At 42.0% G+C, this 66889-nt stretch overlaps 1 protein-coding gene across 5 annotated transcripts; it reads right to left on the bottom strand.

Annotated features, from left to right (window-relative positions):
• Positions 1-1032: 1032 nt before the first annotated feature.
• On the bottom strand, positions 1033-38235 carry LOC121545766 (kelch-like protein 21). Of its 5 annotated transcripts, XM_041856573.2 has the most exons (6): positions 38112-38235; positions 37456-37719; positions 11343-12467; positions 5398-5809; positions 5054-5126; positions 1033-2405 (listed from the first exon to the last, which is right to left on the bottom strand). In XM_041856573.2, the coding sequence occupies exons 3-6, from the start codon at positions 12415-12417 to the stop codon at positions 2079-2081; spliced, it is 1887 nt and encodes a 628-aa protein (XP_041712507.1). In that variant the 5' UTR covers positions 12418-12467; positions 37456-37719; positions 38112-38235; the 3' UTR covers positions 1033-2078. The 5 variants fall into 5 exon arrangements, with proteins under 5 accessions (XP_041712507.1, XP_041712510.1, XP_041712508.1 ...); XM_041856576.2 differs by lacking the exon at positions 37456-37719; XM_041856574.2 differs by lacking the exon at positions 38112-38235 and having other exon boundaries at positions 37456-38044.
• Between the last annotated feature and the right edge of the window lie 28654 nt (positions 38236-66889).

Raw genomic sequence — 66889 nt, forward strand, 5'->3', positions numbered from 1 at the left:
GGATTGTCTTGCATCATCAAGTCAAGCGGTAAACAGAGTAAACTAACAGTCCTGCCTGCAGTTTTATTGTGATAACTCACTGTAAGGACATCACTACAGTATACCAACCCAAACAACGCAGACCTTTTTTTTTTTTTTAAACAACAAACTTGTATGAAAAATAAGAACACAAACTGAATAGCATTACAGTAAGTAAACAATACTAAAAATGACAGTCAAACAATGTTACAGAAATAAGCTGAGAATGTGTTACTACTTCCAGTTAACAGTGCTTGTTTTACCATGATCTATCTTCATGTGTACCTGTGCCTCCTGTTGCAATGGAAAAAACTAACATTATCAGAAATAACACTACAAAAACATGTACATTTTCATAAATAAAATGAAACCATTCTAATAAAAATACAGCATCTATAATAAAGACAATCTTCAAAGAAAATATATGACCAGTAATTCATGCAGGCTATATTGGTAGTCACGCCAACAAGGTCTGAAACAGTCAGTCTGGATGAGGGAGAGGAAAATGGTGATCAGCATCTGATAGAATAATATCATTAGCCCCATTTATACCTGGTTCTAACCTGTGTTGTTTGTCCTGATCTTGTCCACATTCTGATTGTCTACACCTGTCTAAAAATGTGGGCACAATCAAAAGACACATTGTGATCTGATTGTGATCAGATCATCCTGCCTACCTCCGGAGGTAGTCAGACACGCATTGTGTATAGATATCTTACAAGTCTTGACAGATCTGGACAGAGAAACCATTTAAATAAGAATTATTTCGCCCTCTAAAATCATTGACAGGTGGGACCATTAACTGATTACATCAATATGTCTTACAATAAATAAATATTATTTTGAAAGAATAGCTATGAAAGAATTTGTATAAAGGAAGGGACCAGGAAATATGGTCACAATGCCGACACATTGGGAAAGGGGACACCTATTCAGTTGCACAACTGAATGCATTCAACCGAAATGTGTCGTCTGCATTTAACCCAACCCCTCAATCAGAGAGGTGCGGGGGGCTGCCTTAATCAACGTTTAAGGCGCCTGGGGAGAAGTTGTTGTTGTTGGTGCCTTGCTCAAGGGCAGAACAGCAGATTTTCCACCTTGCCAACTCAGGGATTTTAAAAAGTGACCTTTCAGTTACTGGCCCAACGCTCTTAACCATTAGCCTACCTGCCGCCCGGACGGATAACAGACAGTTTAATACCACGTGTAGACACATTTTTTGAAATGTGGGCACAATCAGAATGTAGACAAGATCAGGACAAAAGACCCATGTTAGCACCAGGTATAAACGGGATATAGAAATAGAATGAGAACTCATCTATGGAATCGATCACTTTGATGTGGTTCTATCAGCCCAGTCCCAGTTGCATCATATGCAACCATGCTCTGATTCCATCCTAAGGTTCCATTGCAGGTTCCTAGCAGTATAGCTCTGAACAAATCTCCAGATACATCTCTCAACGGTTATCAAATCTGGTTTAGCGCTAGAAAACATTGTGGTGGTTGTGTTGGCTTTTGGAATGTCTGGGCTCATGTTATTGATTCTGAAGGATGATGTTGGCTCTCACTCTAAACAACCGGAAAGTGGAAAACAGCTCCATAGTTAGTTGATCATGTAAAAAAATTATATAACCATAATCAGGACGATACACTACTACTGCCTGCCGTAGATTCCCATGTATGGGTAGCTTGTGCTTTCCCCAACATGAGACCTTCATACCCAGCCAGTCTATTAGTCCAGTCAATAATAGGCAAACTGAGTGGCAGGCAAGTAAATAACATAGGGATCACACAACTGCACACATGCTCTGTCACAGAAGTGGCACAATGTAATGTAATTACAGTCCTATAGTGATCTCATCCATGCAGGACAATTTGATCTTTATAAGCAGTTAATCACTAAAATCACATCCACTATAAGCAGAGTGCACTGTAACGTCTTTCTACCTATCTGTAGTATCATAATGAGGTGTCTGTTTTCAAAGTAAACCTAAAATGGCACTAATGGCTGAAACAGTGATCAGGATGATATCCCCTGAACTATTAGTCCATGTAGTGTGTTACACTGGGTTGACGTCATGGTTCTGGTTGAGATTGAGGTTGTGGTTGTTCAGGGCCTGGTTGCGGTGGTGTCGGTGCAGGTGGATGGAGTTGGCCTCGGGCAGGTCGATGGGTTCGAAAGTGTTGGATACGGCGGGCATGAACTGGCGGAAGATGCTGACACTGCCATGCCAGAAGGTGGGCTGTGGCAGGTGGCCCGCGGGGGTCCATGTACGGGTGGAGGGGTCATAAGCTTCCACCACGTCAGACAGCTCAAACGTGTTGTCATAGCCACCAGACACGAAGAGACGACCATCCAGGGCTGCCACACTGCCTCCTACATGGACCTGAAGAAGGAAATAAATCATAATATCAGTTGAGAAACACCTACAGTGCATTTGGAATGTATTCAGACTCCTTGACTTTTTCCAAGTGTTACATTACAGCCTTATTCTAAAATTGATTGAATTGTTTTTTTCCCCCTCATCAATCTACACACAATACCCCATAATGACAAAGCAAAAAAACATTTTTTTGAAATTTTAGCAAATGTATAAAAAATAACACACTGAAATATTACATTTGCATAAGTACTCAGACCCTTTACTCAGTACTTTGTTGAAGCACCTTTGGCAGCGATTACGGCCTCAAGTCTTCTTGGGTATGACGCTATAAGCTCGGCACACCTGTATTTGGAGAGTTTCTCCCATTGTTCTCTGCAGATCCTCTCAAGCACTGACAGGTTGGATGGGAAGTGTCGCTGCACAGCTATTTTCAGGTCTCTCCAGAGATGTTTGATCGGGTTCAAATCCGGGCTCTGGCTGGGCCACTCAAGGACATTCAGAGACTTGTCCCGAAGCCACCCCTGCATTGTCTTGGCTGTGTGCTTAGGGTCGTTGTCCTGTTGGAAGGTGAACCGTCGCCCCAGTCTGAGGTCCTGAGTAAGTTTTCAAGGATCTCTCTGTACTTCGCTTCGTTCATCTTTCCCTTGATCCTGAGACGCAGAGTAGGTGAGCGGATGATCTCCGCATGTGTGGTTTCCACTGTGAAGCATGGAGGAGGAGGTGTGATGGTGTGGGGGTGCTTTGCTGGTGACTAGTCTCCCAGTCCCTGCCGCTGAAAAACATTCCAACAGCATGATGCTGCCACCACCATACTTCACCGTAGGGCCAAAGAGTTCAATCTTGGTTTCATCAGACCAGAGAATCTTGTTTCTCATGGTCTGAGAGTCATTTAGGTGCCTTTTGGCAAACTCCAAACGGGCTATCATGTGCCTTTCACTGAGGAGTGGCTTCCGTCTGGCCACTCTACCATAAAAGGCCTGATTGGAGGAGTGCTGCAGAGATGGTTGTCCTTCTGGAAGGTTCTCCCATCTCCACAGAGGAACTCTGGAGCTCTGTCAGAGGGACCACCGGGTTCTTGGTCACCTCCCTGACCAAGGTCCTTCTCCTCCGATTGCTCAGTTTGGCCAGGCGTGGTGGTTTCAAACTTCTTCCATTTAAGAAGGATGGAGGCCACTGTGTTCTTGGGGACCTTCAATGCTGCAGAAATGTTTTGGTACCCTTCCCCAGATCTGTGCCTCGACACAATCTTGTCTCGGAGCTCTACGTACAATCTCTTCGACCTCATGGCTTGGTTTTTGCTCTGACATGCACTGTCAACTGTGGGACCTTATATGGACAGGTGTGTGCCTTTCCAAATGATGTCCAATCAATTTAATTTACCACAGGTGGACTCCAATCAAGTGGTAGAAACATCTCAAGGATGATCAATGGAAACAGGATGCACCTGAGCTCAATGACAAGTCTCATAGCAAAGGGTCTGAATACTTAGGTAAATAAGGTATTTCTGTTTTTTATTTGTAATACATTTGCTAAAACTTTTTAAAAAACTGTTTTTGGTTAGTCATTATGGGGTATTGTGTGTAGATTGATGATATTATTTTTTAAATTAATTTTAGAATAAGCCTGTAACGTAACAAAATGTGGAAAAAGGGAAGGGGTCTGAATACATCTCTGCATGTCTGGCAGACATATCAGTATGGATGACGGATCACCACCTCAAGCTGAACCTTGGCAAGACGGAGCTGCTCTTCCTCCCGGGGAAGGACTGCCCGTTCCATGATCTCGCCATCACGGTTGACAACTCCGTTGTGTCCTCCTCCCAGAGTGCGAAGAGCCTTGGCGTGACCCTGGACAACACCCTGTCGTTCTCTGCTAACATCAAGGCGGTGACCCGATCCTGTAGGTTCATGCTCTACAACATTCGGAGAGTATGACCCTGCCTTACATAGGAAGCGGCACAGGTCCTAATCCAGGCACTTGTCATCTCCTGTCTGGATTACTGCAACTCGCTGTTGGCTGGGCTCCCTGCCTGTGCCATTAAACCCCTACAACTCATCCAGAATGCCGCAGCCCGTCTGGTGTTCAACCTTCCCAAGTTCTCTCACGTCACCCCGCTCCTCCGCACACTACACTGGCTTCCAGTTGAAGCTTGCATCTGCTACAAGACCATGGTGCTTGCCTACGGAGCTGTGAGGGGAACGGCACCTCCGTACCTTCAGGCTCTGATCAGTCCCTACACCCAAACGAGGGCATTGCGTTCATCCACCTCTGGCCTGCTGGCTCCCCTACCTCTGCTGAAGCACAGTTCCCGCTCAGCCCAGTCAAAACTGTTCGCTGCTCTGGCACCCCAATGGTGGAACAAGCTCCCTCACGACGCCAGGACAGCGGAGTCACTCACCACCTTGTAAAGTGGTTATCCCACTGGCTATAAGGTGAATGCACCAATTTGTAAGTCGCTCTGGATAAGAGCGTCTGCTAAATGACGTAAATGTAAATGAATACATTCCGAATGGACTGTACCTTAAAACAAAACTTGTGTAGTCTGCAATTACAGACACACATGCATTACATATTTTGATATAAATACTATTGTAAAGGCTGAGGGAAAATGTGGCAAGCCATAAGACTAACACTTAGAGTGTGTCACATACCTGTGTCATGGGACTGATCTTGTCCCAGTCATTCTTCTGAGGGTTATAGACGTCGACCTCTGCCGAGTCATCCCTAGAACGCAAGAATCTACAGTGAGAAATGTCAGGCCTAGCCAAAACCATTTACCATTCATCCTCCTTTTGTCTGTTTGACAGCTACAGCTGATGCTATTGATAGATAGGCAGTTTTTAAACATTATAATAGAATAATTGACCTCTATGTCCTTCCATATTATGTAGATAGTTTATTTTTTATCTCATCCAACTTTCATTAAGTTGATCCCATTGAGATTTTATTTTATTTTTTATATACAGTCCCACATTCCTGTCCATATTCTCCTCACCTGACAAAGTATATGAGCCCATTGAGAGTGACAGTTTTGGGAGCGAAGGACCATGGCGGCAGCTCACCACAGTTGACCAGGGTCCAGCGATTGGCTTCCACATCATAGCACTGGATGGCCATGTTATCCTCCCCCGTGGTGGTCATGGAGCCGATGGCGTAGAGGCGCCCCTTGCAGGTGGTGGTGGAGCAGTTGTCCATAGCGTGCAGCATTGGGGGCAGGGCCTCCCAGCAGTCCAGTGCATGGTCGTAGCGCTCCGTGCTGTCTGGCGCCACCACGTACAACTGGCCCTTGAGGACACAGGAACTGTGGTACTCCCTGGCTTTCAGCATGGGCGACACCTCGGTCCACTCGTTGACGCTGGAGTTGTAGCGCCACACGCCGTCGTAGAGACGTGAGCCGTCAGACCCTCCTAAGGACAGGAGAGAAGGGTGTCTGAGATGGAAGAGATCCACAAAAATACATTCTGTTCCTCACATGTGGTCAGGTACAGTTGAAGTCGGAAGTTTACATACACTTTACATTTTACATTTTAGTCATTTAGCAGACGCTCTTATCCAGAGCGACTTACAGTTAGTGAATACATTTTTTTTTATACTGGCCCCCCGTGGGAATCGAACCCACAACCCTGGCATTGCAAATGCCATGCTCTATCAACTGAGCTACATCCCTGCCGGCCATTCCCTCCCCTACCCTGGACGACGCTGGGCCAATTGTGCGCCGCCCATGAGTCTCCCGGTCACGGCCGGCTGCGACAGAGCCTGGATTCGAACCAGGATCTCTAGTGGCACAGTTAGCACTGCGATGCAGTGCCTTAGACCACTGCGCCACTCAGGAGACATAGGTTGGAGTCATTAAAACTCGTTTTTCAACCACTCCACATAATTCTTGTTAACAAACTATAGTTTTGGCAAGTCGTTTAGGACATCTACTTTGTGCATGACACAAGTAATTTTTCCAACAATTGTTTACAGACAGATTATTTCACTTATAATTCACTGTATCACAATTCCAGTGAGTCAGAAGTTTACATACACTAAGTTGACTGTGCCTTTAAACAGCTTGGAAAATTCCAGAAAATTATGTCATGGCTTTAGAAGCTTCTGATAGGCTAATTGACATAATTTGAGTCAATTGGAGGTGTACCTGTGGATGTATTTCAAGGCCTACCTTCAAACTCAGTGCCTCTTTGCTTGACATCATGGGAAAATCAAAAGAAATCAGCCAAGACCTCAGAAGAAAAATTGTAGACCTCCACAAGTCTGGTTCATCCTTGGGAGCAATTTCCAAATGCCTGAAGGTACCACGTTCATCTGTACAAACAATAGTACGCAAGTATAAACAAAATGGGACCACGCAGCCGTCATACAGCTCAGGAAGGAGACGCGTTCTTTCTCCTAGAGATGAACGTACTTTTGTGCGAAAAGTGCAAATCAATCCCAGAACAACAGCAAAGGACCTTGTGAAAATGCTGGAAGAAACAGGTACAAAAGTATATATATCCACAGTAAAACGAGTCCTATATCGACATAACCTGAAAGGCCGCTCAGCAAGGAAGAAGCCACTGCTCCAAAACCACCATAAAATAGCCAGACTACGGTTTGCAACTGCACATGGGGACAAAGATCGTACTTTTTGGAGAAATGTCCTCTGGTCTGATGAAACAAAAATTAAACTGTTTGGCCATAATGACCATCGTTATGTTTGGAGGAAAAAGGGGGGCCTTGCAAGCCGAAGAACACCATCCCAACCGTGAAGCACGGGGGTGGCAGCATCATGCTGTGGGGGTGCTTTGCTGCAGGAGGGACTGGTGCACTTCACAAAATAGATGTCATTGTGAGGAAGGAAAATTATGAGGATATATTGAAGCAACATCTCAAGACATCAGTCAGGAAGTTAAAGCTTGGTCGCAAATGGGTCTTCCAAATGGACAATGACCCCAAGCATACTTCCAAAGTTGTGGCAAAATGGCTTAAGGACAACAAAGTCAAGGTATTGGAGTGGCCATCACAAAGGCCTGACCTCAATCCTATAGAAAGTGTGTGGGCAGAACTGAAAAAGCGTGTGCGAGCAAGGAGGCCTACAAACCTGACTCAGTTACACCAGCTCTGTCAGGAGGAATGGCCCAAAATTCACCCAACATATTGTGGGAAGCTTGTGGAAGGCTACCCGAAACGTTTGACCCAAGTTAAACAATTTAAAGGCAACGCTACCAAATTCTAATTGAGTGTATGTAAACTTCTGACCCACTAAGAATGTGATGAAATAAATAAAAGCTGAAATAAATAATTCTCTCTACTATTATTCTGACATTTCACATTATTAAAATAAAAGTGGTGATCCTAACTGACCTAAGACAGGGAATTTTTACTAGGATTAAATGTCAGGAATCAAGTTTAAATGTATTTGGCTAAGGTGTATGTATCAACTGTAGCTAAGTGGTGCTTATTGAAAACCCCTGCATCACCCTTTGCTGTTCTAGCAGAGAGGAAGTCACCAAGAGGTCAAGCAGACATGAGATCTGGGTATCAGCTTTACGTGGAAGTGGACCTCCACAATACTTGCCACAATTTCTATGATGAATAACTTGGCAACTGAATAACACTACGACCCCACCAGACATGCCACCAGGGATATTTCCACAGTCCCCAAATCCAGAACAAATTCAAGAAAGCGTACAGTATTATATAGAGCCATAATTGCATGGAACTCTGTTCCATCTCATATTGCTCAAATGAACAGCAAACTTGGTTTCAAAAAACAAATCAAACAAAACCTCACGGCACAACGCCTCTCCCCTATTTGACCTACAAGGAAAAAAGTATTTGATCCCCTGCTGATTTTGTACGTTTGCCCACTGACAAAGAAATGATCAGTCTATAATTTTAATGGTAGGTTTATTTGAACAGTGACAGACAGAATAACAACAAAAAAATCAAGAAAAACGCATGTCAAAAATGTTATAAATTTATTTGCATTTTAATGAGGGAAATGAGTATTTGACCCCTCTGCAAAACATGACTTAGTACTTGGTGGCAAAACCCTTGTTGGCAATCACAGAGGTCAGACGTTTCTTGTAGTTGGCCACCAGGTTTGCACACACTCCTCTTTGCAGATCTTCTCCAAGTTATTAAGGTTTCGAGGCTGACGTTTGGCAACTCGAACCTTCAGCTCCCTCCACAGATTTTCTATGGGATTAAGGTCTGGAGACTGGCTAGGCCACTACAGGACCTTAATGTGCTTCTTCTTGAGCCACTCCTTTGTTGCCTTGGCCGTGTGTTTTGGGTCATTGTCATGCTGGAATACCCATCCACGACCCATTTTCAATGCCCTGGCTGAGGGAATGAGGTTCTCACCCAAGATTTGACGGTACATGGCCCCGTCCATCGTCCCTTTGATGCGGTGAAGTTGTCCTGTCCCCTTAGCAGAAAAACACCCCCAAAGCATAATGTTTCCACCTCCATGTTTGATGGTGTTCTTGGGGTCATAGGCAGCATTACTCCTCCTTCAAACACGGTGAGTTGAGTTGATGCCAAAGAGCTCGATTTTGGTCTCATCTGACCACAACACTTTCACCCAGTTCTCCTCTGAATCATTCAGATGTTCATTGGCAAACTTCAGACGGGCATGTATATGTGCTTTCTTGAGCAGGAGGACCTTGCAGGCGCTGCAGGATTTCAGTCCTTCACGGCGTAGTGTGTTACCAATTGTTTTCTTGGTGACTATGGTCCCAGCTGCCTTGAGATCATTGACAAGATCCTCCCGTGTAGTTCTGGGCTGATTCCTCATGATCATTGCAATTCCTCACCGTTCTCATGATCATTGCAACTCCACGAGGTGAGATCTTGCATGGAGCCCCAGGCCGAGGGAGATTGACAGTAATTTTGTGTATCTTCCATTTGCGAATAATTGCTGTTGTCACCTTCTCACCAAGCTGCTTGGCGATGGTCTTGTAGCCCATTCCAGCCTTGTGTAGGTCTACAATCTTGTCCCTGACATCCTTGGAGAGCTCTTTGGTCTTGGCCATGGTGGAGAGTTTGGAATCTGATTGATTGATTGCTTCTGTGTGCTCCTAATCTCAGCTCGTTACCTGTATAAAAGACACCTGGGAGACAGAAATCTCTCTCATTGAGAAGGGGTCAAATACTTATTTCCCTCATTAAAATGCAAATCAATTTATAACATTTTCTACATACGTTTTTCTGGATTTTTGTGTTGTTATTCTGTCTCTCACTGTTCAAATAAACCTACCATTAAAATTATAGACTGATCATTTCTTTGTCAGTGGGCAAACGTACAAAATCAGCAGGGTATCAAATACTTTTTTCCCTCACTGTAGGTTGTTTGTGTGTATGTATTGATATGTAGGCTACGTGAGCCTTTAAAAAATGTTGATGTAGTTCTGTCCATCAGCTGTTCTTGTTTATTAATGTTCTGTATTATGTCATGTTTCATGTTTTGTGTGGACCCCAGGAAGAGTATCTGCTGCTTTAGCAAAAGCTAAAATGGGGATCCTAATAAAATACCAAAAACATATACAATTTCAATAGTTTAATCAAATGCAATATCTTCTTTCAGTTTCCTGGCCATGTGCTGTACTCATATTCTGTGTCAGTATGTAGCTTCACCTTGTAGGTGTAATGACAATATTGCCACAAGGACGTTGAATCAGACGTACCCTACTAAATCAACCTGTCAGCATGAAGACACCTTTCATAAAACTAGCCCATTCCCCAACCATGTGCTCTGTGCTGCAGCCATATGCTCCTTCTGATCCTGCTGCCAGCAATGGTGCGGTATGAGAGCACTGCTAATGATTTATGACCCCAATCACTGGCCAGAATTACAGGCAGCGTGCGAGGGCCTGGGATGTTTTCTCAGTGGAAACACTGTATTTTCCTGAACCTGAAGGTCACTCGGTAATGATGATGGCCCCTCATTTAGACCTGGGTTCAAGTAGCCTCCTATTTAAAATCACTTCCAATGTGTTATCTGTGCTTGATTGAGCTTGCCTGCCTTAACAAAACAATAGAATATTCCCAAAATGGCAAACCCTGCCTATCTAGCACTGCACTCAGGTTCAAATACATTCTCAAAGTATAATATAAACTTCAAATTGTATTTGAACCAATGATGTATATAAACCATGGCTGCGCCCCTGCCCAGTCATGTGAAATCCATAGACTAGGGCCTAATGAATTTATTTCAATTGAATGATTTCCTTACATGAACTGTAATATTTTTGTTCAGTATCATTTAAAAGTATGAATTAAGGTTTCTGTAATAGTATAAACGTGTGAAAACAAATGTAGACATTAATAAATGCATTTCTATAGCTTCCAAAATATGTTTTACAATGGTGGGGGAGTGCCAAGATGGAGGCACGGTGGCTCTAAACAGCATCAGTCATCTAGTGTATATATAAATATTTGATGTGAACCCAGGTCTGTCTCTCAGTGATGAGCCCACGGACCACTGCTGCAGTCCCTCCCGCCTAGCTAACTCACCTCAATACTCCTCTCTCTCACATATTGCAAGAGTAGCTGGCTGCTGTGGTTTATTTATACTCACACTGCCTGCCTGCTATTTCATAAGATGCAAAATGGAGCATTCTGGTAACAGAGTGACTAAGACACCACACAGCAACTTAACCACTTATGTACACTGCAGTCCATTGTCAAGTTAAGCCTAAACACTAGATGTAGATTATAGCTGGATACAATAATGTGTTTAAACATATAGCCTATGTTACATCTTAAAAGAAAGATGATATGCTGCTATATCCAGCAAAACCGAACTCCAATACCTTTTATACTTTTTCACATGAATAAACTACTTATTAACCTTCATAAATCCATTATAAAGTATACCTTAATGGTAAGTGTTACAAAAACATAAATAGTGTGTGCAAGAGTGTACAGTATGTCAGGGCATTGTCAACTTACCTGTGACGTACATATCGTTGCCCAGGGCAGCTATACTGTAGCCCCCTCCCAGGTGATCAGGGAACTCAGCCAGATAGCGCCACTGTCCAGTCTGAGGGTTGTAACAGTCCACAGTGACCAGCTCATCGCAGTCCTGGTCACAGCCTCCCACCACAACTAGGATCTCAGCCAGGCCGGTTGAGGGCCGTGGCCGCATGCGTTGGCAGGGTCTGTCGTGACGGTCGTACTCACACGACTGGAAGCTCCGGGCCTCGCTCACCATTCTCAGGCAGGAGGGGGAGAGGTAGACCAGGGGGTCGCTCTCCACGTGGGCGAGTAGATAGAACCGGCGCACGAAGGGTAGTCTGACCTGCTGCAGCAGCTCGGGCCAGTAGTGGAGCCGCCTCTGTAGGTCCGCTTTGATCCAGCGCACCGCAATCTGATAGGCCGTCTCCTCCTTGTCCACACACAGTGCGTCGTCCGACACAAACTCCAGCAAACGTTTCCAGGGCAACTGCTCAAAGTCCTTGCCTTTGGCCAGATCCACAATGTTCTTGAGGACGAAGCGGCGTGCGCTGACGGCTAGATTGCGGCAAGCGTAGGCCTCGGCAAAGTCCTGGATCTCCAGGCAGTTGGAGACATCTAACCTCTGCTCAAGGAAGGCACAGCAGGCCTCTTTGACCGAAGGGAACTGGAACAGGTCGGCAGTCTTCAGCAGAAGATCTACATTATCCTGGGTGACTGTGACTCGGCCTGTATAACAGAAGTCCACCAGCAGGCCCAGCAGTTCAGCAGACACCTCATGAAGAACCACACGGTCCATGGCGCTCTCTCTTAGTGTCCCGGCGAACATGGCCCTGAAGTAGGTGCTGGCTGCGGCCAACACGGTGCGGTGGCAGTGGAACTCCTGGCCCTCGGCGCATAGGGTGACGTCGAAGAACTTGCGCTCGGCACGGAGCTCGTGGATCCCCCGGAGAAGGTTGAAGGCGTGGGCCGTATCGAAGAAGGGCAGCGTGGACAGCTGCGTCTGGATCACTGGCTTCTCAGACATCACTCCTTTCTCTATCCCACCTCTGTTCATCACTCCTCCCTCCATCTCTCTGTTTGGATATCTCAAAGGGGTTGTACTCAGAAGACTGGGTTAATCTGAAAAACAAAAACAGTATTATAATTTATTTTACAATCCCTTCTAAATGGGTTCAGATTCACAGACTCACTCACTGTACCACACTCTTAATACATATCTTACACTGTGTAACAATTCAGAGTTAGCATTAGCAAGGCAAGCTACTTACAGAAACCGGTGGTATTTTCAACACAAATAACAACCATGATGAGCCCTACTAGGCATATTAAACAGGAAAACAACACATTGAAATAACGGTTGCCTGCGTTCTAGAAGGTACCACTGCAATCTGGACAGTTCCAGTGACTATGAGCAGCTCCCTGTACGTGTTTAATAAAGAGAGCTCTGGGTCTATAAATACACTGGCAGGCAGTGTCCATTTCCACTGTGTGGGGAGAGGGGGGAGGGGGGAGTACCCCTAATACGCTGTGGATTACCTCAACTCCCAGTCCCATTTCTCTGCCTGCCTATCGTACATCCTCCTATCAGCCCCTCCGAAGTTAGTCATCAAACTAGAGCCAGCCTGCAAGCCAGCCTGCCACTGGCCTGCTGACAGTCACCCTCAGACCCAAACATTGCACTTCCTGTCATAATACCCACAAATCAGCTTGTTACAAACACCGGACAGACTAAAGCAACCATCTGTTCTAATCAGGCCAAACACAAGAAATATCTCCTTGACAAAAATAAAGTATCACGGTTCTCTGAAAACTGTTGTAAAACTATTAATCAACTAGCATGCCACAACATAAGGAGAGCTCCCTGGTTTCGCACTGAAAAGTTATAACAAGTCTGCTCTAATAAGGAGAACATCCATGACAAGGAGGGAGTCTCAAAGGAAAATGTTACAATATTTTAGGAGCTTATTTAAAACTGTGAGTCACTGTGTCATGTCACAAGATTCACACATTTAAATAGAAGTCCCTGGTTTCTTACTGGAAAGTTATTTATTGCTAATGTTGCCTTTAAATCTGTCATCTTCTAGACTTAGCCTATTTATAAGAGGATTATCAGGTCAAATTGTACAATTCATATTGAACATCGTCGACACTGAAGTTGACTCATCATCAATGTTATTCTACATGTTATGTCATTGGGGAGCTTCAACAACAACCAGTCATCTGAAGGCTCAGTAAAAACTTTGGGATGGCTTCATGGCTATAAGTATCCAACATGATTCCAGGTGGGATTACAGGAAAATCATGCCTGCTTAAAATACGCAGGTATGTCTTTACAGAGATGAGCTTCATAAAGGCCTTCCACGGCAGAAAAAACAACAAGATGCAGAGCGTAGGGCCTCAGCCGAGCACACAGCTCACATTCCACACCAGGATTCAACAATGCAGCCAGCCGTCGGTCGGTGAGCGATGAACCAACTCCCCCCAAGGACAAAGTGGGCCCCCTAAAGGTTAGCATACTCTACAGAGGTTTGAAACCTGCTCTAGTGTCTGCTCTTCAATACTTCTGGGTAAGTGAGTATTTCAGGTTGAAAGGGATAATTGCATTTCCCTGTACTGTACTTGGATCTGGTTCACCAATTCTACATCTGTCTACGAAGTCAATGTGTTAGGCTATAACTCCTATAGCGCATCATTATTATACAAGCCAGCTACTGCCTTTCTGGTTCTATATTAAATTGGATTTTACCATATCATATTATAGTACATTCAATTGGATAATATCATATAAATCCGCACTACTATTCCTTCTTGACCCCATCTTGTGTGCAAGTAAGTATGATACCCTACCCAGTTAGCACATTTGGTTCCTTGGAAGTTGTGGGAACATATGTTTTTCGTTTCCTATTGGTTCTGGGAATGAAGCCATACATTTCCTGACCGGTAAAATAAAACTTTTTTAAACATTCTGAGAACGGAGGTGAAAATTCTGCCTGTTCTGAGAACGTAAATTTTTAGGATGCAGGGAGGTTCTGATAACGTTTTACTATGGTTCCCTGAAAGTTTTCCTGGGAGATTTTATTAATGTTCTGAGAAAAGAAATTACAGGTTATTTGAAGGTAAATCAATAATGTTCTGAGAACATGTTTCAATAAGACTATTAATAACACTGCTAGTTAGTTTGGGTTAACTGGTTTGAACAAAAAAAAACAGATACTGTAGGACACATGGAAATTAATTTGTTTAGACATTAATCATGTGAACAGTTTTTTTAAATGTATTGTGACATGGTATCAGAGATTCAAACCTATGATTTTCTGTTCTCTATCCCTGTAATTAGTCTGGTAAAGTAATGAAATATCAAGAAAATATATACAGTACGAGTCAAAAGTTTGGACACACCTACTCATTCAAGGGTTTTCTTTATTTTTACTATTTTCTACATTGTAGAATAATAGTGAAGACATAAAAACTATAAAATAACACATATGGAATCATGTAGTAACCAAAAAAGTGTTAAACAAATCAAAATATGTTTTATATTTGAGATTCTCCAAAGTAGCCACCCTTTGCCTTGATGACAGCTTTGCACACTCTTGGCATTCTCTCAACCAGCTTCATGAGGTAGTCACCTGGAATGCATTTCAATTAACAGGTGTGCCTTGTTAAAATAATATTTTTTCCTTTACTCTCATCAGACTGAAGCTTTACCAGTTGAAAGTATACATAAATATAAGATATTATTGTATTACAAGTTTTTTAAATATGCTAATGAGGCTAAATGTGTGCTAATTTGCATATTACGATAATCCGTTTTTCAACACATTGCTTCAAGGCAGAACGTTTCTTTTTGTTTTATTGTGATAAGACACTCAATGGTCAGACTTTTACATATCAGTTTTATCAAAATATTGTCATTTCATGGAATCTTTTTTTTTTTTTTTTAAACACTGTTCACATGTATGACGGATGCATATTTTGCATTATTTAGAAATAAAATGACACGTTAAGTCAAAACGACACAAGATAGAAAAAAAAGCCTCTGTAAAAGTCTGACTATAAGACCTAAGAACCTGTGTGTGGAATAATGTGAATGTATGTACTTTGAAGACTGAGAAAAATGAATTTGCACACGGGGAACATTGAGAAAATGGCCGATAAAGATAGGCTAATGCAATTAAAATGTACTTTCCATAAATATGACCATTTATGTCACATTAATTGAACTCTTATTCATATGTCACTTCTAAACGGACAAATAAACATAAAATATACCTTTTACAAATACATTAGCACGTTTAATACATTTGTTTTAAGCAATAGAACATATGCTTTGAATACTGGTCTGTTGGGCAAATATGTAGTTTTGGGCAAATTTTCATATCACTTTGCTCAATTTGTCACAAACAAGGATTTTGTATGGCTGTTGAAATGTGCAGAACATTAAACCATCTATGCCTGCCCCATATGTAAGGCCCTCTTTGAGTTGTTACGGATACAGGTGTCCTTTGTTTTCCTGATTGGTGGTCGTTGGTGTGTCCGACATCCGTTCGTCAGCAGATTGCTGAGGTGGACCAATAAGTCCACCAGTCCGTCAGTAGAGGATGCCTGGTTGTTCTTTAAAAGTGCTTTCCTCTCAATCTTAAATAAGCATGCCCCATTCAAAAAATTCAGAACTAAGAACAGATTTAGCCCCTGGTTCTCCTCAGACTTGACTGCCCTTGACCAGCACAAAAACATGTGGCGTACTGCATTAGCATCGAATAGCCCCCGCGATATGTAACTTTTCAGGGAAGTTAGGAACCAATAAACACAAGCAGTTAGGAAAGCAAAGGCTAGCTTTTTCAAACAGAAATTTGCATCCTGTAGCACTAACTCCAAAAAGTTTTGGGACACTGTAAAGTCCATGAAGAATAAGAGCACCTCCTCCCAGCTGCCCACTGCACTGAGGCTAGGAAACACTATTACCACCGATAAATCTACAATAATCGAGAATTTCAACAAGCATTTTGCTACGTCTGGCCATGCTTTCCACCTGGCTACCTCTACCCCGGCCACCAGCTCTTCACCCTCCGCAACTCTGTCAACCACTGCATTCTTATTGGCAGACTAAATAGCCTTGGTTTCTCAAATGACTGCCTCGCCTGGTTCACCAACTACTTCTCAGATCGAGTTCAATGTGTCAAATCGGAGGGCCTGTTGACGACACCATTTTGAATACATCTGGCCCTTCACTGGACACTGTGTTAACAAACCTCCAAAACGAGCTTCAATGCCATACAACACTCCTTCCGTAGCCTCCAACTACTCTTAAAACACTAGTAAAACTAAATGCATGCTCTTCAATCGAACGCTGCTGGCACCCGCCCACCCGACTAGAATCACTACTCTCGGCAGGTCTTACCTAGAGTATGTGGACAACTACAAATACCTAGGTTTCTGGTTAGACTGTAAACTATCCTTCCAGACTCACATTAAGCATCTCCAATCCAAAGTTAAATCTAGAATCGGCTTCCTATTTCGCAACAAAGCCTCCTTCACTCATGCTGCAAACATGCCCTCGTAAAACTGACTATCCTACCGATCCTTGACTTCGGCGATGTCATTTACAAAATAGCCTCCAACACTCTACTCAGCAAATTGGATGTAGTCTATCACAGTGCCATCCGTTTTGTCACCAAAGCCCCATATACTACCCACCACTGTGACCTGTACGCTCTTGTTGGCTGGTCCTCACTACATATTCGTCGCCAAACCCACTGGCTCCAGGTCATTTATAAATCACTGCTAGGCAAATCCCCGCCTTATCTTAGCTCATTGGTCACCATAGCAACACCCACCCGTAGTATGCGCTCCATCAGGTATATCTCACTGGTCATCCCCAAAGCCAACACCTCCTTTGGCTGCCATTCCTTCCAGTTCTCTGCTGCCAATGACTGGAACAAACTGCAAAGATCTCTGAAGCTGTAGACTCATATCTCCCTCACTAACTTTAAGCATCAGTTGTCAGAGCACCTTACCGATCACTGCACCTGTACACAGCCCATCTGAAATTAGCCCACCCAACTACCTCATCCCCATATTGTTATTTATTTTGCTCATTTGCACCCCAGTATCTCTATTTACCCATCATCTCTTGCACATCTATCATTCCAGTGTTAATACTAAATTGTAATTATTTTGCACTATGGCCTATTTATTGCCTTACCTCCATAACTTGCTACATTTGCACACACTGTATATATATTTTCTGTTGTATTTTTGACTTTATGTTTTGTTTACCCCATATGTAACTCTGTGTTGTTGTTTTTAATCGCACTGCTTTGCTTTATCTTGGCCAGATCGCAGTTGTAAATGAGAACTTGTTCTCAACTGGCTTACCTGGTTAAATAAAGGTGGGGAAAAAAAAGTTGAGACTCCTCTGTATTGCACCACCTGTTTCTGGTTTTCATTACCCAATCACATCACACATTCCCTTGTTTAAAAAACCAGTCAGTTGTGTTTTCTGACAGAGAGACTCTTTTTGTTTGTGAGTATGGATACTGTGGTGTCTTGTTTTTTGTGTACTCACTCATTTGCTGTTTACTCCATATGGTAACTATGTTGTTTGTTTGTTCCTGGGAAAAGGGGATTTTTAGCAAGTCGCCCTTGGGCATATACTACCCGTAGGAAAACATTGTCTAAAAACACTAGTTAGACCTGAGCGGACCACCCACTGTATTTTTGTGTAGTTAGTAGTAAGCTTAGCGGTTCTTGAGGCAGGCAAGATCAGTTTAAGGGTTTTTGACATTGTTTCATTCCTTGGGTCCTGCTCAGCCCCTTTTTCCCAAACCTTTACCGTGTGTTTATAATAAACCTTTTTGTGTTTGACGGTAGCTTTTTGGTTGTTGGTGTATTTTTTTGTTCTCACTGTTCCTTGGCAATATTCTAATTAGCATGAGTTATGTTACGGGTCTCTTTTCCATCCACCCTAGACTTTTAAAGCCACAGGGTTCGTAACAGAGTTGTTGCTTGTGCCGCTTTACTTTCTTGAACGTGTCATGGGACCTGCGCCTACTCTTGGCACACTCCCTTGAAGCAGCATCAACTCTCACAACACGCCTCGCATTCTCCTCTCTGATTGCTTCCAGTGTCACCAAAGTGCTGTCAAGCCACAATTTGATGTAGCAGTGGCTCCCTCATTGAACGTGGCTACTGCCATACTGGCTGCTGCGTCAATGCAGCTTTTGCCCATGAAGACAGTTTTGGGGCATCGTGACCATATTACAGAGTTCAGACATTCATTTCCATTCTGTGTTCCTCCGTGCTACATTCTTTTGAGGTGGTACCATTTTCTGTGCAACCTCTCTATTCAACAATGCATGGCCTCCATGGTTTTTGTGACTGGGTGGATCTGGGTCTATATCTGTGTATGCTGTTCTAATTAGCTTTGCAGCACTCTCCATTGACTGTAGCTCTCTCTGAATCTCTGCAACTAAAGTGGTGGGAAAAAGTACTTATGTCTGTCGACATTAGTCATAACTGCAGGACTAAATATCAGCATGTAAATATGTTATGCTACTTTCTCAGTAATCACAATAGGCTACAGCCCTATGACACTGTAGGCCTATGTGACAGTCTCATTGTATAGTTATGTTTTCCTATCACTCTGTTTATTCACTTTGAATACATTTGCTGGAGCAAGGAAATAAATGTTATTTATACACAGTCGCCTGACAATAATGGGCTACACTCCCTTTTTATTTACCTGTCATGTCCCTGATATGAGCTGAGATGCTAGGAAGGAATCCCTAGGACTTATTTTCTTTAGAGCCGCATAACCAAGTCCAAGTTCGTGGGCTAGAAGAACCATCCTCACATTTATATCAAATGCCACATCTCTCCTGCAGCCTGGAAGAAGTGTAAACACTCCTCCTAAATGCATCACGATCACCTTCACATGGTGCACATTCTATCATGACAGAATTACAGAATCCCTGGTTGGTGGGGTCTATGGTGATTTTCAGTCCAGTGTACAAGTTGGTTTATTTGTGACGTGGAATAAAAGCCACTGTTGGATGGATGGCTGGCTGCTGTCCGGTTGCTCGCTGCTAGCGGTCATCTTCATCTCAATTCATTTGTGTCGGCGCGCTGCTGCCGGCTACCTCCTTTTCCTCCTCTACCTGCACTGCCAATGACTCGATCGGCTCATCAAGCTCATTTTATTATTTCATTTACCGTATTTTCCGCACTATAAGGCGCACTTAAAAGCCTTAAATTTTCTCAAAAAACGACAGTGCGCCTTATAATCCGGAGCGCCTTATATATGGATCAATTGGTTAATTGGTTGATCCATACTGGTTGTACACGGCGCTCAAGGCGCTCTGTCAAAATGTTTCAGTATGAAAAACCAATAAAAACTATTTAATAATAATGAAATGTTTCAGTACGGCTGGTAAACTACAAAGCCGCACCGCTTGCAGCATTACAGTTACCGTAGTCAGTAAACACCGAACTCTGAACTGCCAGGCAACAGCAGCGACACTGACTCGGATAATGACGAGAGGGAGCCGGGCAGGTTGGATGCCGTAGTCGCCCAACTGTTCAATTCGGACACTGAAGAAGAAGAATTCGAGGGATTCGTGGACGGGGAATGAACGGAAAAAGTGAGCTTTACGTGTTATACGTAACTGAACAATGTTGAGTTATGCACTAACGTTTGATTTAGTGGTATCAGACTGTTTCTTTTACTACGTGTTTACTGAATCAGGGAAAAGTTCCCTCCACGTTTGGGAGAAGAGTGAGCAAGGCTGGGAGATATTGTTAATATGCACATTAACGTTTGAACAACGTTACCATGGGAGTGAACGGAGTTGTCAGAACGCTTAATAAAGTTTGACTTTATCTGACTGTTTTGTTGACATTCCCTTTAGCACAGCTCCATCTAGTGGATGCATAACGCAACCCCAGTCAAACGTTTGACTGCAGTATCTTCTATTCTATGCGCCTTATAATCCGGTGCGCCCTATATATGAAAACAGTTCCAAAAATAGGCCATTCATTGAAGGTGCGCTTTATAATCCGGTGCGCCTTATAGTGCGGAAAATACGGTACTGCTTTTCTCACATTGGCTAACTGAGATCGCCTATTTTTATTCACATACTGTAGGTATATTCTTCAAGATTTTCTCATTTTGTCTCTCGTTACGTGGATTCTTCGCGGGAGATATTTTCAAACAAGGAAGTGCTGCGCGGCACTGAGTGCAGTGAGTCATTTTAACCAAATCAGGTTGCCGGAAAGGGCCTTTAAATGCCAGTAGCCAATCGGATGCCAGGAAATTACTCATCTTTCAGCACAAAGCACTACGTCTACAAAGGATATAGCCATGTATGGACTAGCTAACGATATGCTCCAGAAAAGAAGCTTTTGAATGATATATGATTCAACATGGAGAGTTATAGCGGTTGAAGTTCTACATGAAACCTGCTAACATGAATGACATTTATGGTAGGTTTAGTTGACGGAGTTGGGATAAAATGATACAAATCAAGTATTTATATAATACTTGATATAATACTCCCTTTTTCAGGACCCGGTCTTCCAAAGATTATTCATAAAAATCCAAATAACTTCACAGATCTTCATTGTAAAGGGTTTAAACACTGTTTCCCATGCTTTTTCAATGAACCATAAACAATTAATTAACATGCACCTGCGGAATGGTCGTTAAGACACTAACAGCTTACAGACGGTAGGCAATTAAGGTCAAAGTTATGAAAACTTAGGACACTAAAGAGGCCTTTCTACCGACTCTGAAAAACACCAAAAGAAAGACGCCCAGGGTCCCTGCTCATGTGCGTGAACGTGTCTTAGGCATGCTGCAAGGAGGCATGAGGACTGCAAATGTGGCCAGGGCAATAAATTGCAATGTCCGTACTGTGAGACGCCTCAGACAGCGCTACAGGGAGACAGGACGGACAGCTGATCGTCCACGCAGTGGCAGACCACGTGTAACAACACCTGCACAGGATCGGTACATCCGAACATCACACCTGCGGGACAGGTACAGAATGGTAACAACTGCCCGAGTTACACCAGGAACGCACAATCCCTCCATCAGTGCTCAGACTGTCCGCAATAGGCTGAGAGAGGCTGGACTGAGGGCTTGTAGGCCTGTTGTAAGGCAGGTCCTCACCAGACATCACCCGGCAACAATGTCTCCTATGGGCACAAACCCTCTGTCGCTGGACCAGACAGGACTGGCATAAAGTGCTCTTCACTGACGAGTCGCGGTTTTGTCTCACCGGGGGTGATGGTCGGATTCGCGTTTATCGTCGAAGGAATGAGTGTTACACCGAGGCCTGTACTCTGGAGCGGGATCAATTTGGAGGTGGAGGGTCCGTCATGGTCTGGGGCGGTGTGTCACAGAATCATTGGACTGAGCTTGTTGTCATTGCAGGCAGGGAAGACATCCTCCTCCCTCATGTGGTACCCTTCCTGCAGGCTCATCCTGACATGACCCTCCAGCATGACAATGCCACCAGCCATACTGTTCGTACTGTGCATGATTTCCTGCAAGACAGGAATGTCATTGTTCTGCCTTGGCCAGCAAAGAGCCCGGATCTCAACCCCATTGAGCACGTCTGGGACCTGTTGGATCAGAGGGTGAGGGCTAGGGTCATTCCCCACAGAAATGTCTGGGAACATGCAGGTGCCTTGGTGGAAGAGTGGGGTAACATCTCACAGCAAGGACTGGCAAATCTAGTTCAGTCCATGAGGAGGAGATGCACTGCAGTACTTAATGCAGCTGGTGGCCACACCAGATACGGACTGTTACTTTAGATTTTGACCCCCAATTTGTTCTCTATTCCTGTAATTAGTGTGGTAAAGTAATGAAATAACAAGAAAATATATACAGTACCAGTCAAAAGTTTGGACAACCAGTCAAAAGTTTGGACACACCTACTCATTCAATGTTTTTTCTTTATTTTTATATTGTAGAATAATAGTGAAGACATCAAAACTATGAAATAACACATATGGAATCATGTAGTAACCAAGGAAGTGTTAAACAAATCAAAATATATTTTATAATTGAGATTCTACCAAATAGCCACCCTTTGCCTTCATGACAGCTTTGCACACTCTTGGCATTCTCTCAACCAGCTTCACCTGAAATGCTTTTCCAACAGTCTTGAAGGAGTTCCCACATATGCTGAGCACTTGTTGGCTGCTTTTCCTTCACTCTGCGGTCCAACTCATTCCAAACCATCTCAATTGGGTTGAGGTCGGGGGATTGTGGAGGCCAGGTCATCTGATGCAGCACTCCATCACTCTCCTTGTTTGTAAAATAGCCCTTACACAGCCTGGAGGTGTCATTGTCCTGTTGAAAAACAAATGATAGTCCCATTAGGCCCAAACCAGATGCAATGGCATATCGCTGCAGAATGCTGTGGTAGCCATGCTGGTTAACTGTGCCTTGAATTCTAAATAAATCAAAAGACAGTCTCACCAGCAAAGCACCCCCACACCATAACACCTCCTCTGCCATGATTTACAGTGGGAAATACACATGCGGAGATCATCCGTTCACCCACACCGCGTCTCACAAAGACACGGCAGATGGAACCAAAATCTCCAACTTGGACTCCAGACCAAAGGACAAATTTCCACAGGTCTAATGTTCATTGTTTCTTGGCCCAAGCAAGTCTCTTCTTATAATTGGTGTCCTTTAGTAGCGGTTTCTTTGCAGCAATTCGACCATGAAGGCCTGATTCACACAGTCTCCTCTGAACAGTTGATGTTGAGATGTGTCTGTTACTTCAACTCTATGAAGCATTTATTTGGGCTGCAATTTCTGAGGCTGGTAACTAATGAACTTATCCTCTGCAGCAGAGGTAACTCTGGGTCTTCCATTCCTGTGACGGTCCTCATGAGAGCCAGTTTCATCATAGCACTTGATGGTTTTTGAGACTGCAATTGAAGAAACAAAGTTATTGAAATGTTCCTTATTGACTGCACTTCATGTCTTAAAGTAATGTTGTGACTGTCGTTGCTTATTTGAGCTGTTCTTGTCATAATATGGACTTGGTATTTTACCAAATAGGGCTATATTTGGTAAATTGAAATGCATTCCAAGTGACTACCTCATGAAGCTGGTTGAGAGAATGCCAAGAGTGTGCAAAAAATAGTAAAAATAAAGAAAAACACCATTGAATGAGTCGGTGTGTCCAAACTTCTGACTGGTAGTTCCAAGTGGGTCAGAATACTCAATTTGTATTTGGTAGCATTGCCTTTAAATTGATTAACTTGGGTCAAATGTTCGGGTAGCCTTCCACAAGCTTCCCACAATAAGTTGGGTGAATTTTGGCCCATTCCTCCTGACAGAGCTGGTGTAACTGAGTCAGGTTTGTAGGCCTCCTTGCTCGCGCATGCTTTTTCAGTTCTGCCCACAAATTTTCTACAGGATTGAGGTCAGGGCTTTGTGATGGCCACTCCAATACCTTGACGTTGTTGTCCTTAAGCCATTTTGCCACAACTTTGGAAGTATGCTTGGGGTCATTGTCCATTTGGAAGACCCATTTGCGACCAAGCTTTAACTTCCTGACTGATGTCTTGAGATGTTGCTTCAATATAGCCACATAATTTTCCTTCCTCATGATGCCATCTATTTTGTGAAGTGCACCAGTCCTTCCTGCAGCAAAGCACCCCCACAGCATGTTGCTGCCACCCCCGTGCTTCACGGTTGGGATGGTGTTTTTTGGCCAAACAGTTCTATTTTTGTTTCATCAGACCAGAGGACATTTCTCCAAAAAGTACAATCTTTGTCCCCATGTCCAGTTGCAAACCGTAGTCTGGATTTTCTATGCCGGTTTTGGAGCATTGGCTTCTTCCTTGCTGAGTGGCCTTTCAGGTTATGTCAATATACAGTGGGGGAAAAAAGTATTTAGTCAGCCACCAATTGTGCAAGTTCTCCCACTTAAAAAGAAGAGAGAGGCCTGTAATTTTCATCATAGGTACACGTCAACTATGACAGACAAAATGAGAAAAAAAATCCAGAAAATCACATTGTAGGATTTTTAATGAATTTATTTGCAAATTATGGTAGAAAATAAGTATTTGGTCAATAACAAAAGTTTCTCAATACTTTGTTATATACCCTTTGTTGGCAATGACACAGGTCAAATGTTTTCTGTAAGTCTTCACAAGGTTTTCACACACTGTTGCTGGTATTTTGGCCCATTCCTCCATGCAGATCTCCTCTAGAGCAGTGATGTTTTGGGGCTGTCGCTGGGCAACACGGACTTTCAACTCCCTCCAAAGATTTTCTATGGGGTTGAGATCTGGAGACTGGCTAGGCCACTCCAAGACCTTGAAATGATTCTTACGAAGCCACTCCTTCGTTGCCCGGGCGGTGTGTTTGGGATCATTGTCATGCTGAAAGACCCAGCCACGTTTCATCTTCAATGCCCTTGCTGATGGAAGGAGGTTTTCACTCAAAATCTCACAATACATGGCCCCATTCATTCTTTCCTTTCACGGATCAGTCGTCCTGGTCCCTTTGCAGAAAAAACAGCCCCAAAGCATGATGTTTCCACCCCCATGCTTCACAGTAGGTATGGTGTTCTTTGGATGCAACTCAGCATTCTTTGTCCTCTAAACACGACCGAGTTGAGTTTTACCAAAAAGTTATATTTTGGTTTCATCTGACCATATGACATTCTCCCAATCCTCTTCTGGATCATCCAAATGCACTCTAGCAAACTTCAGACGGGCCTGGACATGTACTGGCTTAAGCAGGGGGACACGTCTGGCACTGCAGGATTTGAGTCCCTGGCAGTGTAGTGTGTTACTGATGGTAGGCTTTGTTACTTTGGTCCCAGCTCTCTGCAGGTCATTCACTAGGTCCCCCCGTGTGGTTCTGGGATTTTTGCTCACCGTTTTTGTGATCATTTTGACCCCACGGCGTGAGATCTTGCGTGGAGCCCCAGATCGAGGGAGATTATCAGTGGTCTTGTATGTCTTCCATTTCCTAATAATTGCTCCCACAGTTGATTTCTTCAAACCAAGCTGCTTACCTATTGCAGATTCAGTCTTCCCAGCCTGGTGCAGGTCTACAATTTTGTTTCTGGTGTCCTTTGTCAGCTCTTTGGTCTTGGCCATAGTGGAGTTTGGAGTGTGACTGTTTGAGGTTGTGGACAGGTGTCTTTTATACTGATAACAAGTTCAAACAGGTGCCATTAATACAGGTAACGAGTGGAGGACAGAGGAGCCTCTTAAAGAAGAAGTTACAGGTCTGTGAGAGCCAGAAATCTTGCTTGTTTGTAGGTGACCAAATACTTATTTTCCACCATAATTTGCAAATAAATTCATTAAAAATCCTACAATGTGATTTTCTGGATTTTTTCCCCTCAATTTCTCTGTCATAGTTGACGTGTACCTATAATGAAAATTACAGGCCTCTCTCTTCTTTTTAAGTGGGAGAACTTGCACAATTGGTGGCTGACTAAATACTTTTTTTCCCCACTGTAGGACTTGTTTTACTGTGAATATAGATACGTTTGTACCTGTTTCCTCCAGCATCTTCACAAGGTCCTTTGCTGTTGTTCTGGGATTGATTTGCACTTTTCGCTCCAAAGTACGTTCATCTCTAGGAGACCGAACGCGTCTCCTTCCTGAGCGGTATTACCGCTGCATGGTCCCATGGTGTTTATACTTGCGTACCATTGTTTGTACAGATGAACATGGTACCTTCAGGCATTTAGAAATCGCTCCCAAGGATGAACCAGACTTGTGCAGCTCTACAATTTTGTTTCTGAGGTCTTGGCTGATTACTTTTGATTTTCCCATGATGTCAAGCAAAGAGGCACTGAGTTGGAAGGTAGACCTTGAAATACATCCACAGGTCCACCTCCAATTGACTCAAATGATGTCAATTAGCCTATCAGAAGCTTCTAAAGCCATGACATCATTTCCTGGAATTTTCCAAGCTGTTTAAAGGCACAGTCAACTTAATTTATGTAAACTTCTGACCCACTGGAATTGTGACACAGTGAATTATAAGTGAAATAATCAGTCTGTAAACAATTGATGGGAAAACTACTTGTGTCATGCACAAAGTAGACGTCCTAACCGACTTGCCAAAACTATAGTTAGTTAACAAGAAATTTGTGGAGTGGTTGAAAAACTAGTTTTAATGACTCCAACCTAAGTGTATGTAAACTTCCGACTTCAACTGTACCTGACCACATGTGAGGAACAGGATGTATTTTTGTGGATCTCTTCCAACTCTGACACACATACAGTGGGGAAAAAAAGTATTTAGTCAGCCACCAATTGTGCAAGTTCTCCCACTTAAAAAGATGAGAGAGGCCTGTAATTTTCATCATAGGTACACGTCAACTATTAGAGACAAATTGAGAAAACAAATTCCAGAAAATCACATTGTAGGATTTTTAATGAATTTATTTGCAAATTATGGTGGAAAATAAGTATTTGGTCACCTACAAACAAGCAAGATTTCTGGCTCTCACAGACCTGTAACTTCTTCTTTAAGAGGCTCTTCTGTCCTCCACTCGTTACCTGTATTAATGGCACCTGTTTGAACTTGTTATCAGTATAAAAGACACCTGTCCACAACCTCAAACAGTCACACTCCAAACTCCACTATGGCCAAGACCAAAGAGCTGTCAAAGGACACCAGAAACAAAATTGTAGACCTGCACCAGGCTGGGAAGACTGAATCTGCAATAGGTAAGCAGCTTGGTTTGAAGAAATCAACTGTGGGAGCAAATATTAGGAAATGGAAGACATACAAGACCACTGATAATCTCCCTCGATCTGGGGCTCCACGCAAGATCTCACCCCGTGGGGTCAAAATGATCACAAGAACGGTGAGCAAAAATCCCAGAACCACACGGGGGGACCTAGTGAATGACCTGCAGAGAGCTGGGACCAAAGTAACAAAGCCTACCATCAGTAACACACTACGCCGCCAGGGACTCAAATCATGCAGTGCCAGACCACTGATAATCAAAGAATGCTGAGTTGCATCCAAAGAACACCATACCTACTGTCCCCCTGCTTAAGCCAGTACATGTCCAGGCCCGTCTGAAGTTTGCTAGAGTGCATTTGGATGATCCAGAAGAGGATTGGGAGAATGTCATATGAAACCAAAATAGAACTTTTGGTAAAAACTCAACTCCGTCGTGTTTGGAGGACAAAGAATGCTGAGTTGCATCAAAGAACACCATACCTACTGTGAAGCATGGGGGTGGAAACATCATGCTTTGGGGCTGTTTTTTCTGCAAAGGGACCAGGACGACTGATTCGTGTAAAGGAAAGAATGAATGGGGCCATGTATCGTGAGATTTTGAGTGAAAACCTCCTTCCATCAGCAAGGGCATTGAAGATGAAACGTGGCTGGGTCTTTCAGCATGACAATGATCCCAAACACACCACCGGGCAACGAAGGAGTGGCTTCGTAGAAGCATTTCAAGGTCCTGGAGTGGCCTAGCCAGTCTCCAGATCTCAACCCCATAGAAAATCTTTGGAGGGAGTTGAAAGTCCGTGTTGCCCAGCGACAGCCCCAAAACATCACTGCTCTAGAGGAGATCTGCATGGAGGAATGGGCCAAAATACCAGCAACAGTGTATGAAAACCTTGTGAAGACTTACAGAAAACATTTGACCTGTGTCATTGCCAACAAAGGGTATATAACAAAGTATTGAGAAACTTTTGTTATTGACCAAATACTTATTTTCCACCATAATTTGCAAATAAATTCATAAAAAATCCTACAATGTGATTTTCTGGATTTTTTTTCCTCATTTTGTCTGTCATAGTTGACGTGTACCTATGATGAAATGTACAGGCCTCTCTCATCTTTTTAAGTGGGAGAACTTGCACAATTGGTGGCTGACTAAATACTTTTTTCCCCCACTGTATACATATATATATATATACACACACACACACACACACACACACACATATATATAAATAAAAACACACACACAGTGCATTCGGAAAGTATTAAGATCCCTTGACTTTTTCCACATTTTGTTACATTACAGCCTTATTCTAAAATGGATTAAATTGTTTTTCCCCTCTCATCAATCTAACCACAATACCCCATAATGACAAAGCAAAAACAGGTTTTTAGAAATGTTTGCTAAAATAAAAAAAACGGAAATATCACATTTACATAAGTATTCAGACCCTTTACTCAGTACTTTGTTGACGCAACTTTGGCATCGATTACAGCCTCAAGTCTTCTTTGGTATGACGCTACAAGCTTCGCACACCTGTATTTGGGGAGTTTCTCCCATTCTTCTCTGCAGATCCTCTCAAGCTCTGTCAGGTTGGATGGGGAGCGTCGCTGCACAGTTATTTTCAGGTCTCTCCAGAGATGTTCGATTGGGTTCAAGTCCGGGCTCTGGCTGGGCCACTCAAGGACATTCAGAGACTTGTCCCGAAGCCACTCCTGTGTTGTCTTGGCTGTGTGCTTAGGGTCGTTGTCCTGTTGGAAGGTGAACCGTCGCCCCAGTCTGAGGTCCTGAGCGCTCTGGAGCAAGTCTTCATCAAGTATCTCTCTGTACTTTGCTTCGTTCATCTTTCCCTTGATCCTGAGACGCAGAGTAGGTGAGTAGGTGAACGGATGATCTCCGCATGTGTGGATTCCACTGTGAAGCATGGAGGAGGTGTGATGGTGTTGGGGTGCTTTGCTAGGGACACTGTCAGTGATTTATTTAGAATTCAAGGCACACTTAACCAGCATGGCTACCACAGCATTCTGCAGCGAAACGCCATCGCATCTGGTGTGCGCTTAGTGGGACTATCATTTGTTTTTCAACAGGACAATGACCCAACACACCTCCAGGCTGTGTAAGGGCTATTTGACCAAGAAGGAGAGTGCTGCATCAGATGACCTGGCTTCCACAATCACCCGACCTCATCCCAATTGAGATGGTTTGGGATGAGTTGGACCGCAGAGTGAAGGAAAAGCAGCCAACAAGTGCTCAGCATATGTGGGAACTCCTTCAAGACTGTTGGAAAAGCATTCCAGGTGACTACCTCATGAAGCTGGTTGAGAGAATGCCAAGAGTGTGCAAAGCTGTAATTAAGGCAAAGGGTGGCTACTTTGAAGAACCTCAAATATTAAATATATTTTGATTTGTTTAACAGTTTTTTGGTTGGTTAATACATGATTCCATATGTGTTATTAAATTTTTTGATGTCGTCACTATTATTCTACAATGTAGAAAATAGTAAAAAATAAAGAAAAACCCTTGAATGAGTAGGTGTGTCCAAACTTGTGACTGGTACTGTATATATTTTTCAGTTCCTTAAATGTGCTGAGAATGTTCCAAAGCCAAGCAACTATTCTGCACCATTCCCAGAAAGTTGTGGGAAGGTTGTATGCAAAATAACCATAGGACAACCACGCTCTCACCAAGCTTGAACGTTATGTGCTAGCTGGGTACTCTGTAACTGTACATGAACAACATTGTCAAAAAACAAACATACATGTTAGAACTATAGCGAGTAGGTAAGTGATTTCCAAAGACCCCCGAGGGGTATTAAGCAATTTACGGGTAGTGTTTACCAACCTAGAATAGCAGAGTGAAAGCGATAGCCTTCACTCAGAGGGAGGGAGAGAGCAGAGGTGGGTGGAAGGAAAGAGCAGAGGTCGGTGGACTAACTGACTGGTATGTCAGGACCGGGAGAGGAATACAGAGAGAGTAGTGTGACCATCAGGCACCATGTGACTAGAACCTACCCACCAACCCACACAGGAAGCATATTATGTTTATTGGCAAACGTGGACAATGCATGCCACCACCCTCACCACGTTTCATAACAGTAGTATCCTGTGTGGCTGGCCCAGGAACTAGGAACTTGAATCATGCTCTATAGTTAGGGAGTATGACCTCCTTGGAGAAACCCCCTAAGATAGGGCCAACACGGTCAGTCATAGTTCTCAATAAAAAAGCCAGTCATCTAATAGGTTGCTGGACTATTTACAGTAGTCTTGGGTGGAAATGGGGAATGGCTGATGAGCTAAGCTTGGTAATATAGTGGTAATAGACTAATTGCTAGGTGTCATTTCCTTCTAAAATACCAAGAGGTAAATGTCAGACCACATGGTCACAAACAATTTGTCAAGAAGATAATATAATATGCCATTTAGCAGACGCTTTTATCCAAAGCGACTTACAGTCATGTGTGCATACATTTTTACGTATGAGTGGTCCCGGGGATCGAACCCACTACCCTGGCGTTACAAGTGCCATGCTCTACCAATTGAGCTACAGAGGACAAGGCCTCACTTTCAGCCTGAAAGTCTTCTTTACGCTCTTTTTCTATAAACATAATATGTCACACGTGCTGAAGCTGCAGGGTGAAAACGTAAACAAAAGGTTAAAAAAAAATTCTCCCCAGTGATCCTAGAAAGAAGTACATTGATCTCCATGAATGTGTGCCTACAGCCAAAAGAGTCATTATGATATGAAGTGTGGTTTCAGAAAGTCCTCGAATCCAGCTATGAAATGTTTATATGGAAGCTAGGCCTATTCTGTGTACATGGTTGGGGTAAATCAAAACCAGACTGAACTGTTTTCCTTACAGTGGGTCCTACTTCACTATTCAGCCAAAACAACATATTCTGTTGGCCCCTGCTGGTAGGCCCTGGTAAACACCAAATAAGCAACATCATATACCTAATTACTCTCAGTTCAAAACCAACACCAAAACCATGGTTCCATAAAGTGCCTAGTCATCACTTAAACTGAGCTAACACAGACACCCATTATAAATAATATAGAAAATAAAGAACAGTGATTAGAAACCCAGGATACATTCTAAAAAGTACTAGCCACCAGAAGGCCAATATAAGCCTGGTCTCAGATCTGTTAGTGCTCTCTAATTGCCACATCATCATATGGTTTGGCAAGACAGCACTAACCGAGCTGGGACCAGGCTAATATTGTACCTGGTAGGCAAATGTCCATGACAACACAGCTGCTGCAGGGCCTGCATAACAGGGGACTGGAGAACCAACAGAGTGGAGCGAGCTAAAGCTCCGGGTTCTCCACAGCTGATCCCCATGCAGCCTGGCTTAAAAAAGGCAACAAACCCAGTCAACCACTCATCACATTCAATATGGAGAGAAGAGGGCCAGTTGGAGCCCTGAATGTGGCGGGGTTACTTAGATAAGAGTAACACTGGGTGGAGAGGTGGAGGGCAAAGCCTGGTATGCTGACTGATGGCACGTTGTCTTTGCTCACCAACCTTAAAGTACTTTTCCATAAAGGTGAGTTCAAGTTCATGTTTTATTTGTCACATGCACAAGTACAGTGAAATGCTTAACTTGCAAGCCCTACCAAACAGTTCAGTATTCAATATCAAAAAAGTATAACTAATAAGAAAAGAAAATTAATTTTAAAAACACAATATATAAGAAAGGAAGATATATACAGGGTCTGTGCCAATCCCACATTTGCAATGTGCAGGGATACTGGAGTATTGAGGTAGCTATAGGCAGGGATTAGGAGACTGGTAGCAAGATAAATAATAATAATAATAATAATAATAAACAGTATGGCAGCAGCATAAGTGGTGGGTGTGTGCGTGATGGTGAGTGAATGGGTGATGGATTTGAATAATGTTCATAGTCAGGGTCATATACAGTACCAGTCAAAAGTTTGGACACACCTACTCATTCAAGGGTTTTGCAAAGCTGTCATCAAGGCAAAGGGTGGCTACTTTGAAGAATCTCAAATATAAAATATATTTCGATTTTGTTTAACACTTTTTTGGTTACTACATGATTCCATATGTGTTATTTCATGGTTTTGATGTCTTCACTATTATTCTACAATGTAGAAAATAGTAAAAATAAAGAAAAACCCTTGAATGAGTAGGTGTGTCCAAACTTTTGACTGGTACTGTATATCTACAGCTAACTGTTCCTCCTAAATGCACATGTACAGTACCTGCAACAAAAATACTTTAGCACTTGGATCAATTCCCCGCTTTCAGTTCAGACTTCAGTGAACCTCTCTCTGTTTACAATGTAGTTCACCAACCCAAATCCATGTAAGTGTTTCAATTTATGATACAAAAAAGTCCACATTACTGCAATATCATAAACCCCATGGCATGAATAAATTCAAAACTCTGGCAGTACAGACGGTAGGCCCATAGGGGGCAGAGGCAACTGCCCCTCAGATTTGTCCTGTTAAAAAATATAATATTTTTTTATTACTTATTTTTTTCTCTCTGTAATACTAACTCCTAGCCACTTAGCAATTTTATGAAGTTGGCTTTAGCTAGCCCAGACAGATTCCCAATCTCCCAAACTCATAACTAGCTCCAATAGGCTATTTCAGGCAAGTTAGAGTAGCCAGCTTGTTAGCCTCTTTTAGAATCTGAGAGTGAAATACGTAAACACTTGTCTCTAACATGTAGGCTCAGGAATGTTGAACAAACTTCATTTAAAATTACTTTACCTGTTGTCCTCCAATTTTGACTATGTCAGAGGTAATCTGATACCAAATATCCACACGGAGGTGTTATCAACCCGACCTTCAGTTCGCTGGTCTGTATATCGGTTTGTATTTCCGGTTTTCATTTTCAATACTGATGCAATTCGCACATGACAAACACTTGCACAATATGGCCGTGCCGAACCAAACCGCAAACACTTCCTGCTGATTGCGAGGAAACGTGCTTCGGTCGACTACGTTCGGTTACATTCGGCTATTGTTTACATATACTCTTTACAGACAGACATTACGGTATGTTGCCTGTAAAAATATCAGGGAATGTTTTTTAGGGCCCAATTCTTTACAGTCCCATTTTTACCACATTCTTGCCGGGATAAGCCTTTTCTATCTCCCGTGCACATGCCAGCAAGTTTAGGAGTGGGAGTAGACGTGGGCCGATGTGGGAGAACATCGATTTGAATACATTATTAATTAGCTTTAGGCAGGTCCTAAGAAACATTATAAGACTAATAACATTTATTTTCAAAAGACTAGAATGGCATATTTTGAGTTTAATTATGTTACTGGTCTGTGCAGCCTATATGCTCCATGGCTGCGCCATGCACATGAAATCAATAGTTATTTTGTTCATTAAATATACAAGACACACTTAGGCCACCCTGATCACAGTCACACATACAGCATTTTATAGTAGGCTATATTATACAATGAAATATAACAGAATAAAATACAAATATTTTTCCCAAACAACTTGCATCACGGCAACGTGTGGAACCGCTGTCATATAAAAAAGTGATATTTGGAAACAGAGCCCAAGGCAAGCCCACGTTTTTTGATCCACGTTTCACATCTTTCCTACTCTCACTCCACTTTGTTATGGAGCAAGCGTAGGGTCTTACATTGAGAGTATCTTCATCATGATACTGAAAGAAAATAATAGCAATCTATATTTTCAAAAGCATGTGAGTCTCGTATTCATATTTCACAACCTCTGCAGGCTTTTGGAGTTGCCTTTACGCGATCAAGCAAAATAATAGGCCTACACTTGATTTAGACTACATTATTGCATGGTAAATGTTTCTGATTAGAGATAGATGCGCAAACGAATAAATGAGCAATACCACCTCCACTTATTTGCCCACTCAGAGAATTAACCAAATATACAGACAGAGATTCAGTTAAACAAAATCACATTGATTGATTAAGACAAGTCACAGGCTTTTGGTCAGGTAGGCCCAGGCTCCTAAGCGACTGCAAGTGAAGAGCAAAATAATCCACCTGTTAAGCTACATAACATGCTGGCAAAATGTTCTGATCAGTGCTAATAAATGAGCCAACTAGACAAGATGATCATGAGCATAACTCACCTCAACTTAGCTAACATTTCTACAGCCTAATTGTAGTCTAACCAATTTCCAAACGGAGATTCATTGAAAATAAAAATCTGACATTGAGTCCCCATGCTTGTCTCAAAGCAGCGTGAAACGGCGCTGAAATAGTTGACCACACGCGGGTAGGCTATTGCTTCACATGTATTATAACAATTGGATGACTTTGGGAGTTTCAGTAATACTAATAATACTAATAATCCAATCTTTTTGTCATTCAGTGATATTTATTCCCACAGTAATTATTTATGGATCCATCCAGTTGTGGTTAAGAAAACAGTGCATGTGGTGGGCTATACGAAGAGATGGGTGAAGTAACATGGCTAGCAACCATTAAGAGCTTAAGAGCGTAGTGCGTGCCAATTAAGCAGTAAGGCTACATTTCATACTAAGCTGTAGGCAAACAAATATTGTGCAATGCGTCAAGAGATTGAAAATACAAGCAACAGAACCTACCGTCAATACAGGACTAAGATTGAATCGTACTACACCGGCTCCGACGCTCGTTGGTTGTGGTAGGGCTTGCAAACTATTACAGACTACAAAGGGAAGCACAGCCCCGAGCTGCCCAGTGACACGAGCCTACCAGACGAGCTAAATTACTTCTATGCAAGCAACAATGAAGCATGCATGAGAGCATCAGCTGTTCTGGACGACTGTGTGATCACTCTCTCCGTAGCCGATGTGAGTAAGACCTTTAAACAGGTCAACATTCACAAGGCCGCAGGGCCAGACGGATTACCAGGACGTGTACTCCGAGCATGCGCTGACCAACTGGCAAGTGTCTTCACTGACATTTTCAACATGTCCCTGACCGAGTCTGTAATACCAACATGTTGAAAAGCAGACCACCATAGTCCCTGTGCCCAAGAACACTAAGGTAACCTTCCTAAATGACTACCGACCCATAGCACTCACGTCAGTAGCCATGAAGTGCTTCGAAAAGCTGGTCATGGCTCACATCAACACCATTATCCCAGAAACCCTAGACCCACTCCAATTTGCATACCGCCCCAACAGATCCACAGATGAAGCAATCTCTATTGCACTCCACACTGCCCTTTCCCACCTGGACAACAGGAACACCTACGTGAGAATGATATTCATTGACTACAGCTCAGAGTTCAACACCATAGTGCCCTCAAAGCTCATCACTAAGCTAAGTACCCTGGGACAAAACACATCCCTCTGCAACTGGATCCTGGACTTCCTGACGGGCCGCCCCCAGGTGATAAGGGTAGGTAACAACACATCAGTCACACTGATCCTCAACACGGGGGCCCCTCAGGGGTGTGTGCTCAGTCCCCTCCTGTACTCCCTGTTCACTCATGACCGCATGGCCAGGCATGACTCCAAAACCATCATTAAGTTTGCCGACGACACAACAGTGGTAGGCCTGATCACTGACAACAATGAGACAGCCTTTAGGGAGGAGGTCAAAGGTCTGGCCGTGTGGTGCAAGGATAACAACCTCTCCCTCAACGTGATCAAGACAAAGGAGATGATTGTGGACTACAGGAAAAAGAGGACCGAGCACACCCCCATTCTCATCGACGGGGCTGTAGTGGAGCAGGTTGAGAGCTTCAAGTTCCTTGGTGTCCACATCACCAACAAACTATCATGGTCCAAACACACCAAGACAGTCGTGAAGAGGGCACGACAAAGCCTATTCCCCCTCAGGAGACTGAAAAGATTTGGCATGGGTCCTCAGATCCTCAAAAAGTTCTACAGCTGCACCATCAAGAGCATCCTGACTGGTTGCATCACTGCCTGGTATGGCAACTGCTCGGCCGCAAGGCACTACAGAGGGTAGTGCGTACGGCCCAGTACATCACTGGGGCCAAGCTTCCTGCCATCCAGGACCTCTATACCAGAGGAAGGCCCTAAAAATTGTCTAAGACTCCAGCCACCCTAGTCAGACTGTTCTCTCTGCTACTGCACGGCAAGCAGTACCAGAGCGCCAAGTCTAAGTCCAAAAGGCTTCTTAACAGCTTCTACCCCCAAGCCATAAAACTCCTGAACAGCTAATCAAATGTTTTTAACCATTTCACCTGTGTTTTATATTGAAAGTCAAAAATCATTTATTAATTGTTTTGCTTCAACCGAGTGATCAGGGGCGTGCAACTATAATTTTCCTTCAAACATAATACATTAGTGCAACACATTCGGCTGAAAATAGTTTAATTTTCATTAGTTTCATTAGTGCAACACTTTTTGGCTAGCAGCCACACATGAGCTTACAATGAAAAAGCAAGGTATTTTTTGCAAAAACCATGCACGGCCATCATATTTCTAATGTTTATCATAGAAAGAATGTAGCCAGCTACATTTCTTAATGTTTTGGCTGAAATTAATCTTGCATTTTACCGGAGACAAGTAGGCTACACTGAGAGAAAAGTACCAGAGAAAAGTAGGTACACATCAGTCAGAGCGCTGTCAGCTAATAGAATGCCAGTTGGTGAATTCTCATCAGAGTGGAGAAGTGTAACTGAAGCACAAAATTAGTCTGATGCCGAGCAGAAATTACAATAAGAAGCGTTTTAGATCTGTGTTTACAAAACCGAGCAAGATATTTCTTATGCGTTTTATATTTTTTTCTGTGTGAAAAACGCAGAATTGTTTTAACGCGAACCCTGCTAAATGTAACATTACTGATTCATACTAAAATTCCTTTCAAACTTTTACCCAGATTTTAGCAGAGATGCTGATAAGCATATTTAGTTTCTTATTTAAAAAAATTACCACCAGTCAGGAGGATACAGAAAGCTCAAGAGGTATGCTTAGATATGCAGAAAAATATACTTTTTTTTAATTTATTTTTTTACATAGAATGAAGCATAATGATTACAGCTCTACATTGCAAGAAAAAGCTGTTTCAGGTGTTTGAATGGAACATTTTACAATTTATGGACGGGGGCTACAACCCAGCCATTCTCACGTACTTCACTTTGTGCCCCCTCCGATTCTTGGGGTGCATGTCGCCCATGAGTAGCCTAATCCGCATTAGATTATGTTCATCATCAACAAGGAAAACTATTAAAAAATTGACAGGTAGCCTACGAGTTACCCTTGTCTTTATCTATGGGATATAACAGCAATACATAGGAGAAACAAAGAGTCTAGCTATAACGTATCAGTATACTGTCCAATCACGACGGTCTCCTTTCCATCGAGGAAAAACACAACCTTCTTCCCAGACATAAAATATATAAATCATTAAGTAAATACACTTACCAAATGTAACGTCTTCTAGTCAACGAATGGGTTATAGTTTAAAAAGCTTTAAAGTTGTTTACATTTCCTATCTGAAAATAAACTTTGATGTTGCTTCTCTTCTCCAGTCATCTGCGCCATGATTCCAAGTCGTGTGAAGAATTGGGACAGCCACAGATTACCCATTATATTTCCCAGATACTCTAGTGCCCGCTCTAACGATGAAAATGGATGTCTTCAAAAATGGAAGGCAGTTGGGAGGCGGCAAGATCAGGTGGGACCATTCTAGCCAATGAGAGGGCAGAAGCGTGTGAACAACAGGCACAACGGTTTACACAGACACAAATTCAGAGTTGGCTATATCGTAAAGATTAATGAAAACAAAAATGTGCTTTTTCGTCTTCATTTAATGTTAGGATTAGGCATAAGGTTAGCATCGTGATTAAGGTTAGGGTTAGGAAGATTACTTTGTGACTATGGTAACTAGTGACGACAACTCCCATCTAAAGCTGTTTTTTTTTTCAAAGTGGCCGGGATGTCACCTCTCCTACTTATATCAGTACACTCGTAACAACCTAATCATTACGAAACGTATATTTGATCAAATAAGCCACACGTAGCAAATAAGCCATTACATTTTTTGTTCACCAAATTCGACACTCTCACATTGACCTTACAAAAACTCCTCGCTTGGTGAGGGACCGATTTTGGGCGCAGTTATCCCTCTCGCTTCGACTCTTCCTCTCTGGTACAGCCTCCAAATGCTCTTCTTCGTCTTCTTCTTCTTCTTCTTCTTCTTCTTCTTCTTCTTCTTCTTCTTCTTTGGTTCAGTGACGGTCCACAAACAAACGTATAAGGTGCATGCCGCCACCTACTGTGCCAAAGGCCCGTGCTATCCCGTGATCCTTGGAACGTCCCTACCCCATTGAAGTTAACATTTAAAGGGTTAAGGTAAGGGTTATGGTTAAGTAAGTGTTATTGTTAGGGTCAGGGTAGGGGTTAGGGTTAGGTTTTAGGGTATGGACGTCTCAAGTAGATGTTATTGCACTGACCCTTTTCCAAATGCTCCTCATTGGATACAGTAGTTGGCACAGCGTGACATTCACAACTTGTTGCAATGTAGTTACATACAATGTAGCAAGAACTTGCTACCTAAAACTACTGGATACATATTTGTTTTTTTATCACTGTATGTCTCCTTAACAATCTATTTTGTTTGGTGTCTTCTTCATGCTGTTGCTTGATTCTGCATCATGCAATTGTGGGCTATTTTTTCTTATTTAAATTGAGAAAATCTGTTGCAAATTAAACCCTATTGCACTAATGAATTGTCAACATTTAGTTATGGTTTAGGTATAAACCATTTTTTAGAAGCGCCCCCCTCCCTCTGGAAAAATAATGGTATTGTGACAATAAAACACAACAGAACAGAAAAGGTTACAGGTCACATGTATATAGGTACACAGGTGACGAGGAAGTGTAACATAATTTTGTTTGCGGACCACCATAATACCAAAGAAGAAGAAGAAGAAGAAGAAGAAGAAGAAGAAGAAGAAGAAGAAGAAGAAGAAGAAGAAGAAGAAGTGTAACATTAGCACAGGTGAGAGGGTAGAGCATACTTGTCTTACTGTCTCACTAGAATGCTGGAATCCACCTAATCATGTTTGTACAGTCACCTTTTAGATTGAAACTCTGAGTTTCATATTCTGCAATAAATTAGAACATCACCGAACCAAAGGTCCACATCTGGAAAGCCAACTATGTGGACACGTCAAACCCTCTCTACATGACTCCTCAGCTCCTGAAATGGTAGGTCCCTTTCCCTGCATTTTTCCTCATGTAAAAAGCAACAGTTCTCAAATGAATGTGCATTGCCTATCTAAATGAGCTCTTATCATATGCTCAGAGCAGAGGCAGGCCTATAATATAATTTAGGCCTATGATATGGGCTACTCCGAAAACAAACACATAGCTTTTGACTCCAGAGCTCTCTTCCAAATGTACCCCTTCAAAGGTTAAAGGTCCAATACAGCCGTTTTTATCTCAATATCAAATTTTACGTCAAATCATTTCAAATCATTTCTGGGTAACAATTAAGTACCTTTCTGTGATGGTTTTCAATGAAAATCATCAAAAAGAAACAAAAATAGCTTCTTAGCAAAGGGCAATTTCTCAATAATGAATTTTGCTAGAACTATCTGGGAGTTGTCTGAGTGGGGGAGGGGAAAACTGAAAATTAGCTCTTTTTGGTAGATTGTTTTGGAACTCTCTTTCTTATTGGTCTATTAATTATTTTACCGCATGGTAATGTCACCATGGAAGGCCAAAACTTAATCACACCAAAACAGGCTTAAATTTCAGGCAGTCTTTTTAAACAGCTCTTACACTGAAAGGGCATTATCATAATTTTCACAGTTTCACAGTATTATTCCAACCTAATAGTGAATATATATATATATATATATATATATATATATATATATATATATATATATTAATATACAATATATACACTACCGTTCAAAAGTTTGGGGTCACTTAGAAATGTCCTTGTTTTCGAAAGAAAAGCAATTTTTTTGTCCATTAAAATAACATCAAATTGATCAGAAATACAGTGTAGACATTGTTAATGTTGTAAATGGCTATTGTAGCTGGAAACTGCTGATTTGTAATGGAATATCTACATAGGCGTACAGAGGCCCATTATCAGCAACCATCAGTCATGTGTTCCAATGGCACGTTGTGTTTGCTAATCCAAGTTTATCATTTCAAAAGGCTAATTGATCATTAGAAAACCCTTTTGCAATTATGTTAGCACAGCTGAAAACTGTTGTGCTGATTAAAGAAGCAATAAAACTGGCCTTCTTGAGACTAGTTGTGTATCTGGAGCATCAGCAATTGTGGGTTCGATTACAGGCTCAAAATGACTAGAAACAAATAACTTTCTTCCTGAAACTTGTCAGTCTATTCTTGTTCTGAGAAATGAAGGCTATTCCATGCGAGAAATTGCCAAGAAACTGAAGATCTCGTACAACGCTGTGTACTACTCCCTTCACAGAACAGCGCAAACTGGCTCTAACCAGAATAGAAAGAGGAGTGGGAGGCCCCGGTGCACAACTGAGCAAGAGGACAAATACATTAGAGTGTCTAGTGTGAGAAACAGACGCCTCACAGGTCCTCAACTGGCAGCTTCATTAAATAGTACCCGTAAAACACCAGTCTCAACGTCAACAGTGAAGAGGCGACTCCGGGATGTTGACCTTCTAAGCAGAGTTGCAAAGAAAAAGCCATATCTCAGACTGCCCATCTTAATCTTTTCTTTTTATTGGCCAGTCTGAGATATGGCTTTTTCTTTGCAACTCTGCCTAGAAGGTCAGCATCCCGGAGTCACCGCTTCACTGTTGACGTTGAGACTGGTGTTTTGCTATCATGGGCTTTCTATCATGGGCTTTCTCCTAGCCAGGGCCCAGCTTGGAAATACATATTTATTCAGATAAAGTCTCTGCCTCAAGGCTTGTCCAACCCTATCTTGATTTCAGTAGAACATGTGCATATATGCGTGCCCACTTCCCACTTTTAATCCACTTAAAAGCTTCTGTTGCATGAGCCATCTATTTTTAGATAGTGGTATGGCATTTAATGATGTACCATGCTGTTTGATTTGAAATTTTATTTGTCTTTGAATATGCTGGCTGTCTTGATGCAAAGACCTACTGGTTTTGAGTGGACAGAACAATATCCACTACAAATTTTATAGTATGATTTGTTTTCTTCACATTACAATTAATTTAATGTCTTGAGACTGATAGATGCTGGTGATAGTCAATCAAAGATAATCATCTTTGTAAAGGTCTCAGTAAGCAGGACATGCAGTTTCTAAAGGCGTCACTAGTCACTCAATATACATTTTGAAGCATATGAAGGAAAACAATGATATCCATGACCTTTATGCTTCATTTAAGGAACTGCTTATAATTCAGACCATTCTTTGTCCCACTCACTCATAATTGAACAAAATGAATATAATGAGCAAAGAAAAGGGAGTCTTGAATGTAAAATAAGGGTTAAATTACCCCTTGCAGTGCAATTAAAACTGGCCTCTCCACGAACTTTCTCTGGCCTCACTTGAGATTCCCTCAGGCTGTTTAGGCCAGGAAAATGCTGACAGCACAGTACAGGCTCTATTTATAGAAGGAACATTGATTGCACTATCACTGCAGTTCTCAATCAATTACTTAAGAATCTGAGGATACTGGCAAGAGATTGGAGTTGAGAACTTTGTCTTTGTTTATTGCTATTCTTCAATTTGTAGGATTCTTCATAAAATTCCTGTGTTTAGATTTGCCATTGGAAAAATGTTATCCAAATCCTATTTGTTCAAAGCTTTTGTGTAATTCTTATTTCTGTAAGACTTACCTCATTATATGCCTATTATCATGTATCATCCAAAATACTGAATTGTATAATGACTGATAAACACTGTCCAGAGAAAATAGTAAACAAAATAGAATAATAGTAAATGTACGGTTGGTGGCGTATTGCTGCCACTCAGAAATAAATATGTTTTATATCATTATTACGAGATAAGATCACGTTACTACGAAATAATTTAATAACTCATTATAACGAGAAAGAAAACGTTATAACGAGAAATATCTCGTTATTACGAGAAAGATCTTGTTATATCGAGAAAGATGTCATTATAATAAAATAATCCGGTTGCACGTTATTACTCTGCAAGCTTGGCATCCTCTCATACATAGGTTGACATTATGTCTGGTTTGCTTGAGTTGATCAACTTTTATTTTCTCCAGGGTTTGGCATTGGGAGATATTTTGTCATTGAGCAAAACAGATGGTGTTGTCATTAGTTTATGTATTTTGTGGAGAATACTGAGTTCTCTAAGGCTCTACAGACAGAAAAAACATTTGGACCTCCTTGACATAGTGTTATTCCTTCTTGATCAACAGATGTGGCTGTAGGAGTGGTAGTGGCCACTGGAGGGCAACTTTAATGCTGGAGCATATGTAGGAGCTCATCGTAATGAAGTTCATTTATCAGACTGTTAAACAGTCACCACTAGCCAGCCTCTGCCCAGTACCCTGCCCTGGACCGTAGTCACTTTTCTAGCCGGCTACCACCCTGAACCCTACCCTGCACCCTAGAGACTGCTGCCCTATGTACGTAGAGTCATTGAACATTGGTAACTTTAATAATGTTTACACACTGCTTCACCCACTTTATATGTACATAATGTATTATAGTCATGGCTCATCCTATATACAATATACTGTCCATACTGTCGATACAAACCATTATCTATATATATATATAAACAGTGCATTCGGAAAGTATTCAGACCCCTTGACTTTTTCCACAATTTGTTACATTACAGCCATATTCTAAAATTGATTAAATTGGAAAAAAGGATATTCATATGATAGGTAAGATATACGAAACCTTGCAGAGAGCCCATCCAACTGACAATCTCTTATAAAAAAAATATAAACAATTGAAATCAGAACTTAAAAATAACTGATATTGGCTCAAGATGGAGGTACTTGTTACATTGTTTATGCTTAGCAGGACAGGAAAATGGTCCAATTCACGCACTTATCAAGAGAACATCCCTAGTTATCCCTACTGACTCTGATCTGGCATACTCACTAAACACAAATGTTTCATTTGTAAATGATGTCTGAGTGTTGGTGTGGTCCCTTGTTGGTGTGCCATCTTGTTTGCTTAATATAAGGAATTTGAAATGATTTATTCTTTTACTTTTGATACTTAAGTATATTTAACCAATTACATGTACTTTTTATACTTAAGTATATTTAAAACCAAATACTTGTAGACTTTTACTCAAGTAGTTTTTTACTGGGTGACTTTCACTTTTACTTGAGTCATTTTCTAGTAAGGCATCTTTACTTTTACTCAAGTATGACAATTGGGTACTTTTTCCACCACTGCACCTAGGGTAGAGACACAGGGAGATTAATGGGAGGGAAAGGGTGAGGGGGTATCTGTGCTGTCAATATAAGGTCAAGTCAAATGTGAGTGTGTCTCTGCCTGACAGTCAGTCAGTCAGCTGCTACTTAAAGCATGGTCTACCTCGGTCAGTAGAGCATTGCATGGTGATGAACTTGGCTCCTACTTCAAATGGCGAACTTCTTCCTGGCCTCAACGATGGTCAGCAGACTGCACTGAGGGGCGAAGGACAGCAGGGGGATCTGATAGGTGCTCATCTCCTGCAATAGAAGTGTTGATTGCAGAATAAAGCATATCTTATGGTGATTGGCTGTCAAATAAATCCTTGCCAATAGTTGAGAAGAGCTGCTGTTGCTAGGCTAGTCCCAGATCTGCATGTCCACTCACCCACATCTACTAATCATAGACCAGGGGGTCAATCTAAAGTTATAGAAAGGGTGAGGGAGAGAGAGAATTTGCCATCAGAGTAGGAGTGCTGATTTTGGACCAGGTCCACTCCATCCATATAATACTAGTATTCATTATTATTATTTTTTTATTTCACCTTTATTTAACCAGGTAAGCCAGTTGAGAACAGGTTCTCATTTACAACTGCGACCTGGCCAAGATAAAGCAAAGTAGTGCAATAAAAACAACACAGAGTTACATATGGGGTAAAAAAACATAAAGTCAGAAATACAACAGAAAATATATATACAGTGTGTGCAAATGTAGCAAGTTATGGAGGTAAGGCAATAAATAGGCTATAGTGCAGAATAATTACAATAGTATTAACACTGGAATGCTAGATGTGCAAGAGATTATGTGCAAATAGAGATACTGGGGTGCAAAAGAGCAAAATAAATAACAATATAGGGATGAGGTAGTTGGGTGGGCTAATTTCAGATGGGCTGTGTACAGGTGCAGTGATCGGTAAGGTGCTCTGACAACTGATGCTTAAAGTTATTGAGGGAGATAAGAGTCTCCAGCTTCAGAGATTTTTGCAATTCGTTCCAGTCATTGGCAGCAGAGAACTGGAAGGAATGGCGGCCAAAGGAGGTGTTGACCTTACCTTTTGCAAATTCTTAGTCTGGATTTTTCTCTTGGGTCAAAGTGGACCCTGTACATTAATGAAATATGATTAGTACTGTAAATCCATATGTACTAGCTAGCTAGCACTGTAGTAGTACCTAATAGTGGACCACAGGGAAAAAAAGAGGACTGAGCACGCTGCCATTCTCATCGATGGGGCTGTAGTGGAACAGATTGAGAGCTTCAAGTTCCTTGGTGTCCACATCACCAACAAACTATCATGGTCCAAACACACCAAGACAGTTGTGAAGTGGGCACGACAAAGCCTATTCCCCCTCAGGAGACTGAAAAGATTTGGCATGGGTCCTCAGATCCTCAAAAAGTTATACAGCTGCACCATCGAGAGCATGCTGACTGGTTGCATCACCGCCTGGTATGGCAACTGCTTGGCCTCCGACCGCAAGGCACTACAGAGGGTAGTGCGTACGGCCCAGTACATCACTGGGGCCAAGCTTCCTGCCATCCAGGACCTCTATACCAGGCAGTGTCAGAGGAAGGCCCTACAAATTGTCAAAGACTCCAGCCACCCAAGTCATAGACTGTTCTCTCTGCTACCGCACGGCAAGCGGTACCGGAGCGCCAAGTCAAAGGTCCAAAAGGCTTCTTAACAGCTTCTACCCCCAAGCCATAAGACTCCTGAACAGCTAATCATGGCTACCTGGACTATTTGCATTGTCCACCCCACCCCCTCTTATACGCTGCTGCTACTCTGTTTATTACAGTGAAGGAAAAAAGTATTTGATCCCTTGCTGATTTTGTACGTTTGCCCACTGACAAAGACATGATCAGTCTATAATTTTAATGGTAGGTTTATCTGAACAGTGAGAGACAGAATAACAACAAAAAATCCAGAAAAACGCATGTCAAAATTTGTATAAATTGAGCAGGGGATCAAATACTTTTTTCCCTCACTGTATCTATGCATAGTCACTTTAACTATACCCACATGTACATATTACCTCAATTACCTTGACTAACCGGTGCCCCCGCACATTGACTCTGTACCGGTACCCCATGTATATGGCCTCCCTACTGAAATTTTATTTTACTGCTGCTCTTTAATTATTTTTAATTGTTGTTTTTCACTTAACACTTTTTTTCTTAAAACTGCATTGTTGGTTAAGGGCTTGTAAGTAAGCATTTCACTGTAAGGTATTGTATTCGTCGCATGTGGCAAATAACATTTTATTTGATATAGAATACTTGTATCAGCTGTTATAGATGAAGTTCATGATGATGAGCTCCTACATGTGCTCCAGTATTAAAGTTGCCCTCCAGTGGCCACCACCACTCCTCCAGCCACATCTGAAACTCCAAGACAGACAGACAGACAGACAGACAGACAGACAGACAGACAGAAAGAAAGAAAGAAAGAAAGAAAGAAAGAAAGAAAGAAAGAAAGAAAGAAAGAAAGAAAGAAAGAAAGAAAGAAAGAAAGAAAGAAAGAAAGAAAGAAAGAAAGAAAGAAAGAAAGAAAGAAAGACAAAAAGGACACTTACCTAAACTGCTCCTGCTATGTCCTCTTGGTTGTGAAGGTAAGGTAGCTAGCTTAATCTCGTTCACAGAGACTTCCGCTCAAATGCGCACTCCATGGGGGTCTAGAATTAAGCAATAAGGCCCGAGGGTGTGTGGTATATGGCCAATATACCACGGCTAATGTTCTTACGCACGACGCAACGCGGAGTGCCTGGATACCGCACTTAGCCGTGGTATATTGGCCATATACCACAAACCCCAGAGGTGCCCTATTGCTATTGTAAACTGCTTACCAACGTAATTAGAGCAGTAAAAATAAATGTTTTGTCATACCCGTGGTATACGGTCTAATACACCACAGCTGTCAGCCAATCAGCATTGAGGACTCGAACCACCCAGTTTATAATATGAAGTAAATGCCTGACTGTGTTTTGGGTAATCACACCACATATCCCGCTTGGATGCATTTAAGATGCATTAGTTTGTATCCATGAAGCTTCCCATGTCGGCCCAGTTGATCAAGAAGGACTATCGCTATGTCAAGGAGATCCGATTTTTTCTGTCTGTAGAGCCTTAGTTGGTTCTCTGAGTAGAGTAACGGGTCGCCAAACGACCCAACGCATTGTGATTAAAAAAATAATTTAACCTTTATCTTAACAGGGAAGACATATTGGAGACCTAGGTCTCTTTTCCAAATGCGCCCTGTATATTACAATATACAATATATATATTAAAATACAAAAAAACACTGTCATGGTAAGCACAAATAAAACATCACAAATCATCCAGAAAAACAGTCACATTCCTCCACAAAGAAGTCCCTAATCAATACTTGAAATTGCCTGAACGGCACCAGAACATCAAGATGAAATGTATTTTGAATTTTGTTCCACCTATACAGTGCATTAAAACTAAAAGCAGATTTACCTAGCTTGGTGGAGACCCTGGGAACCTCAAGGGTTAACCAATCCTGTGAACGGGTTAGGCAACAGGTGTCTATACTTCAACAGCAAAGTTAGATAAGACAGAAGTTTATGAAGTAGGGCCAAAAAGGGAGTAGAGATCTATGGGTCTTTAGCGAAGTCCAGACAACTTTTTGATACAGGATGCAGTGATGAGTATCAAAATGGTCACCTGTAACAAAACGAAGGGCACTATGGTAGATGGCATCCAAAGGTTTAAGAGTAGTAGCAGGTGCACTTTGATAAATAATATAATCATAATCAAGAACAGATAAAAAGGTTGACTGAATAATCTGCTTCAAACTGCTTAGAGAAAGGCACTATCTGTTTCTATAGAAAAAGTCAACTTTAAATCTTAGCTTCTTAACCAGCTCATCTATATGTTTTTTAAAACGTTAAATCCATACCGATCCAAATGCTTAAGTATTTACAGTATATACGGGAACACGTTTGATTGGAGAACCATCTAATGAGTGAAGATGTAGTTCATTTGAAACATTCTTACAAAAGTTTAAAAACAACATGTATTTCATTTTTCCCGTATTAAGCACAAGTTTAAAATTAGTAAGGGATTCCTGCATAGCTATAAAATCTGACAGTAGTTTTGACACAGCCAGATCAACAGTTAGGGCAATAGCATACATAATAGTATAATCCGCATATAGATTTAAATGTTTGTACAGATTGACCAATGGTGTTTATATAAATAGAATAGTGAAGACAACAGGTCCCAAAATTAACCCCTGTGGTACACCTTTATGTACTTCAAGAAATTCAGACTTAAACCCATCCATCACGATGGCCTGAGTTCTGTCACTAAGATAATCATGAAACCATGAACAGGCGTCAGAGCTCTGGCCTATCGAGGACAACTTATTCAATAAAAAAGCTTTCGACAGGTCCACAAATAAAGCAGCACATTTCATTTTAGTGTCTAAAGCATTGACAAGATATTAACAACTAAATTGGTTACTGTAATAGTGCTATGCCCAGGCCTAAACCCTGATTGGTTTACATTCAAAATACATTCCTCAAATAAAAAAGACCAAGATTCAAGAATCTTTTATTTTATTTTTAATATACATTTTATTTGTAATTTTATTTTTAGGGGGTAGATCAGCTTTAATATTGCAGAGAGATTGTAACTTCCATCAATGTAATTGTCTGCATTACTTCCAATCCCCTGTATGTTTTTTCTCTCGCAAATATATATATATATATATACAGTGGGGGAAAAAAGTATTTAGTCAGCCACCAATTGTGCAAGTTCTCCCACTTAAAAAGATGAGAGAGGCCTGTAATTTTCATCATAGGTACACGTCAACTATGACAGACAAAATGAGAGGAAAAAAATCCAGAAAATCACATTGTAGGATTTTTAATGAATTTATTTGCAAATTATGGTGGAAAATAAGTATTTGGTCAATAACAAAAGTTTCTCAATACTTTGTTATATACCCTTTGTTGGCAATGACACAGGTCAAACGTTTTCTGTAAGTCTTCACAAGGTTTTCACACACTGTTGCTGGTATTTTGGCCCATTCCTCCATGCAGATCTCCTCTAGAGCAGTGATGTTATGGGGCTGTCACTGGGCAACATGGACTTTCAACTCCCTCCAAATATTTTCTATGGGGTTGAGATCTGGAGACTGGCTAGGCCACTCCAGGACCTTGAAATGCTTCTTACGAAGCCACTCCTTCGTTGCCCGGGCGGTGTGTTTGGGATCATTGTCATGCTGAAAGACCCAGCCACGTTTCATCTTCAATGCCCTTGCTGATGGAAGGAGGTTTTCACTCAAAACCTCACGATACATGGCCCCATTCATTCTTTCCTTTACACGGATCAGTCGTCCTGGTCCCTTTGCAGAAAAACAGCCCCAAAGCATGATGTTTCCACCCCCATGCTTCACAGTAGGTATGGTGTTCTTTGGATGCAACTCAGCATTCTTTGTCCTCCAAACACGACGAGTTGAGTTTTTACCAAAAAGTTATATTTTGGTTTCATCTGACCATATGACATTCTCCCAATCCTCTTCTGGATCATCCAAATGCACTCTAGCAAACTTCAGACGGGCCTGGACATGTACTGGCTTAAGCAGGGGGACACGTCTGGCACTGCAGGATTTGAGTCCCTGGCGGCGTAGTGTGTTACTGATGGTAGGCTTTGTTACTTTGGTCCCAGCTCTCTGCAGGTCATTCACTAGGTCCCCCCGTGTGGTTCTGGGATTTCTGCTCACCGTTCTTGTGATCATTTTGACCCCACGGGGTGAGATCTTGCGTGGAGCCCCATATCGAGGGAGATTATCAGTGGTCTTGTATGTCTTCCATTTCCTAATAATTGCTCCCACAATTGATTTCTTCAAACCAAGCTGCTTACCTATTGCAGATTCAGTCTTCCCAGCCTGGTGCAGGTCTACAATTTTGTTTCTGGTGTCCTTTGACAGCTTTTTGGTCTTGGCCATAGTGGAGTTTGGAGTGTGAATGTTTGAGGTTGTGGACAGGTGTCTTTTATACTGATAACAAGTTCAAACAGGTGCCATTAATACAGGTAACGAGTGGAGGACAGAGGAGCCTCTTAAAGAAGAAGTTACAGGTCTGTGAGAGCCAGAAATCTTGCTTGTTTGTAGGTGACCAAAGACTTATTTTCCACCATAATTTGCAAATAAATTCATTAAATATCCTACAATGTGATTTTCTGGAGAGAAAAAAATCTCAATTTGTCTGTCATAGTTGACGTGTACCTATGATGAAAATTACAGGCCTCTCTCATCTTTTTAAGTGGGAGAACTTGCACAATTGGTGGCTGACTAAATACATTTTTCCCCACTGTATATACAGTGAGGGAAAAAAGTATTTGATCCCCTGCTGATTTTGTATGTTTGCCCACTGACAAAGAAATGATCAGTCTATTATTTTAATGGTAGGTTTATTTGAACAGTGAGAGACAGAATAACAACAAAAACATCCAGAATGTCAATGTTATAAATTGATTTGCATTTCAATGAGGGAAATAAGTATTTGAACCCCTCTGAATGAGAAAGATTTCTGTCTCACACTTAAAGGGAGTGCTCCTAATCTCAGCCTGTTACCTGTATAAAAGACACCTGTCCACAGAAGCAATCAATCAATCAGATTCCAAACTCTCCACCATGACCAAGACCAAAGAGCTCTCCAAGGATGTCAGGGACAAGATTGTAGACCTACACAAGGCTGGAATGGGCTACAAGACCATCGCCAAGCAGCTTATTCGCAAATGGAAGAAACACAAAATAACTGTCAATCTCCCTCGGCCTAGGGCTCCATGCAAGATCTCACCTCGTGTAGTTGCAATGATCATGAGAACGGTGAGGAATCATTCCAGAACTACACGGGAGGATCTTGTCAATGAGCTCAAGGCAGCTGGGACCATAGTCACCAAGAAAACAATTGGTAACACACTACGCCGTGAAGGACTGAAATCCTGCAATGCCCGCAAGGTCCCCCTGTCTGAAGTTTGCCAATGAACATCTGAATGATTCAGAGGAGAACTGGGTGAAAGTGTTGTGGTCAGATGAGACCAAAATCGAGCTCTTTGGCATCAACTCAACTCGCCGTGTTTGGAGGAGGAATGCTGCCTATGACCCCAAGAACACCATCCCCACCGTCAAACATGGAGGTGGAAACATTATACTTTGGCGGTGTTTTTCTGCTAAGGGGACAGGACAACTTCACTGCATCAAAGGGACGATGGACGGGGCCATGTACCGTCAAATCTTGGGTGAGAACCTCCTTCCCTCAGCCAGGGCATTGAAAATGGGTCGTGGATGGGTATTCCAGCATGACAATGACCCAAAACACATGGCCAAGGCAACAAAGGAGTGGCTCAAGAAGATGCACATTTAGGTCCTGGAGTGGGCCTCCCGAGTGGCACAGTGGTCTAAGGCACTGCATTGCAGTGATAGCTCTGCCACTAGAGATCCTGGTTCGAATCCAGGCTCTGTCGTAGCCGGCCGCGACCGGGAGACCCATGGGGCGGCGCACAATTGGCCCAGGGTAGGGGAGGGAATGGCCGGCAGGGATGTAGCTCAGTTGGTAGAGCATGGCGTTTGCAACGCCAGGGTTGTGGGTTTAATTCCCACGGGGGGTATGGAAAAATAATGTATGCACTCACTAACTGGATAAGAGCGTCTGCTAAATGACTTAAATGTAAAATGAGTGGCCTCGCCAGTCTCCAGACCTTAATCCCATAGAAAATCTGTGGAGGGAGCTGAAGGATCGAGTTGCCAAACGTCAGCCTCAAAACCTTAATGACTTGGAGAAGATCTGCAAAGAGGAGTGGGACAAAATCCCTCCTGAGATGTGTGCAAACCTGGTGGCCAACTTCAAGAAACGTCTGACCTCTGTGATTGCCAACAAGGGTTTTGCCACCAAGTACTAAGTCATGTTTTGCAGAGGGGTCAAATACTTATTTCCCTCATTAAAATGCAAATCAATTTATAACATTTTTGACATGAGTTTTTCTGGATTATTTTGTTGTTATTCTGTCTCTCACTGTTCAAATAAACCTACCATTAAAATTATAGACTGATCATTTCTTTGTCATACACATACATATACACATACATACATATAAATACATTTCCTTAAAAAAAATATATTTCCCTTTATTACTTTCCAACCCCACCACCCCTCCCCTAATTGGAGTAAACTGGTGAATTTTTTATGAATTTATTTGCAAATTATGGTTGAAAATAAGTATTTGGTCACCTACAAACAAGCAAGATTTCTGGCTCTCACAGACCTGTAACTTCTTCTTTAAGAGGCTCCTCTGTCCTCCACTCGTTACCTGTATTAATGGCACCTGTTTGAACTTGTTATCAGTATAAAATACACCTGTCCACAACCTCAAACAGTCACACTCCAAACTCCACTATGGCCAAGACCAAAGAGCTGTCAAAGGACACCAGAAAAAACATTGTAGACCTGCACCAGGCTGGGAAGACTGAATATGCAATAGGTAAGCAGCTTGGTTTGAAGAAATCAACTGTGGGAGCAATTATTAGGAAATGGAAGACATACAAGTCCACTGATAATCTCCCTCGATCTGGGGCTCCACGCAAGATCTCACCCCGTGGGGTCAAAATGATCACAAGAACGGTGAGCAAAAATCCCAGAACCACACGGGGGGACCTAGTGAATGACCTGCAGAGAGCTGGGACCAAAGTAACAAAGCCTACCATCAGTAACACACTACGCCGCCAGGGACTCAAATCCTGCAGTGCCAGACGTGTCCCCCTGCTTAAGCCAGTACATGTCCAGGCCCGTCTGAAGTTTGCTAGAGTGCATTTGGATGATCCAGAAGAGGATTGGGAGAATGTCATATGGTCAGATGACAACTTTTTGGTAAAAACTCAACCCGTCGTGTTTGGAGGACAAAGAATGCTGCGTTGCATCCAAAGAACACCATACCTACTGTGAAGCATGGGGGTGGAAACATCATGCTTTGGGGCTGTTTTTCTGCAAAGGGACCAGGACGACTGATCCGTGTAAAGGAAAGAATGAATGGGGCCATGTATCGTGAGATTTTTTGTGAAAACCTCCTTCCATCAGCAAGGGCATTGAAGATGAAACGTGGCTGGGTCTTTCAGCATGACAATGATCCCAAACACACCGCCCGGGCAACGAAGGAGTGGCTTCGTAAGAAGCATTTCAAGGTCCTGGAGTGGCCTAGCCAGTCTCCAGATCTCAACCCCATAGAAAATCTTTGGAGGGAGTTGAAAGTCTGTGTTGCCCAGCGACAGCCCAAAAACATCACTGCTCTAGAGGAGATCTGCATGGAGGAATGGGCCAAAATACCAGCAACAGCGTGTGAAAACCTTGTGAAGACTTACAGAAAACGTTTGACCTGTGTCATTGCCAACAAAGGGTATATAACAAAGTATTGAGAAACTTTTGTTATTGACCAAATACTTATTTTCCACCATAATTTGCAAATAAAATCATTAAAAATCCTACAATGTGATTTTCAGGAAAAAAAATTCTCAGTTTGTCTGTCATAGTTGACGTGTACCTATGATGAAAATTACAGGCCTCTCGCATCTTTTTAAGTGGGAATACTTGCACAATTGGTGGCTGACTAAATACTTTTTTCCCCCACTGTACTTATTATGGACACAGTATGCTTTACATTCGTTATCTTGTTAATAGATGTTGTTAGTTGCTATTAGGATTCAAGAATCTTAGCTAGACAAAGAAGCCTTGAAATGGGGCGATAATGATTAAGATCACTACTATCCCCGCCCTTATGGAGTGGCAGCATAAGTGTTGATTTCCATACTTTTTGAATATTTCCTGATAACAATTGTGATCCAATTGGTCGGCCCCTGTGGACTTGTTGTCTATTGCTAATAAAGCATCCAATACTTATTTTTCTGTAAATAGCCTAAAAGAAAAGCTTGACTTTCATTTCTCTGATCACTCAGCAAGTTTCCCCTATTAGCATCCAGCCCAATATCATTGTGAATAGGCTTAGAAGTTATTTCAAAGAGATATCCCACTGAAATACAGTTGTGATTAAATGCATCAATGATGGCATTTTATTCTGTAATGAGGCCAGTGTCTGAATTAATTTGTTGTGGCAGAGAGGAGGAAGTAGAATCCTTCAGGACAGTTTTCCATAATTTAGCCGGGTTCCCATTACAATCCAAAAGAGCGGTTACATAATAATAATATGATTTAGCCTTTCTGATTTGCCTTACACATTGATTCCTCATTTGCTTAAAAGCTTGCCAGTCCGGGCCTAAGCCTGTGTTTGTGATGCGTGATTTGAAGGAGTCAGGCGCAGGAGGGTAAATCACAGTATACAGAGTTTATTCCGTAATCCAGCGTAACCAGTCCAGTGCGCAAAACAGGCGCACTGGAACAAACATGCACACGGGGAAAATACCCCGGCAATACAAAATACTGAGCTCCACCGAGCTACTAATCCTTACAATGAACAATCACCCACAAGGACAAGGGGGCAGAGGGAACACTTAAACACGTACTAATGAGGGGAATATGAACCAGGTGTGTGTAATTGACAAGACAAGACAAATGGAATGATGGGATATGGAGGGGCAGTGGCTAGAAGGCCAGTGACGACGAACGCCAAAGCCTGCCCGAACAAGGAGGGGAGGCAGCTTCGGAGGAAGTCGTGACAGTGTTCCTGGCCTTAACCCAAGCATCATCTCTTTTATGAATGACTTCTGATAATTCCAGAGTATTTGAACAACGGGATGGATGTCTCAGGCTTTGAAGAACTGAAAAGAATCAAACTTGGATGTGGACGCCATGGCAGTAGGTGCATGTTCCACGCTTGCACTCTCAAAGATTTCAGACAAGGATATTTTCTGGTTGACCGTTACTGCTGGCAGGCTGGGACTGGACGATACTAGAGCTGTGGTACATAGTATAATCATCATCAAAGTACTCATAGTCTGTGTCATAAGAGTTGGAGGCTCTTGTGGACAGTACATCAGAATCATCAGATTCAACATCTATGCTCTGTTCAGAGGTAGGGATTGGGTTTGGTACCGGCGGGGGAAACCTGGCCAGGATGTTCTTGAGAGCAGACTCAATGGTTGCCATACGACTGATAGTGGCTTAATCCCCTTGCGCATCTCAGTACGTTGAGATTTGTGCCCAGGTGAGGATGAGCGATGGCGTTTATTGGGCAGTGGATCACGAGGGGAGGGAGACGCATCATTGGACCTGGAGCATTTGGAATGATCATTGATCTGTGTGGCAGACTCATCGGATGAGAATCCGGAGGCTCCATCCCCAAAGTGTGCAAGTCGAGATTTCAGTGCTCTTGGTTTGAATCTCTGACAGTGAGTGCAATAACTGCTACCCTGTGCAGCCACTTGAGCATGTTCAGCTCCCAAGCAAAGAACACAAAGTGTGTGCTCATCTGAGCCTGGGAGTTTTTCACACTGATGACATGGGTGGAACGACATCCTGTGTACAGCACTGAATCAGTGTGCAAAGAACGGATTTTCACATAAGAGAAGTGTGTTCCAAGAAAAAGTTAACAAAGAAATCGCTTTTTTTCAGTGTGTCTTGGTGTATGCCTCGATTGCCTTTGTATCAGCATCGGAAGCTTCGAGAGAAAGTTATACTTACCGTTGGCTCGGACCCGTCGTGCTTCAGGGTCAAGACTCCCCCCTAAATATGTATCAAGGTCCGGGCTCGAACTCCCGCTTATATGAAGCTATCTGACTGGCACAGTCAAGCGTGGACTGTCAGTCTCGGCGTTGGTGGACTCAGTCAAGTGAGGACCGGTAGCCTACAGCCTGAGCTCCGTGATCACAGCAAAACTTCAAGCGAGGGAGTGGTAATGATAGATCAACGGGCTGGTGTGGCAGTCAAGTGGGGACTGGCATGACACCGCAGGTCAACAAGCGCCAACAACAGTTACAACAAGTTAACTAGCTATGGTAGCTATGTGTGGCTAACTTAGTTAGCTAGCTATGAGCTAACTTCTGAGGTAACGGGATAGACCCGAAGCTAACTAGCTACCTAACACACAAGGAAGGAAATGCCAGACAAAAAGCAATAAAAGTTAGCTAGTATGAGCATGCACACTTTAACGAGAGAGAGGGGGAGTAGATTAGATAAAAGTCAACACACGGCACCTCCTCAAGTCGTTGAAGAATTGTAATTCCGTAAGAAAGTAATCAGAAGAGGATTAATAGCAATCTTGTAATTTAAAATACATAAACGTGAGAGTAAAGAAAAGACAGTACGTCACACCACACTGCCTTTTATAGTGACAGGTCACATGGGTACAGTAAGAGTGTGGAGTGACTGTAAACATCTTTGATATTAAGCATCTCAATCGCGTGAAGGGGAAGGAGTTCCATTAGGTCGTTTGGCGACCCGTTACAAAAACGAAAGAGAACTCAGAAATCTCTGCAATGTATGTAAACTAATGACAACACCATCTATATTGCTCAATGACACTAATATCTCCCAATGCCTCAAACCGAGGAGAAAATAAAAGTTGATCAACTCAAGCAAACCGGCCATAAGGTCAACCTTTGCATGAGAGGGAGCCAAGCTTGCCGAGTAGCATATGCTAATATTTCAGCAAAATAAAGGCTATTGATCATAATAACGTGCAACTGAGATCTTTCTCATAATAACGAGATCTTTCTCATAATAATGATATAAAAAAAGAGTGGTAGCAATACGCCACCATATGACCTAAAACGTATGAAAATTAGCATTTATTCTTTACATGTCAAATGTTCCTCCTTTCAGACACTAGATGGCGATATTCTTCACTTTTTGTTTTTTGGCACCCTTGTCTCTCTTGACTGCTCAGGTTTGAATCAGGAGCTGTAAGACAAGTGTTGGAAGGTACAGTGCCTTGCAAAAGTATTCATCCCCCTTGCCGTTTTTCCTATTTTGTTGCATTACAACCTGTAATTTAAATTGATTTTTATTTGGATTTCATGTAATGGACATACACAAAATAGTCCAAATGGGTGAAGTGAAATGAAAAACATAACTTGTTTCAAAAAGTGGTGCATGCATATGTGTTCACCCCCTTTGCTACGAAGCCCCTAAATAAGATCTGGTGCAACCAATTACCTTCAGAAGTCACATAATTAGTTAAATAAAATCCACCTGTGTGCAATCTAAGTGTCACATGATCTCAGTATATATACAACTGTTCTGAAAGGCCCCAGAGTCTGCAACACCACTAAAGCAAGGGGCACCACCAAGCAAGCGGCACCATGAAGACCAAGGAGCTCTCCAAACAGGTAGGGACAAAGTTGTGGAGAAGTACAGATCAGGGTTGGGTTAAAAAAAAAATATCTGAAACTTTGAACATCCCACGGAGCACCATTAAATCCATTATAAAAAAATGGAAAGAATATGGCATCACAACAAACCTGCCAAGAGAGGGCCGCCCACCAAAACTCACGGACCAGGCAAGGAGGGCATTAATCAGAGAGGCAACAAAGAGACCAAAGATAACCCTGAAGGAGCTGCAAAGCTCCACAGCGGAGATTGGAGTATCTGTCCATAGGACCACTTTAAGCCGTACACTACACAGAGCTGGGCTTTACGGAAGAGTGGCCAGAAAAAAGCCATTGCTTGAAGAAAAAAATAAGCAAACACGTGGGAGACTCCCCAAACATATGGAAGAAGGTACTCTGGTCAGATGAGACTACAATTTAGCTTTTTGGCCATCAAGGAAAACGCTATGTCTGGCGCAAACCCAACACCTCTCATCACCCCGAGAACGCCATCCCCACAGTGAAGCATGGTGATGGCAGCATCATGCTGTGGGGATGTTTTTCATCGGCAGGGACTGGGAAACTGGTCAGAATTGAAGGAATGATGGATGGCACTAAATACAGGGGAATTCTTAAGGGAAACCTGTTTCAGTCTTCCAGAGATTTGAGACTGGGATGGAGGTTCACCTTCCAGCAGGACAATGATCCTAAGCATACTGCTAAAGCAACACTCAAGTGGTTTAAGGGGAAACATTTAAATGTCTTGGAATGGCCTAGTCATAGCCCAGACCTCAATCCAATTGAGAATCTGTGGTATGACTTAAAGATTGCTGTTTACCAGCGGAATCCATCCAACTTGAAGGAGCTGGAGCAGTTTTTTCTTGAAGAATGGGCAAAAATCGCAGTGGCTAGATGTGCCAAGCTTATAGAAACATACCCCAAGAGACTTGCAGCTGTAAATGCTGCAAAAGGTGGCTCTACAAAGTATTGTCTTATTTCTTGTTTGTTTCACACCAAAAAAATATTTTGCATCTTCAGTGATAGGCATGTTGTGTAAATCAAATGATACAAACCCCCCCAAAAATCCATTTTAATTCCAGGTTGTAAAGCAACTGTAGCGGGTGATTTGGACGGAGTCAGGCGCAGGAGATGTAAATCACAGAATAATGGTTTATTCGGCCAATACAGCAGTTCGCAGCAATCCGTAAAACAACTACAGTGCGACTTAACGGCGCACTGGGGAAAACAAAACACACGGGTGAATATCCTGGCGATAAAGTACATAATGCTCCAACAAGCTATCGACACCTCCACATGGAAACAATCACACACAAAAAATGGGGGGCAGAGGGAATACTTATACAGGGACTGATGAGGGGATATGAACCAGGTGTGTGTAAAAAAGAAGACAAAACAAATGGAATGATGAGAAGAGGAGCGGCAGTGTCTAGAAGGTCAGTGACGACGAACGCCAAAGCCTGCCCGAACAAGGTGAGGAGGCAGCTTCGGATGAAGTCGTGACAGCAACAAAATAGGAAAAATGCCAAGGGGGGTGAATACTTTTGCAAACCACTGTAATATGATTTATTTCCAGCAGAAATGATATAAGGCTGTGTTCAGTGAACAAAAAATAATCCCCAAGCAGATTTTTCTTGCCTCTTTAAATTGGCTCAATATTAGTGTAGTGCAATATTTTGTAGCCAGTGTCCAAAACTCACATGCCCCAAAATCACACGTTTACATTTCTCTTTTAAACTTATGGCTCATGAGTGCACTGCCAATGATATTCATTGTGTCTGTAAAAATATATTCTTAGCTTGCATTCATCACATTCTACATAGAGTAGATTATAATAATTTATTCTGGCAGCAGGATATTACCAGAGGTAAAAAGCCCATCATTAAGAACTTTGACTGATGTCCTCCTGACAAATCACCAGCCACTCTGCAGTATGTCTCTGCTTGATGGAAATGTACCAGAATACCTAACAAGGATTAAAGAGCATGTAATGAAAATAGATTATTTCATATTCAGTTAAAATTGTGTAAAATTTAAAAGAAAAGATGGAGCATTTTTTTTTGCTTTATATGTGTAGTGTTGTCATTGACATATAATTATGCATTTATAAAGATGCACATGAGACTGTGGCCATGAATCAGCCGAATGGATGTAACGTCAAAAGAGTGATTATACACACATCTGTAAACCACACATAACTCCAGCTAGTAGTGGGATGGTACAGCAGGACTGATTGATGTAAGGCTTGTTAGACATCAGTCCTGATGACATTGTTTCCATGACGTTGACTCCAGACATTTAAGAATTCAGCACAGTCGAATTGTTAATTATTATTAATATGACAGTAGTGTGGGATTGAATATCAACACACACCTCTGGAGGGAGAGGTGGTAGAGAGATGGAGAGGGAGGGAGAGAGAGAGAGAGAGAGAGAGAGAGAGAGAGAGAGAGAGAGAGAGAGAGAGAGAGAGAGAGAGAGAGAGAGAGAGAGAGAGAGAGAGAGAGAGAGAGAGAGAGAGAGAGAGAGAGAGAGAGAGAGAGAGAGAGAGAGAGAGAGAGAGAGAGAGAGAGAGAGAGAGAGAGAGAGAGAGAGAGAGAGAGAGAGAGAGAGAGAGAGAGAGAGAGGGTGAGGGACGAGGAAAAACCTAGTATGGGGTAGGAACAGATAATTATAACCTGCTAAGCTAGTAGTACCCAAATAATGTGGCGATGCATGTTTCATCTGAGCACATTTTAATTTCAGACAATAATAATAATCTCCCTGTGCTCTGATGTGCTTCGCTTAATTAAATTCCATGCTAACTGTTTTATAGTATTGCACTTCCATGGGGTGGAAGCTTTATGGAGATTGTAATAACACACCTTGGCTTTCCTCTATCAGGCACACAAAAAAGGGTGAATTCCCGTGAATCTCCAAGGAAATGCTTATTATGTATGATCCCATGTGGGGTGCATTTTTATGGCTGCCAACTGGAATGTAGATGGTTTATTTTTGACATTCTATGAGCTCCCAATCCAAGTGGAGCACCAATGGAGCATTTTCACTATTCATCAACGCCGAACAATACCTTGTTGATTTGGTCATGTTAAACCTGCCATTGTAGATGCACCTGATGTCTTAGTTCAATAAAGAGGAATAATCAGTATGTGGATTTACACCACACTGCTTCAGCACCCTCTGCAAACCAGACCTGAGTTCAAATACATGTGTACATGAATATTGGTTATAAAAAAAAAACATTCTGTGTATTTGAGTATTTTAAAATACACAGCCCAAAACAAGTATTTTTATTTGAGTATTTTAAAGGTTATTTGGTAAAAATAAATACAAATAGTCAACCAATTTGTATTTTAAAGTATTTTAAAATACATACACTACCAGTCAAAAGTTTGGACAAACCTACTCATTCAATGGAATCATGTAGTAACCAAAAAAGTGTTAAACAAATCAAAATATATTATATATTTGAGATTCTTCAAAGCTGTCATCAAGGCAAAGGGTGGCTATTTGAAGAATCTCAAATATAAAATATATTTTGATTTGTTTAACACTGTTGGTTACTACATGATTCCATATGTGTTATTTCATAGTTTTGATGTCTTCACTATTATTTATATACAATGTAGAAAATAGTAAAAATAAAGAAAAACCCTTGAATGAGTAGGTCTGTCCAAACTTTTGACTGGTACTGTATTTCAAATACTATTATTAGAAATACCTGGGTTAAATGCATGGGAGTGTATTTGAGTCAGTGTATTTAAGTATTTTCAAATACTTTCCAAGTGTATTTCGAAATACATTCCAATATTCAACTACTTGTTTTTTCAAATAAAGTTTATCTTAATACTTGTTTTGAAAAGTATTTGAAATATCTGAAATAGTATTTGAATCCAGGTCTGCTGCAAACACATTGACATAATCTGGGTAGACAGGCTGGAGAGAATCTACATAGGGTGGAAGACCAAACACACAGTATTATAGTGTTGTCTTTGACATGAAAGCACTGCTAACAGGTTTGCTCAGATGACACTGTATGCACAAAATAAGAAACCACTGGTAGGCCTAGCATTTGATGTTAACATTCATATTTAAATTAATACGTCATTCTCTTCAAGACAGATTATATCTCACCAGCGCAGGTCAGGAACAAAAAAGAAAGAGACAATGAATCTAAGACCCTTGATAACATCTGAGTTGTTTGGATTCAAAATCTGAGTTGTTGACCAATAGTATTACTGTAAATTTAACCTCCAATCAGATATCAGTCCTACAGACCTGTAAAGACAATAGAACCTCTGCTTCTCAGAGGTGTGACAACAGGGGTTGGCAAGAGCAACAGAGAGAATGCTGAATTCCTAACACAATACAAAGGAATCCTTGCATACAGTTGATAAGAGTCACTTCGGGGGTTGGGCCACCCTACAGAACTTTAAGGTCAGGTGGGTGACCTGCGTGCTCACTTGGTTGTTTGTTGTTCCATGCTGCCTGAGCCCATACAGTTAGCTGTCTGTCAACCATGTCACAAAGGATGTCTTTCATTTAGAGGGCAAAACAACTGCTTTTGTTTCACGATGCCTTATTGGATGGCAATCATAAGCCAACGATCTGTTCCCTTGTGGACTATTGCTGTCTGTCAGCCCTTGTTTTAAAGTCTTGGCACTCGTTATCACACTTTAATGCCCCTTATTTCCATATGCAATACATGTTTAAATCCAAATTACACACACACGGGATGGTATTCTTCATCAATACAACCATTCAATGCTTGCCTGAACAGTCTAGTCTCATGTAGTTTTTCATGAAAAAAGAACACGTCTGCTTTATTATCATGATAAATCATGTCTGATGTCAGATTTTCTGGACTCTGATGGACGCATCAGAATCAGTAACTGAATAAGAGCAAGGTGATGTGCATGACACTTCTGACATTCTCTGCTGGTACATCTGCAGCCACTGAGTCCCACTGCACGGAAATAAAGGAATAATCATGGATGGAATTAGGGAAAGTCTTCTCCATTCTCTTCTGTGCATTGGCAGTAAAAATCATTTTATGTCCCTCTGTCTTTGAAATTACATTTTGAAGTTTATACGGCCTATTCCCAACACCATCAAAGCGCTCCAATAGAACATTAGAACTATATTATCCTCTCAAAAAAAATCATTTTTTCTTTACATTATGTTCAATCTCCCTTTATTTTGTAACGTCAGCAAAATGTTCTCTTTTTTCACAGACACATTTATCATATTTCTGTCTTGTCTACTTCAGACGTGGGGAATAAAGAGCAACTGCTGCTTCCATCACGCCTCCCACCCACTGCAGAGACTCAGCAGACATTCATCCCTTACATTATACCTATCTCCTCTCCATTAACACTGCACAATTAATCATCCATGTCACATAATGTAACTGTAGTGGATGGCCCAGGGTAACCTTGCTCAGAATGACACATCTAAACAACATATGTTTAACTGCTATATTGACTATACCCTTAAAGAGGCAATCTGCAGTTGATACATCCATTTTTGGACTTATAAATTCATGAAATGCAGGGGCGCAACTTTCACTGGGAATGGGGACATGTCCCCCCCACATTCTGAAATTGCATGTTTGTCCCGCCCAGTTTTATCATTGGAATGTGATGCAAAACGAGGCAATGGTGTACTTTAGGACAATGTGGACGCCCCTGAGCGGTCGGGTAGGCTGTTTGGAGTGTTTATCCGACTGGATAAAAAAATCTATAATAAAAGTTGCGCCCCTGATGAAATGTACCCATTGATTGTTGAAGAATATAACTTCTAAATGCCTCATGAGCTTAGGTAAACTGTTGTAGCCCATCAGAACCCAGAATTGTAGCTTTTTTTACTCCAATGTTCGTAAACAAAGTAAAAGTAAACAAACACTGTATAGCCTAAAAATAAATAAATAATAATATCATGGATCTTCATTACTTGCATCCATAGCACTTTCTCCAGCCCCATTTCTCAGCTTTTTCCCGAAACAGTGGTGGGGATTACCGTTTTGTTATTGTTTTAACTCCGGATTACCCCTTTTAAGTGAAATATTTGTGTATTGAATGTGACTTTTAGAGTTAAAATCTAATACAGTCTTGTGTAGTTGTATGCAGTTTATGAAGTCAGTCATCATCATTTTCATAATTACTTCCAATGCACTAAAATATTTATATGTTTTGCCTTAGTGAGAGATAATGAGGGAGGAGATTTATAAATGGAGACACCTATCTTCGACCCGCCTCGGAATGTGGAACTTGCAGAATTCTAAGAACACAGAACACTCTGAACACTCTCAACAGTCAAGGTGAAAGAAAGTCCATTTCTTTTTTTAAACTCCACGAAGAAGTCAAGTGACTGTATGACAAGAAGGACGTTTGCTGAAAAAGAGGGACATGAAAGGAATCACTGAGAGATGTCTGAACGTATTGTACTCACCATGTTAAACCGACTCAGTAGGGTGCAGTGGTGCATGTGCTTAGCTCCAGGCCCTGTCATGGCTGCTGCTGTGACTCACCAGGTGCAGAATAATGTATGTCCACAACAAGGTACACTGACTCACTTACTGACTCTGGCCCGGCCAAACACAGGGCTTCAGCTAAAGATCAAGAGGTCAAATAATCAGGTTTAAATCCCTACAGGCGCATTAGAAACTACCATGGCACACTGTATTAAACTTGAAAATGTTGGCGGATTGTAGCCTACTGTTCTCACTGGTTTACTTATTATGCAAAACCACAACGCTGCTGGACCTCATGTTATGCTATGTCAACCATATGAACAGCCCATAAATACCAGGCAAACGTGTTCCCTGACTTCCTCCCAACAGACTAACTCCCTGCATGTGGAATGAAATGATGCCAACATGACAGTGGCCCTGCTGCTAAAGTGTTCATTCTGGTTCAGTTTGTGGAAAATAACAAGACATTAAACTCCAGGAGGTGTCGAGAGCCGGATGTTTCTGCTTCACAGCCTGTCTATAGAGTGCAGCTTTGCCTCTCATCACCAGAGATACACACACACACACACACACACACACACACACACACACACACACACTTACCATAGTGACTTCTGCCACATTGCAGAGGCAGCTGTGTTATTAGGACGGTGGATGGAGCTTGTTGAGTCTTGGTGGGCTGGAGAATGACTCAGCTGGTCATTAGTTAGGAACAAAAGAACACTGCGGAACTAACTACTGGTGTGTTTGGTGTGATGATGATCTGCTGCATGGGTGCAATTAGCTTTCAATGGCTCTCATACGAGCTTGTATACTGTTGGAGATTAGATATTTTACAACTGGTGTCAACAACATGAATGATTGGACAATGAAATTACAAGTGACAAATTATTGGCTATTATGACATGAATTCATGAATGTTTTGTGTTTTTAAGCAAGTCCATAATTAGTAGGCCTATACATTAAATCGTTTCTCCCTGTTTGTACCCTTTGGTTGTGTGCTTACAAATACTTACCGCCTTGTGCTGTGCTGTAAAATGTTTCTCATGGCAAAACATTGCATGTTATGTTTGTACGAGTGGAGCAGATTCATAACACAGCAATATTAAATAATTATTAAGATGTCTGAGGCCAACTGGCTAAGCACAAAACACATGACCTCATATTATAATGAAAAAGTTACATCAAAATAAAGATGACTAGGTGAGTTGTTTTCCTCCTGTGGAAGATTTCCTGCCAAACACACTTCAAAATTTTAATGAAAGTCTTTGCGACAGTCTCAGAGAACATTGAGGGTTGTGTTTATCCGCACAGAAACAAATCTCATACTTCTGCCTCAGAGCCAACTATCAGATCATTCTGCCCCACTAATTTCACAAACTGAAAATCTGAAATGAGACACAATGCATCAGGTAGAGGTAGGGCGAGTAGGGGCTGCACTTTTCAAAAAAGGGTTCTTCCTAGAACCATAAAGGTTTCTTCAGTTTACAAATAGTCTAGTGCCTAATTCTCTGCACAGTCTGCTTTTCACTGCTGCTTAGTTTTGCCCAATGTCAACATTACACTCCCTATGGGATGCTTGAATGAATCCCATATCTATTTGACTCATTTACTTAAACTCTGAGGAGTGTCTGAATTGGCTCAATCAGACTTACAATTGTTTGAATCAGATGGTTTCATGAAGTGGAATGGAGTTTGCTGGGAGAAAGAATTAGACAGAAAAAGTTTCTGATGTTTTTTCCTCAAAAAATCTTATATTTTAATTTCTCAAGGCTTATCTCATGAGTAATTTAAACAAAACAGCACATTTAGAATAACCTGTGTTTCCTCTTTTATAAAGAGGGTATGATGAATATTGTTTTTCCCTGTGACTCTAGAAAGGTATGAACTCTCAGCTGTCAATCATTTCTTTGGGACCATCTTTGTCTTTTCTTAATGATATTATAACCGCGATTGATAATAGACAGTACTGTGCAGCCGTCTTCATCGACCTGGCCAAGGCTTTCGACTCTGTCAACCACCGCATTCTTATTGGCAGACTAAATAGCCTTGGTTTCTCAAATGACTGCCTCGCCTGGTTCACCAACTACTTCTCAGATAGAGTTCAGTGTGTCAAATCGGAGGGCCTGTTGTCTGGACCTATGGCAGTCTCTAGGGGGTGCCACAGGGTTCAATTCTTGGGCCGACACTTTTCTCCGTGTATATCAATGATGTCGCTCTTGCTGCTGGTGACTCTCAGATCCACCTCTACGCAGACGACACCATTTTGTATACATCTGGCCCTTCATTGGACACTGTGTTAACAAACCTCCAAACGAGCTTCAATGCCATACAACACTCCTTCAGTAGCCTCCAACTGCTCTTAAACACTAGTAAAACTAAATGCATGCTTTTCAATCGAACGCTGCTGGCACCCGCCCACCCGACTAGAATCACCACTCTTGACGGGTCTGACCTAGAGTATGTGGACAACTACAATACTAGGTGTCTGGTTAGACTGTAAACTCTCCTTCCAGACTCACATAAAGAATCTCCAATCCAAAGTTAAATCTAGAATCGGCTTCCTATTTCGCAACAAAGCCTCCTTCACTCATGCTGCCAAACATGCCCTCGTAAAACTGACTATCCTACCGATCCTTGACTTTGGCGATGTCATTTACAAAATAGCCTCCAACACTCTACTCAGCAACTTGGATGTAGTCTATCACAGTGCCATCCGTTTTGTCTCCAAAGCCCCATACGCTACCCACCACTGTGACCTGTACGCTCTTGTTGGCTGGTCCTCACTACATGTTCGTCATCAAACCCACTGGCTCCAGGCCATCTATAAATCACTGCTAGGCAAATCCTCGCCTTATCTTAGCTCATTGGTCACCATAGCAGCACCCACCCGTAGTCTGCGCTCCAGCAGGTATATCTCACTGGTCATTCCCAAAGCCAACACTTTCCTTTGGCCGCCATTCCTTCCAGTTCTCTGCTGCCAATGACTGGAACGAATTGCAAAAATCTCTGAAGCTGGAGACTCTTATCTCCCTCACTAACTTTAAGCATCAGTTGTCAGAGCACCTTACCGATCACTGCACCTGTACACAGCCCATCTGAAATTAGCCCACCCAACTACCTCATCCCTATATTGTTATTTATTTTGCTTTTTTTGCACCCCAGTATCTCTATTTGCACATAATCTCTTGCACATCTAGCATTCCAGTGTTAATACTATTGTAATTATTTTGCACTATAGCCTATTTATTGCCTTACCTCCATAACTTGCTACATTTGCACACACTGTATATATATTTTCTGTTGTATTTTTGACTTTATGTTTTTTACCCCATATGTAACTCTGTGTTGTTTTTATCGCACTGCTTTGCTTTATCTTGGCCAGGTCGCAGTTGTAAATGAGAACTTGTTCTCAACTGGCTTACCTGGTTAAATAAAGGTGAAATAAAATAAAAAAATAAAAATAAAAAATCTTTGTCATCCATTCTTTGCTGTTATCTTAGTGGATCTTTTTGTCATTGAATTCTTGGAATATAGAACCCCTCACCCCTCCCTCCTCTCCCTTTGGGATCTGTTGCCGTGGTGATGACTATAAGCATTTTATCCTGAGGAATGTGAAAAAAGCTAATATTGCCTCTCATTTCCTGTTGGAGCTGCTGGTAACCAGTCATTGGTATGATGCTCCATACATCTTAAATCACTTA

Source organism: Coregonus clupeaformis, chromosome 30 (assembly GCF_020615455.1).
Source record: "Coregonus clupeaformis isolate EN_2021a chromosome 30, ASM2061545v1, whole genome shotgun sequence".
NCBI classification, from domain to species: Eukaryota; Metazoa; Chordata; class Actinopteri; order Salmoniformes; family Salmonidae; genus Coregonus; species Coregonus clupeaformis.

What these genes read in the sequence shown, in the direction of transcription:
- LOC121545766 (XM_041856576.2), bottom strand. Translation starts at nt 12,417, where the DNA reads ATGGAGGGAGGAGTGATGAACAGAGGTGGGATAGAGAAAGGAGTGATG. An exon ending in CAACGATATGTACGTCACAG is followed by an intron (nt 5,810 to 11,342) that starts GTAAGTTGACAA and finishes TCCTGTCCTTAG; the next exon opens with GAGGGTCTGACGGCTCACGT. An exon ending in GGGCTCATATACTTTGTCAG is followed by an intron (nt 5,127 to 5,397) that starts GTGAGGAGAATA and finishes CTTGCGTTCTAG; the next exon opens with GGATGACTCGGCAGAGGTCG.